This window comes from Leptinotarsa decemlineata, unplaced genomic scaffold, assembly GCF_025532065.1.
Source record: "Leptinotarsa decemlineata unplaced genomic scaffold, Ldec_3_MD MMD2_tig00078422_RagTag_RagTag, whole genome shotgun sequence".
In the NCBI taxonomy this organism is placed as follows: Eukaryota; Metazoa; Arthropoda; class Insecta; order Coleoptera; family Chrysomelidae; genus Leptinotarsa; species Leptinotarsa decemlineata.
Window position 1 is genome coordinate 2,881,464 of NW_027412747.1, and position 72,089 is coordinate 2,953,552.

General features: G+C 34.5%; 3 protein-coding genes and 1 long non-coding RNA gene across 5 annotated transcripts; 3 read left to right on the top strand and 1 right to left on the bottom strand.

Moving 5' to 3' along the window:
• Nucleotides 1-223: 223 nt before the first annotated feature.
• Nucleotides 224-1,508, top strand: mRpL11 (mitochondrial ribosomal protein L11). The gene is made up of 3 exons (XM_023169626.2): nucleotides 224-440; nucleotides 496-685; nucleotides 1,079-1,508. The coding sequence occupies exons 1-3, from the start codon at nucleotides 309-311 to the stop codon at nucleotides 1,342-1,344; spliced, it is 588 nt and encodes a 195-aa protein (XP_023025394.2). The 5' UTR covers nucleotides 224-308; the 3' UTR covers nucleotides 1,345-1,508.
• LOC141487212 (uncharacterized) lies at nucleotides 1,274-11,947 on the bottom strand. The gene is made up of 2 exons (XR_012468264.1): nucleotides 11,578-11,947; nucleotides 1,274-11,495 (listed from the first exon to the last, which is right to left on the bottom strand). It is a non-coding gene; the product is annotated as an uncharacterized lncRNA (long non-coding RNA).
• Nucleotides 11,948-13,357: 1,410 nt separating this feature from the next.
• LOC111515434 (zinc finger protein-like 1) lies at nucleotides 13,358-26,797 on the top strand. Of its 2 annotated transcripts, none has more exons than XM_074185993.1 (5): nucleotides 13,358-13,603; nucleotides 15,950-16,061; nucleotides 23,052-23,245; nucleotides 23,309-23,565; nucleotides 26,466-26,797. In XM_074185993.1, the coding sequence occupies exons 1-5, from the start codon at nucleotides 13,502-13,504 to the stop codon at nucleotides 26,671-26,673; spliced, it is 873 nt and encodes a 290-aa protein (XP_074042094.1). In that variant the 5' UTR covers nucleotides 13,358-13,501; the 3' UTR covers nucleotides 26,674-26,797. The 2 variants fall into 2 exon arrangements, with proteins under 2 accessions (XP_074042094.1, XP_074042093.1); XM_074185992.1 differs by lacking the exon at nucleotides 13,358-13,603 and adding an exon at nucleotides 14,523-14,648.
• A 16,924-nt stretch (nucleotides 26,798-43,721) lies between these two features.
• On the top strand, nucleotides 43,722-68,136 carry LOC111515680 (uncharacterized). Its single transcript, XM_074186031.1, has 4 exons — nucleotides 43,722-44,074; nucleotides 44,227-44,593; nucleotides 57,512-58,692; nucleotides 67,313-68,136. The coding sequence occupies exons 3-4, from the start codon at nucleotides 57,708-57,710 to the stop codon at nucleotides 68,044-68,046; spliced, it is 1,719 nt and encodes a 572-aa protein (XP_074042132.1). The 5' UTR covers nucleotides 43,722-44,074; nucleotides 44,227-44,593; nucleotides 57,512-57,707; the 3' UTR covers nucleotides 68,047-68,136.
• Nucleotides 68,137-72,089: the final 3,953 nt, after the last annotated feature.

Genomic DNA, 72,089 nt, shown 5'->3' on the forward strand with positions numbered 1-72,089 from the left:
AGATATACAGACGAATCAGATGTCTCAGAAGAACAATTATATACCGAGAAAGAATATGGATTACAGCATGATCATCGATCATCAACGCTGTAACACCCCCGAATTGAGCTGGCTAAATGTGCTGTACAGAAGCAAACCTAGACACAGATTACCTAGAGAGAGAGAGAGAGAGAGAGAGAGAGAGAGAGAGAGAGAGAGAGAGAGAGAGAGAGAGAGAGAGAGAGAGAGAGAGAATTAAAAAAAAATGACAGTAAGTTTTGAGGTTAGAGGATATATTTTCACTGAAGTTATAATTTTTTTAATAAATCATGTCAAAAGTAAGTGCCAGACTGAAAACAGCAAAAAAAGTAGTTGAGAAGGTACAACATGGTAAATTAAGGACAAATATTCCAGCTGGAATGGCTGCTGCGGGCCCTCCGCTGGGTCCAATGCTGGGTCAAGTATGCATCTAAGGGATTTCCTGTTTAACCCTTTAATATTGAACCGATTTTTCAGAGGGGAGTAAATATAGCAGCGTTTTGTAAAGATTTCAATGAGAGAACAAAAGACATTAAAGAAGGAATTCCCTTACCAACTAGAGTTACTGTAAATCCTGATCGGAGTTATGAGATGGTCATTCATAAGCCCCCTGTCGTTTACTTTCTAAAGCAAGCTGCAGGCATTCAACGAGCTGCTATGGAACCAGGTAAATGTTAGGATTATTTTTATTCTGTGAATCCTAGTTTATGTAAACATAAGGGAAAGAGGTCTGGTAAGCTAAGGAAGTCGAACTATTCAGATAACATACTTATGCTCTAAATAGAATGTGAAGTAAATGAACTTCCTTGAGGAAAAATTATATAAGGTATTGAGTTGACAATTTTCAACTATCTACATTGTGTTCCTACCTCTTATCAGAAATATGCTTAGTTGACTGATATATTTGACTAGTGTGAAGTTAATTCAATCAGAAATACTTTAATGACCTTTATTTTTATAGTTATCTTAAGATTTTGTTTACTTGTCATCCATATACTTATAACAAGTTGTTTTTCATTATTGGATGATTAATAATTGCATATATGAATGTTCATTCTAGGCAGAGAAATATCTGGAAAGATAACATTAAAACATGTTTACGAAATTGCCAAAATCAAGCAGGAAGACCCTACACTAGAAGTGAAAACATTGGAAGAAGTATGTAAAATGATTATTGGAGTTGCTAGATCATGTGGAATTGAAATTGTTGAAAAACAGGATCCTACAGAGTATGGAGAATTTTTGGCAGAAAGGAAAGTGGTAGAAGAAAATCAGAAAAAAGAATTGCAGGAAAAGAAGGAAGCAAAAATGTTGAGAACAGGGTAATGTTCAAGTCAGTCAATTTATTGGACTACTTTCACTTGAACTGTTTTGTTGAACTACATGATGAATCATGGATTAACCAATCAACATAATTCTGTGTATATAGTTTTTATTCTCTGTAGTGTCCATATTGGGTTCTTCAAGAATAAATAGAGAATTTTTTCTTTCATGGAGTTTGATAACCTTTTCACTTACCTAAATTTAAAAAATGACCTGTTCAGTTCTTGTGTTCTGTGCATATCAACTGGGTTGTGCTAGGAATCAAACTTTTAAAAAAAGATCTCATTATCTCTTAACTCACACAAATGGACTTGAGAGAGTTTGCCGTTCACAGGGGAATTGAAAAATTTATTCAGATTTTTTTTTGAGTAATAGCACTGATAATTTACTCTATATGTTTTGACAAAAATGAATTATATCATCAGTAATGATCTGGGAATGTTCAATCTTCATGACCTCAAGAATTATTTAATGGTCCATAAAGTTCTCACTTTAGTAAGTATTCTAGTCCAATTTTAAATATGTTGGATTTTGCATCAAGTAAATTGATAAGGGACTTTTTGCGAGCAGGCATTTCATAAGTAAAGCATATAGTATAAACCTGGCGATATTATGCTAGGCAGATTTGCTTTTATAAAATAATAATTTAGTTGCCTTTGAGTTGAGTTATGATTATGAGCAGTGTATTTTTCATTGGAGAGATTGAAAAGACTTGGCAGGTAGATTGACACATAAGTAATTCTCAATTTGTATTTGGTACACATAACATAAAACTAATAGTAATTTGTATTTCTAGAGCAGGGTTGATAACTCGATATTTTTTTTTTCATTTATACAACGAGATAAGCTCAGTACAGAACATAAATAATTACAGATTGTGACAATTAGAAGGTGATAACCAGTATAGCAAGACAGATATCTGGTTATACATTTTACAAGTGGTAAGATATGAGTAAAATAGTACGATTTGCACATTAGCAATTAGACGAATAGCATAAACATAAAATAAAATGAAGTTATATTGGTATTGCATCAGGTCCGGCACCTTTATTTGAATCAAGATGAAAGAGTTTATCATATATTTCAGATATGTTCATATGGAAATTAGTTATGTTAATGTTGTGGGCTGTTTCAATGGTGGGTGATTGGTAGGGGGCGTCAGAGTAAATTGATGCAAATTAGTCTTTGAACAAATGAGCAATATCTTGACCAGAGTGTTGCTTAAATGCATTTTGTTAGGTATAGAATGAAACTTTCTTTTTGAGTTGACATATCTGCAGGAAAAAAGGGGTTTGATTGTATGTTTGATTCGATTTCTGTTACGTATTTTTTTAGTAGAGGAGTTTGCACCGGATTCTAAATAGTTTTGTTGAGATGAATGGGCTTTAAAACGCTAATGTGCGTTCTTCTTGAATATGAGAGTCATCAATTTGGGAGAGAATCAAATGGGAAATTTTCTTGAAGAATGTTTCTTCTTAGGGATAAAGATGTCAAAAACAGAATACAGTATGTCGTAAAAGATATTCACCATCTCATTGGTGCTTTATCAAAGGTTATCCATTGCTTCAAAGCAGACTCAAATGTTACCGAAGTCAGCGTTTTTGAAGTCAGCAATGGCGGGCGATAGAGGTCTAGTGTAATTAGGTGTGAATCAGATAGTTGTAACATGAGTTTTGTAACCAATGTTCATTTGGCCTATGATTTTGGATTCCCTGTGACATAGACTAATTGATTTTGCTAAGTACATAAAACTTGTTTCAATTAAATTTCACTTCACTTTTTACTTGTTGAAATGGAAAAAAGAAGCGCTCGTTTCTGTGTTAATACTATAATTTAAAAAGAATAAGAATTCACCAATTGCTAAGAGCGGTTTGTTTAACTGCTGATAATTGATGATACCAAATGCCAATCTAGAACAAGGTTCTGTAATTGAACTGGTCAAGAATGAACAGCACCCCAAGTTCAGCCAATTAGTACATGATTTACTGGTGTCCTTGTATCTGCTCTTTGATTTGCGTCAAAATCAGCTGTCCCTTTGCGTAAAGGGATATTTCCAACAACCCCAAATTAAATAGTTTAAAATGTATAGTACAACTTCTCCACATTTTGTATTATATCAGTAATTATTGATATAATCTTCATTTCTTTTATATATAATTTTACATTATTTCTATTATAAACATGTTGCTTTGAGTGCATAAAGTGATTATTCATTCATCGCATGGTACCTCGTCAATCTTTAGCTTGCACAAGTTTTGCCTTTTGAGAGTTAACAGCTGGTTAATGAAAAACAGATTTCAACAGATATATATGTCAAACAAAAGTAAAAATCGTTTTCAATAATTAAATTCACTCAGGTATCTGAAGTAGTAAATTAGTTTGACTAATTTCTAAAAAAAATTCAAAGACACAGTCATATATAATAGAACCAATTTGGATTTGTGATCGTCACAGCATATTTAGTACTGTATAAAGTAGAATCATTCATTTATAGATGAATATACAAAAAAATTGAAAACAAAAAATCTTGTGAGAGTGTATATTCATTAAAAGTACAAGGAAAAACTGTTGTCTTATTAAAAGTTACGCCACCCTAATAATCCTACTCACACAATTTATACACTTTTGGTGGTAGTCTTAGACACTCAACTACGAAGATTTTCAGTATTCCAGAAAATATTGAAATTGTGGAAAAATATGTTCTAAGATCACCCAACATCACACCTCACCACAGACACCGTCAGCGCAAAATTCTTGAACAGATTCTCTACATTCTATATTGATCCTCTTTCTTTCTTAACTACTGCTAATGATGATTACTCTTAATAAATAGTATATAATTACAATAAGCTGAAAGATCTTGGAGCCTATTGCACCAATTCAATTTGATTCCCACATAATTTATAATTTCATAGAATGGGCTCATTTAACAAATTTTTTCAATTTCATTATTTGAAAGTTTATGTTTCAAATAGTATATCTGCAAAAAATCTGAATTTTCACTCATTATCTTCCCCCTCAAATTAATAGTTGAATGTGGTCAAGCTTGACGTTACATCAGTTGACAAGGGAGTGCTGGCGGATAAGCGAAATACGTGTGCGAAAGCCGTAGTAGAGAGCAAGTTGTGTGTTGTTTACTGCAGTGAATCTACTGCGTGAATATGTTGTTACGAAAATGTTAAGAAATCTATTTTGAGTTTTGTCCCAAACCACCCTGTATAATACTTTTTTATATTGAAAATAATATTTTTGTCAAGAGAGTTGTCAATTTTTGCCAATGTACTAACATTAATAAAAAGTAAAGAAGATTTTGCCGATAAATCGTATTGTTGTTGGAGTTTGCAGTAATTGCTGTACGAACAGTAGATACTCATTTGACAATTTCCATTGAACTGAGAGAACCGGAGTTAAACGGGTAGTTTTTTCTTCTGGACTCTACATATGTAACATGTGGTGTTTTCAAACCAGTCGGCAAATGAAACAAAATCCTACGATGGCAGCGATTCATAATCTCCAACTACAGGCCCGGTTGCCACCGCTCCAAGCTCGTTGCCTGGTGTGACGTCATGTACCGCGGGCTATCTCACATTTTCAATTGCTCTTGCTCAGTTGTTAATTGACATAAACACCGGAAAATTTTGTGGGATACTTGGGAGATGATTTACTTTTATAATATATAATTTTCAATAAAAAACTAAATTAGCCTGAATGAGCCCATTCAAAACCCATCCTTTACTTCCTCCGCAACGCAAAATGATTAGTCGCGATCCTTTGTTTGCAGGCATGTTAGGCGTACACATTCTCAAACCATAAGTCCACCCTTTCGTAACTGTGACGTGACTGTTATACCAAATTTCGTCCATATAGAAAATTTGCCGTTGTTCGTTCTTGTCTATATTTAGTTATTTGTTCTAAGTATTTGTTGCGCCATTCTACGTTTCTTCTGCTTTCCATAACTGCTTGACGTTTGTTTATTATTTTAAATCTAAATCCTAGTTTCTTTATCCAATTCTGAAGAGTTTTGTCATAGCAGCTCAAGTTATGGCCGGAAGTATTCAATTTCTCCCTTATGATTTCACTTTTGTAGGAATCTCATTGCTTTTGTAACAATCGTATATTGTTTTTTCAATGATTCTATTAAATGAACATCTAAGGGTTTTGGTAATCCCGTATCACATAGCGTCTTGCGTTCATAAGGTTTGTTTTCGACTATTTTACGTATAGTTGAGAAGGGATTTGATGTTGCTTGTAATAGTTTGTTTCCCTCGAAACCAAGCTTGAGATGTAGATATATACATTGAAACAAACTCTCTGTGTGAGTCCGGTTCTGGCAGAAATAAGTATCACTTACCTTTTACCAGCTCCGATAATTTTGGCTTTGAAGCCTTACAATTCAAGTTAATTTAAAAGTTTTTTGAGTAAAGTTAGACAAAGTAGAGTCTGCATCATTGCAGTTGCAGTAAGTAATCCAAAACGTTTACTTGTTAAAGGAACGTCCAAGTACACACACACAGACAATCAAGGTTATTCAAGTTACACCCTGCAGCGAGCATACGGCCGCTGAACTAAACAGTACAACTAAACGTTATTAACCACAACATGACATCGCACGGAGAAGGGACTTCTGACTACAGGAGTATCCCAGAAGTAACTCCACCTCTGACTATCACACAAAATCAACGAAATCCATATTCTTCATATATTCTTCAGTCGTCAACACGCCACTGTTAACATTTCCCACAAAGTACCAGGCCATCGTTTTCAATGCAGTTGATGGGATCAAACTTGAAAAATATCTGATTTCTCTCGGATCAATAATTCAACCAAAAAACATCTCATTTTCTTCAAGAATTTCGAACAATCGAATCTGTATCTATTTGTCAAGCAGAGAAATCGTGGATGAATTCATTGATACACACAATGGAATGATTAATATTGATGATTTACAAGTGAAAGCCTGGAAACTAGTCACCCCCAGTCAGAGATTACTCCTATCCAATGTATGCCCTACTATCCCTCACGATATATTGGACAAAGAACTACGAAAATATGGAATCAACCCTATGTCACCAATGTCATTCTTGAGAATAGGCTCTTCAAAACCTGAGTTCAAACACATCCTTAGCTTTCGACGTTCCTTATATATTTCCCAACCACAAAACCCCATAGCAGCCTCAATCCTCATCACCTTTGACGATAATACATATCGAATATTTCTATCGCAAAAAACACATACGTGCTTCAACTGCAGACAGTCTGGTCACATTGCAGTTAATTGTACTGTAAGCTCAGAAGTTAATCAACAGCCTGAAATAACTGAGAATACGAATCGTGTCCTAGACATAAACCAACCTGAATACGAAATCGAATCAATATCTTTACAAATCGAACCAACAAAACAAATCAGTATAAGTATACCAGACGTTGAAATAGCAACTGAACAATCTAGTACATCATCCAAACGCAACATCTCTGAAGTGATAACTTCCCCACCCCAAACAGACGACTCAAAAGAAAACTTCACCAAGCCAGACAGGATACCAAAGAAGAGTAAAACAGACTCACAAAATATCAACGAAATTCGCGAAATGATGCTTCCCACTAAAACAGAATTCGAGAAGAACTCAGCTGCTTTCACCCTCAGTTTCGAACAGGTCACCGACTTCTTTGAAAATGTATATGGCTGTGCCAATTACAAATATGCAATATATATATATTCCACCAAATAAAGATATCAGCTCTAGCGATCTTAGGAATTTTATTAATCAAATCCCAACACCCAGAATAATACTAGGGGACTTCAATGCCCATATGGCGATCTACGGGACCTAATGCTAAGGGACGAATAGTAGAGAGTATCATAACAGAACTAAACCTGAATATTCTTAACGATGGAAATGACACAAGGTTCGACTCACATACAGGAAATTCCTCAGCTATCGATCTATCTCTGTGTGACCCATCTGTATCGGTGGAATTTTCCTGGGAGGTGTTACCTTTCTTATATGGAATCGACCATTACCCCATTAAAATAAACATTGAGGACAATAACGAAATATATGAGAGTACACCATTCCAGAAATGGAACCTGAAGCACGCAAATTGGCAAACATACTCCGATACAATACAGAAAAATATAAATGAACTGCAAACATTTCACAACAATGCAAGCATAGATAAGACTGTTGAGAACTTCTCAAAAATGATCATCGAGGTAGCAGAAACATGCATAGGTAAATCAAAACTGTTAAAAAATCACAAACCCTTACCATGGTGGAACAAGGAGTGCGAAGAGGCAATGACATCATCTAAAAAGGCATTTAACAAGGTAAAAAGGCAAAAAACAACAGAAAATCTTCTAGACTTCAGACAAAAACGGGCCAGAATGCGATACGTAACAAAACATAGCAGAAAGGAAGCATGAAAAAAATTCACTTCAGATATCAATAGCTCAACACCTATGAGCACTATGTGGAAAAAGGTACAACAAATGTCTGTAATTAAACCACAAAAAATATACATACTCTTGTACATGATAATAAAACCTTCTCGTCGAATGAAGATATAGAAGAAATATTAGCGGAGAACTATGAACTGCGCTCAAGTGATCTAAACTATACAGATACCTTTAGATCTCTGAAAATCGTCGAAGAAAAAATCCCGATTGACCGTGGAGAAAATAAGGAATCCCCTCTGAACCTTCCCTTAACTATGGATGAACTCAATGATTCTCTGAACTGCCCTAAAAACACAAGTCCAGGCCCAGACAATATACTTTTGATTTTCATACGTAATCTACCAGAAAATGAAAAACTTTATTTACTAGAGATTTACAACTTCATATGGACTACAAACACGTTCCCACGCAATTGGTCTGAAGCAATCATCATTCCCATTTTTAAATCTCAGAAAGCAAAAACTGATTCAGAATCTTATCGACCAATTTCTCTCACGTGTGTTATGTGCAAAATCCTCGAAAAAATAATTAATAATAGACTTATGTGGTATCTAGAAATGAATAATTTACTCATACCTGAACAGAGTGGATTTCGCAAAAACAGATCCACACTTGACAACCTAGTGGATGTAGAATCCTACATCCATGAAGATTTTGCAAACGGGCAAGCTGTCTTCTTCGATATATCAAAAGCATATGACACAGCCTGGCGCTATGACATTATCAGAACTCTACGTACATGGAATATTAAAGGAAACATGTTAATATTCATTGAAAATTTCCTCAAAAATCGATATTTCCGAGTACGCGTTAACGGTATCAATTCATCTATGAAAACCCAGCCGAACGGATTACCACAAGGATCTGTTCTCAGCGTAACACTTTTTTTTGTAGCGATCAACCAAATACTGAACAACTGCAATTAACCAGTCAAAGCAAGACTCTACGCAGACGACCTTGTTATGTTTATGAAAGGTAAGAACATCCACTCGATGCAATACAACCTACAGAGAGCGCTAAACTCCATTAAAAATTGATCTGACTCAGTGGGACTACAATTTTCTCCACAAAAAACCAAATGTATGTTTTTTTCCAAAAGGAAAACTAAGCATGAGCCAGAACTGAAACTATATGCAAGCTCGCTGGAATATGTTGACAATTTAAAATTCTTAGGTATGACTTTTGACCGCAAATTAAATTGGAAAACGCATATCAGAAATATGAAATCATCCTGCCAAACGGGCTCAACCTCATGAAAACGCTGGCAAACAAAAGTTGGGGAGCAGAATACATATGCCTGATGTGAATATATAAAGCATTGATACGATCCAAAATTGACTACGGGTGTATAGTTTATAACTCCGCTAAAAAGTCAGTTTTGAGAGAACTTGATGTCATTCATAACAGCAATCAGAATCGCCACTGGAGCATTCTGCTCCAGTCCCGTAACCAGCCTGCATTGCGAGACCGGTGAACCCTCATTATATTACAGAAGGCAATATCTTAGTCTCAGTTATGCATCCATGATATCTACTAATGAAAATAACCCTGTTTATCAAAATGTATTTTCTGGCCGATTCAAAATGGTGTATAACCAGAAGAAAAATGCAGATCTTCCATTCTATGAAAGACTGAGTAGATACCTTCATACACTTCAATTCCAATTTCCAGACACCTACCCAAGTGAAACTATTACACCTCCACCTTGGACAATAAAGCTACCAGAATTTAACAAATCATTAATTCGTTTCAATAAAACCGAAACAAACCAAACAGTCATCAAGAAAAACTTCCATCAAATAATGAGTCACTTCCAAGAATATAATCACATATACACGCGTCCGGATATAACTCATGCCACAAGCTCTCTAAGGCCTCCTCTCCCATGATAATGGAAAAACAGTTATCATTACAGATTCCCTCAGCGCAATGACCGTAATATCTCAACTCTATCCCTCACATCCGATCCTCGTCCTTATTAAAAAAGAACTCCATCATCTTCAACAACAGAATAAAACGACTCACTTCGTATGGGTACCATCACATATGGGTATAAAAGGAAACGAAATAGACGATCGATTAGCTAGAGATGCAACGGATATTGACAGACTTCACACAATAACCAGAACTGTCAAATCTGACCTCAAACAAATATTCAAAGAGATGATTATCAATGCATGGCAAGCTGAATGGAACCTCTCCAAATCGAAATTGGCTGAAGTGAAAAAGACCGTACTCCCTCGAAAAATATATTTCCGGGAAAGGAAACAACAAACCATAGTCACTTGACTACGCCTTGGACACACCCGCATCACACACTCCCACCTGATCGATAAAACCCAAGAACCAACCTGCGAAATATGCCACTGCCCCCTAACAGTGAAACATATTTTAACCGACTGCGAAGCTTACAATCGACATCGAAAACTACATGGATTTCCTTCAACTCTCGACGAACTTTTGAAGGAAGGTTGCAATCCCTCCCAGCTTATAGGTTACCTAACTGATATTGGTTTAGTCAATGAAATTTAGATTATATTAGATCAACTGTATCTATTTATTCACATTTTTATATTTACTATGACATGTAATATGCCGTCTCTAATAATCTGAATGGTTGAAGGGACAATAAACAATTTAAATAAAAAAAACTCTGTGTTTCAATAATCAAATGCATCCGAATCTTATTTACTCTTTTTCGCCTTATTCACCATCGCTATTGGAATCACTACACTGGAAAAAGTCTGCGTTGTTATCACACTCGTTATTACTCTTAGTACTTGTCCAAGGACGCCACATTTTGAACAGATAACAAAAATTTTAAGTATAACTGCACCAATATCGAATTAAAACACTCAAATCGCGATCAGTTCCTGAATTAAACACGACGACGATAACCTTTCCCGATTTCTATTCGTCATCGTAACATGACTTCAAATTTAATTTTATGACTCTTCAACCAATCATAAAACTTGGTTAGTAAAAATTATCCAATACGAACCGCCAAATCTACAGTCCACGTTTATTACCTCCACAAATGCCCTACCAGTTTTTCAACAGTGGAGACGGGAGTGGGTATAAAGAAAGAAGAAAGGGGTAAATTAATTTGCGAATCTTTTATTGATGAAAGTTATGGGAAAGAGAGCGTCGGTCAAATATAAAGAAAGACTAGAAGGTAAAGAAAAATTGTAACGAAGATTGTCAGTTCTAAATTCCGTGACCAATTTATAAAATTTGATTTATTCACAAGGAAAAATAAATGATATTAAAATGAAGGATTTTGTCACAATGCTTTCTTCGTTGTCTAATTCAACTGATAAATTATGTACCCTCTAGTATGCATACCATCGGTTTACAGTTGCTCATAGGTAGCAAAGGTTTTCAAATTACAACACAATACACTAAACTAATGTAATCGAAACTAAATAAAAGTAGGTACTTTTCAGCTAGATGAAGTGGTAGTGTTACGCCTGTGATGCCAATGCGTTCCGTTCAGGCCCAAATCAATGATAAAAAGGAACAATATTACCTTCTTTGGGACATGAAGCTTACGATTATCCACTTTTATGTCGCTACCAACAGTGGTGAGTCATCTAGGTGTCCAAGAATTGGGGATTCGCCAACCGCTATTCTCAAAGTTGGGGAGATTTTATGGGCGTTATCAGTTAGCAACGAACAGGCAAATGGAAAATGAGGCCTAAAAATTCATACATGTCTGAACATAATTTCTTGCAAGCAAGAAGGTCGTATCAATAAAAAAACAAAATGTTTGTTCGTACCTGAGATGTAGTGTGGCCTTTGAGATGTCCGAGTTTTTCGACAAGGTAAACTTCAATTTGAAAGTTTCGAGTAATTCCTACATAAATCCTAGGACAGTAGATAATTGATTATCTCCCTTGAGATAAATCAATTGTCGATTCAGGAGTACTTTGAAACCTTCTTTTAAATCCGCAAAATTGCGATGTTCTTCCCGTGTCTGGTCCAAAACCAAGAAAAGAAGGAAGAGACGTTTTCTTTCTGAAGTTTCTAAATGTCGAAATGACATGAACTGTCATAAAAGACAGATGAATTATTTAGAAAAAAAATGATATCTTGTAAATAAACTTTGTTAATCTGCCGATTCCAGCAAAGATACGAAGACTCGTTTCATATTCCTGGCATATACATATAAATCGTAATACGAAATGAATTATATTTGTTAAATTTTAAGTAAACTATGAACTATGTGGAATTTTATAGACTTTCCCTTTCTCCAATATAAAATCTACTGGGGGTTTACTGAAAATTGAGGTAGTGATTTTGAAACCGTAACACGTTTGATGCCGGTTCATTTCTATGTATTGGTTTTTTCTTGGCCTTTGAGAGTGCCGTTTACTTCGACTATAATTAACTAGTGACGGCGCTAGAATTTATCATGGAATGACTGCTAAAAAAAGTGGGAACTGATATTTTTGTAGTGGAATTATTGGAATTTTGAGTGAATGAAAACTGTTAAACGCGATAGTAACATTTAATGAACATGATAAATATGAATCAATCAATTCTTTATTTACTTAATTATTAGAATGATTTTAGTTCTGTAATTAGATTTGAATTCATGTTAGGTTTTATTATACCTTTTTTGAAAAATATTCTGTTGTAATCTTTGATTTCTCTACTCATTCTGTCAGAAATATAAAATGAAGAAAATGCTGGCTTTCAGATATTTTGAGGAAATGGTGCCGCTTGCTCATTCAAGTCGGAACCCCAAATGACCTCATTGTGCAAGCGACCCCAACACTGGTTCGTTTTAATATTGGCTGTATGCAGGGTTGTTCCCCGGAAAGAATTTTTGTTAGTTGAATACTTACGAAAAAATACAAGTTTTCCAGGAAAATAGAATGTCAAAAGGAATTACCAGATGTCTACAGAAAGCTTCGGATTTCATTTAAGTTAATTCATAGGAATATTTATCAATAATAAATTGACATTTGATAATCATATCAACAATATGAACAGAAAACTTGCCTCTGGATTATTTTCAGTAAAAATGTTGAAGCATAAACTTGGTGTATCAGCAGCAATATCAGTCAACTACTCTTTGAAGGAATTCCAATTGAGATATGGTGATGCTTGATCCCCTTGTTGGAGAGATTAAATCATTTGGTGGGCTCATCGGTAAATTTAGGGAGTCGTCTATATTATAAAACCTGGTTAGTTGAATGAATGAAAAGGTAATAGATTTTTCGCTCTGCGTAATAGCTATCTATATTATAATTCCAAAATAGTAGCCAGTAAATTCTAGAAATGACTTGACGAGTTTGACTTAATCTGTCTCTCACATAGGCGTGCGGAAATTATACTAAACAGATGAGAAAAAATAATGATGGAATATATAGAATCACAACCTTGACACTATGTTTTCGTTTCAATGCAATAATATTTCTGAGGATTCAGTACCTACTTTTATAGATTGTATCAAATAGTTTTAGAATTATTACAAAGCTAACAACTCGAAAAATACTGGCTATATACCACATGATAGATATTTGAAGTTGAAGTATAAAAAAGAAGTAGAAATTATGACGTGTATGATGTGTCCATTAGAGTTGTCAAAATAAATAACTTTAGAACATTTTAAAGCCTTTTACTTTTCCTTTGAATGTGATGAAATTCACATTGGGGTAAGAGTATTAGGGCTTTCAATTTAACACAAAATCTACGATGGGTTTGTGCAAGTGCCCCAAACGACGTGTAACGAACCAATTTTGTTTTGAACATAGAGTTTGTGTTTGCGAAAACTGTATGGTAACGAACCACCCCATTGTAAGTAACTCATCATATTATACTACATATCCAAAATACATCCTAATTTTGGAAATAGCCAGTATAGTTTGGAATAACGAGTAAATTGAACCTAACCAAAACTATTTATTCCAACTCCTTACAAAGCATCTAACACCTAGATTCTAACAAAAATTGTGTGTAAAACCAGCTGGTAAAGCGTATAAATTCAACACTCCCACTCTTTGATAACTGTTTTATACGATAAAAAAGCCTTCTCGGTTCTTCACAAACCTCTCTTGGAAGGAACTGTCTAAGAATATCAGCTAGCTGACCTTGTGAAGGAACAGGGCAGACAGTTGAAAACCATTTCAAGCACATTCACCTACATAGTGACACCTTACATTGATATGCTTAGTTCATCATATTCAGCCTTTCAGCTACTCTACAAAAAGTTTCAAAGATACTTCACTTGAAATGCCAAGTTCGTGTAAAAATAAATTGATGGATAGCTGTTACTATGTGATAGGAGATCATGAAAAATGATTAAAAAAACTTTCTGTTTTTTTAACACTTGTATTTGTAACTAATGTTACTGCATTTTGAAACGAATACAATAAACAATTTTTTTTTCAAGTGAAAACACAAGCACTATAGGAAAATCCTTAAGGCGCTCTAACAACAGTGCCTGTGCGAAAGTAGCATTTACATTTCCATTCGGAAAAACGTTCTCAGGAAGTTTATTACACGTAAACACAGTTCTCAAAATAAAAGAGTTCTTGAACAGTGAAGTTCAAGGTGTACTGAGCTGAACCTCAAAACTATGAGCAGCCAGAGTCTGTTGCGTATTTCTGATATGTACTGCTCTTGATGGAATCAAATGTGCCAAGTCACTTAACACTTTCCGTGAAAGTATCTATAGAAGAGAGACAAACCTCCAATATTTCTTCAATGTTTCAGACTATCAAGGTTGCAAATGATGTTCTGTCTCCAATCAGGCGGATGGATCTGTTCTGGATGGTATCCAGCAGCTTCAGAGTATGCTTTGGGGCGGAGCTCCATAAGTGGGAACAATACTCCAAAGAAGGTCAGATTTGAGCTTTATAAAGCATCAAAAGTTGCTGATGTGTATACAGTTTTCTAGTTCGAACCATTGTTCAAAGCTTTTGACAAGCAGCTTTTGCCATTTTAGTGACATGATTGTGACATATTGGTGTCCATTTCAACCCGCAATCAACATCAAAGCAGAAAGCGGAATTGACTGTCCAAACATTTTTCAGGAAGTTGGAGAGCCATACACAGAAATGATCTGATGAGTCATAACATCAAAGTTTGGCTAGCAAACCCTTATGCCACACACGGTTAAAGATCTTATAAATATCAAGCACAACTTTTGATTTTCCAATGTTCCTCAATTGCGTTATTGCAAATATGGGTGACATACGTTATAAGGTCGCCTGTTGATCTTTGTTTCCCAAAGCCATATTGATGATCGCACAAGATGTTAAAGCGTTCCAAATATTTAAGGATATGGAGGTTTACGGCTTTCTCCATGATTCTTTATATCACTGATAGCATAGCAACTGGTATATAGTTATTTTTATGATTTTTCTTGTCCTTTTTGGGAATAGGCTGAACGCTGAACGTTTGAAAATTGGAAATATCCTTATAGGACAAAACTGCAGTAACGTTAGTTACAAATATGAGTGATTAAAAAAAACATTGAAAGTTTTATTTCTCATTTTTCGTCTTGTATAAATATTTAAAGCCACATCACTTCTTGTGTTGCCTCTGAAGCTGTAATGTATTCGGATTCTGTAGTTGATCGTGAACTAAGTTTTTGAAGATGAAAGATTCATGTCACGGAAGCTCCAGCTATATATGTTAAGTACCCGATTATTGACTTTCTGAAATCTAAATTATCTGCAAAGTTAGCATTTGAGTAACCAATCAAGGTTAAAAACTTATACAGGCGAAATCGTACAGCCATTTTCAACCAGTTCACAGAAAAAAGTTGAAAAGGAGATTGATCATTTAGAAGAAATCAGTATTATATCAAAGATGAATTTACATTTTCTTCAGAAAGTAAAACCAGTGTGACAATGACAACTAGAAGAGTCTCAATTTTCTCCAAATTTATTAGCTTTCCCAGTACATTTTTTTTATAATGCTGAACTCAGTTACACAGTTACTCATTTGTGGTCTGGGATATAACATTTTAGAAATACCTAGTAAAATGAGAAAGAAGGATTAAAATTAATTAGTCCAAAATTGTTTATTTATTATTTCAACTCTTTACAAAACATATATCACCTAGATACTAAACATTTGTATAATACCACTTGGTACAGTTCATAAATGTAATGTACTCAAATTGTCCAATTCCAGTGTGTTGTCCAGTCCTACTTGCAGTGGTTACAAGACAGTGATTATAACTCTATATGCGAACTGTGCAGCAAAGATTTGAATATTGAAGACAGCATTCGATTAACATGTTACCGTAAGTATTCAATCCTCCTCATACATAGTAGGAGTTTTCCAAAGATTGAAATTGGGACCTACATATTTATATATGTATTATGTTAGAAACGTGTTAGGCATCACACGTTAAAACTTCTGAGTGTTGTCGTTCGTACGGGTGCGACAGCTGGTTAACGAAAAAAAAACAGATTTTGAACAGATTTTTTTTTATTCAATAATATCTAAAAATGACAAAGAAACTTTTTGCTTTATTTCATGTGCTTTATAATCTGGGTAAACTCATTTTTCAATGCAACGTTTCGTGCATTGAATTCCATCATCAATATATTTTTTTTTAAATACGGACCTGTATATTTTTTTATACATTTTCGTAGTCATAATTACAAATTCGTTGACATATCACAACATATGTATTTCTCGACGTTTTTTCCCGAAACCACATCATCAATATTCTATCATTTAACTTTTTTTATTCAATGAGAAATCAAATATCAAAGTATTGTTGTAATACATAGTTAACAGTATCGTCAATACATCACATTGAAAAAAAGACAGTTGCGAAAGAAAATGTAACGAAATAATAAATGATAGAAAATGAACACCATAACGGAATGTCTCACGTTACATTTTTTAAGTTACCGTTTCACGTGATATCGCATCAAATGTTCAAATTGTCTTCCATCATTTCTTAAACAAATACTTGCTCTAGAAATAGTGTGCTTGTAGCAGTTCTCTTACATCTGTGGAGTGATAGTGATGCAGGCACTCCTTATTGAATCTTTCATTTCTTCAATATTTTCAAAATTTGTTTTGAATACTTGATCTTTTATGAAGCCCCACAACGAAAAATCTAGAAGAGAAAGGTCCGGTGAACGTGGTGGCCATTCTATAGGACCATTATTTCCTATCCACCTTCCTGGCATAGTTGTATTGAGGAAATCTCTGTAGATTCTCCTGCACTGTGGTGGAGCTCCGTCGTGTTGAAAATACTCAAATTTTCTTATGAGGCTAAGTGGCAAATCTTCTAATAACTCAATTAGAGTCCCTGATAAGAAATCCAAATATAATTCTCCGGTCAGAGATGTTTCAAAAAAGTGGGGGCCAATAATTTTATTATCAAGAACACCAAGCCATATGTTAACACCATATCTCTCTTGAAAATTGGTAACTCTATGTAAATATTCATTTTCTTGTCGCCAATGATAATGTATATTCCTGTTGAACCATCCGTTATTGGTAAATGTACTTTCATCACACCACAATTTTTTTTTACAAATTTCATTGTCTTGGCGAAATTTTTTAATGAGCTATCTACAAAAAAAATGTCCTGTTGAAGTCAGTTAAACGCAAATGATGAACTTTCCTGACTTGATAAGGCCTGAATTTATTTTTCTTCAAAATTTTCCGTACAGACGTAGTGGATGTGGCCGAATTATGAGCAATCTCCCTCAGGGATACTTTCTTGTTCTCAATTTTTTTTAATTAATGTCATTTTATTATTATTGTGAATCTTCTTAGAACTCACCTAAAACGCCGAATTCATAATCACCACCACATTCAGTAACCTTTCAGAGGGTTTTTCAAAAGATCCATAATTCCGTAAAGTACTTTCGATTCTTTGAAAATATCTATGATTAGGTTGTCGTCGTTCAGGATACAATTACTGATACATTGCCAGAGATATGGTAGCATTCCTCAAATATCTCGAATATACAAAAAGCATATCCACTTTTTTGTCATTGGAAAAATTCATGTTTCTCCCTTAAAATCGCTCAACGACTTGAATAACTTTTATTTTGTGTGTGACACTAACATTCATTCTGAGACACTAACATTCATGTATTTCATGGTTTACAAAAAAAGAAATTATCGCTCATCATGTTTCTCGTGAAAATCGTCTATGAATTTTTTAATACAGTATTTTTATTAGTTAATTCTTGTTGATATCCTCATTTTCTGAACAGAAATTTTTGGGTAGCTACAAATTTTCAAAAGACATTTGGAAATTATGAATGGCTTGGTATTGATACAAAGATTATTGGTCTTTCTTTTTCAAGACGACCCTGACAGAAATTTAGTTGGATTTCAGTGAATACAAATATTTATAATCTCAATGAACGACATTATCGACAGGAGAACTCTGGATTTCAGAAACATTCGGAAATTCGAGCTCTTAATAAAAAATGATAGTGATGATGTGGTTTGGGGAAGAAACGTCGGGAAATATAGATGTGATATATCGACGAATTTGTAATTATAATGACTACGAAAATGCATCATATATTGATGATGGAATTCAATGAACGAAATGTTGCATTGAAAAATGAGTCCACCCAGATTATAAAGCACATAAAATAAAGCAAATAGTTCCTTTGTCATTTTTTGATATTATTGAAAATGGAGGCGGTAGAGCAAAAAAATAAAATCTGTCATTTTTTGCAAATATCTCACAAACCATTGAAAATACCACTGTGTTGCATCCCTAAAAAGGTAACTTTTGTTCCATTTAACCGTCCTTGTACGACCTACCGTTTCCGAGATAGCAATAGTGGTACCTATCAGCTAAAAAAACGTCCTGTAAATAATTTTCATTTTTTTTTTCTTCAATATTTTTTTGTTTCATATCTGCAATGATATTTAGTAATATTCGTTTCTATTGCATTCACAATTTATGCGGGTAAATAATTTAAATTGGTTTTGTTCATTTGAAGCTATTTGATGAACTCCTTCAAATCTCCTTGTGACAATAATGTCCTTCTTTTTGAATAAATTGTTCTGACACCCATGCATGGTGAGGTAAAGATGAGAGAACGTATTTCATCGTTACCAAGTGTGAAACTGCGATATAATCCTGTCGGCGAACCAGACAAATTACATGTTACATTTTATTAGCTGATCCTAATTTCAATGAAAAATCTGACAAAGATTTATTATTAGGTTATGACATTTTTCCTTACACTTTGAAAGATGGAAAAGTTTTATTGGGTGAAAATAGACCGGTTTATATAAATACAGTCTTTGGATGGATTGTCATGGGTAAATTGCCTCAAACATCTGCTAAACTTGATACCATAAAAGTTAATTAATTTTTTACTGAAGTGTCAAATCCAATATTAGATAATATATTACAAAAATTTTGGACTCTGGATGAGGTTCCCCATATTAAGGCTGTTTCTTCTGAAGATACAATAATGATAATAATTATAATTTATTGAACAAAATTACAATTTTGTTTAACTGGCTATCGACCGAAGTCCTTCCGCCTGTGTAACAAAATTGCTTTGAAATAACATAGCTTATTTTACAATATAAAAAAATATTATATGGATATAAAAATGAACAAACAAAACAATTTCATTGATGAAGTTGTGTTAATTTTTCTAACAGTGTTTCTGTTGGGGGTGGATGTCGTACTCTTGCATGGGGGCTTCTTGTCACAGCATACTTTCTAATGATTTCTACATTGTTGTCTTTTCTAGCATACTTCTGAGTAACTGACGGTAGTTTTTCCTCAATAGGAATAATATCAGTGAGTTGGTACAGCAGAGGGTTTGGAGGGTTGTGTTTGGGGTTATTTGGATGTCATAATCTTGTTATTTTCCTTATAGCCTTTGTTTCAGATACTTCAATTGTTTTCAAGGCCCTTTGTTTGATATTAAGAAACAGTGGGTGTGAGTATTCAATAAGTGGATGACAGATTAGTTTATATATTCAGCTTGCTGTTGATATGTTTGCACTCTTCCGGGTTTGTCAAACTTGTGAAATGTGCGGCTCTTGCTATCACTTTCTTTTTTATGTTATTGACGTGGCTGTTGAAATTTAGTCTGGAATCAAGCGTAACACCTAGGTAGTTAACTGTCAATTTTGCAATTAAGATATGTTGGAAAACGTTGATTGTTGGAGAAGTTGCGGAATTCTGATAATTAAATATGATGAACCGAGACTTAGATGGGTTTGGCTGGAGCCTCCATTTATTGAAGCAGTTATTTGTTATTGTTGCAAGATATTCCAAATTGTTAATAACTTTGTCAAGCGTTTGATTGTGTGCAATTAGGGCGGTGTCATCTGCATACTGGAGAATATATGCTTCATGCCTGAAGTGGTTGATATGTCATTGTTGGTGACGATAAATATCAGAGCTGTATAAGTTATATAACAATGGTGAGAGCGGTGAACCCTGTGGTGACCTCTGGGATAAATGCGTCTGAAAAACTACTGAGTATTTTATCTTTCAGTTTCCTGTCAATTAGCAAATTCTTAATTGTATGTAATAGATAGTTAGGACAACCCAGTTGATGCAGTTTGAATAAAAGACCCTTGTGCCAGATGCTATCGAATGCTTTCTTCATATCCAGAAAGACCGCTGCCGTTTTGTTGTTCAGCTTGTTTCAATGTTGTTCGTGAGAATCGTGAAAGAATGTATATTAGATCTTACTTGTCTAAATCCAAACTGGTAGCTTGGAATTTTATCATTAAACAGTTGGAGTAAACGGTTTCGTAAAAGTTTTTCAAAGTTTTCACCAATTACAGGCAGGAGAGTAATCGGACGATAACTGTCTGTAAGAGAGTGATCCTTGTTTGGTTTGAGAATTGTAATTATTGTCAGGTATATAATTGTCAGGTATATAATGCGTTTAAGGCAAAATTCATAGCTTTTTATCATATACTTGTGAATCTCATAATCCAGCTTTCTCAACATGTTTCTTGTGATATAGTCATGCCCTGGAGCTGAGTTTTTTTCCTGATATAAGATTTCAAAATAGTCTTCTTCGTCTACATTGAATGTATTATTTTCTTGTACGGGTATCTGCGAAAAGAAGTTTTCGTACCATTTGCTCACATTTTCATAACGATTGCGGTCAAAGTTCAAGTTGACGCTTTCTTTGTAGCTTTTTTTGAAGTTTTTAGCAAATATGTAAGCTTTTTCGGAAGGTAACTCATATTCAATATTGTTATCTATAATATTTTTAGTATGTACTCCATCCATTTTGTATTTGGATAATTTCCGTATTTCATTCCAATAGGATTTGCTCCTCTTTTCATGAATAGCCTCACATATTTGAATCCATTTTTGTGTTCTGTATTCTTGAATCAAATTTTGAATGTTCTTGTTAAACTCATTAATTGAAGCTTTAGACGTTGGATCTCTGTTTGCTGTATATTCACAATACATATTCCTTTTTTTCTTCATTAAACTCACAATAAATGGGGGAAGTTTATGTGTACAGAAATTATATTTAGTTTTTGGTGTATATTCTATAACTGTTTCAGACAATTCATTACAAAAGTCTTTTATTTGTTGATGGTTGATTTCATCTTTCAAAGTATCTATGTACCGCATCATGTAGTCATTCACTTTCTCCATATCAGTTTTTTGGAAGTTGTAACGTATGATTTCTTCTGCTTCTGTCATTTTCTCCACGTCGAAAGATATTTTGAGAGCTAAATGATTAAATGATCAGATCCTAGTTCGGGTGTTACCTCTACTTCTATAATATTTGATATAATGTTATTTAAATATTATTGGAGTTTTTTCCCCACACCACATCGTTTGGTGGGTGTCTTGTTGATATTGAAATCTTTGATGATGATAGCATATTTATAGAGACATGCTTTTGTAAAAATGGCCTCTTCAATACGAGCTGATGGATGTATGTACACTAAAAAAATGTGCAGTTTGTCATCTAGGAAGGGGATTGTGAAGTGTATGCATTCATTTAAATGATTGTTTATGGCTGGAGAATTTGCTCGTCTGGCTTTTAGTGGGGAGTGTGTTTGGACAACTGTAGGCCTATTTCAGATTTCCGAATTGCCATCCATATATAAATAAATTTCGAAATTATAATCTCTCCCAACTACTTACACAGTAGGGTGTGGTAAACGTCTGTCGAAAAACAACTACTTCCCCGGCTTCAGGATCACTTTATATCAAATCCAATGGATAATCTATGCCAGAATTAGAAAAAATGAAATTTTCAGGAATTTCACTGAACAATACTGTAAGTTGGGAAACACATATTCAGGAATTAAATTTTAAATTAGACTTTATCTGTGGATTATCCAATGGATAATCTATGCCAGAATTAGAAAAAATGAAATTTTCAGGAATTTCACTGAACAATACTGTAAGTTGGGAAACACATATTCAGGAATTAAATTTTAAATTAGATTTTATCTGTGGCTTTATAAGATATCTCTGAGATTTAAACTGAAAGTGGAATGTTTTTAAAAGATATTTATTTGTGGGAAAGAAAGGTTTTGGCTTTCTGTTTCTCCATCTTTATCCAAAAAATGTGGGAGACTTCCAAAGAAATTAATAAAGTAGTTAATTTCTAAATGAAATATTTGTTCTGTTTTAAGACTCACTGTCACCTAACAGCATAAAAGTAATTTTTCAAAACCGGCTTATTCAGCTGAAATGGGATGCATATGTAAAAAGTTTGTCTTCAAAGCTAGCAAAAATGAGTTATGCACTTTACATATCCTCTCAGCATGCCGCAGATACATGATTAAAAGTTGATATTTTGCCTGTATTGGAGAAACTCTAAATAAGCTTATGGAGTGTTTTATTCACAGAAAAGACATATCCTGATTTCATTTGGAATTGAATCCTTAAAATATTTCAGAGATGACTTCAAAAATAATCAGTTTTGACCATAATTTCAGTCTATAGAAATATATATGTAGTTGGATGTTTTGTTTTCAAAAATGAACATTTTTTTAAAACAAATGATTCACCATTTTTATAGAATGCCAATGAAAAGTTGATTGCTGCCATCTGAACACTACTTTCCCTTGTATCAATGATTATATCGAAAATATTTTACTGCAAAATATTACACATTTGGAGAATTCTCAACTGTCACTATTTTTTGCTTGTTTTGTGAATGTCTGCCTGATACTTTTATGTTTTGACATTGTTATTTCAATTTATTTCATAGTGTCTCTGCTGTTATGTATTCTTTTGAAACAAATAAATGATTTGATTTAAACCCTAGTTTTTTTTCAGATGTTTTTCACTGGTCCTGCCTAGACCACTTCTCAAGACAGCTGCCGCCTACAACAGCTCCTAGGGGATATACTTGTCCTTCTTGTAAGAGTCCTTTCTTTCCTGCTCCCAATTTGATTAGTCCGGTTGCAGATGTCCTCAAAGAGAAGCTTGCTGGAGTGAACTGGGCTAGAGCAGGACTTGGTTTACCACTTGTAAGTAAATATAATTCATTTGGGAATTGAGACATGTTTTCTCATTGAATAACAATTATTTAGCTCTCTGAGGAAAGGGAGGTTAAAACTCAGGTGAATAATAACATCCCACACCCTCCTAGAGTTATGCCCAGTCCTTCACATTCCGTAGTCAACGTTACTGAAGATCATGGCGCATTTAACAGGACTGACAGCTATCAAAACTCTTCGAATCGAAGGATTTTCCAAGACATTCGAGATGTCAAAGGGGTGATATTTGATCATGATGAAGATAAATACAAGAGAAAGTCTGTTTTCGAACTCATAGGCAATTGGTGGAGGTAAGTTCAACAAAATTGTCAAACTTATGTGTCGCTTATACTTTGTACAGTACTTTTTTCCAACTTATCTGTCTGTTCATTCTTTGTTTTCTTATTATTTAAACTTTTCACTAATATAAATTCTCCTTGTTTATTTCATATAATTTGAACTTTATGCTACTTGTTTTTTCCTTTGAAATATTGAGATATTTTGACTCTAAATCAAGTAAAGTTTCTAGATACAGACTTACGCAAAAAGAAAATTGTCAGCTATATAATTTTGTCTGCTGAAATCGAAATTGTCACAAGCATTAAGGTGGAATTAAATTATAATATCAAGTCATGGGAGGGGTGGTAAGGGCTTTGCTTACTTTTGCTGACAAGGGAGATGGGGATAAATTATTGTAAATAATATGCTTACGTAATAATTGAACAGCCCCATGTAGATTTTTTGAAATGGTCTGTAGTTTTGGAGTGCTCTTACGCTATTTTTCTGGCAAAACAAGTAGGATTCTAATATGTCACATTTTCCTTGATGGGAAAACGGCATTTCTAAAAATATTCGAACAGTAGTTGACAGTTACAATAATTTATGACATTGTCATGATATACTTGAGAATATTTGACAAATAGTATATCAACAAAGTTTCAAGGTAACTTGATTACTCATAATAATTCTGTTTCATCAAATCACACATTTTTTTCCAACCGCATTAATATGACGCCCCAATATTTTCTCTTCTGTACAAAAACAGCTTCAATATTATCATTATAGCAGACATATATTGGTTCACAAAATAAATACGGCTAGGGAAATGGCTTCAAGATGGAAATTATCGTTTCGTAAATTAATACTAAATAGCTCAGTGGTGTCAAGTGAGTGGTACGACATGATGATGGGTTTTACGAATTCAAATCCCAGCGGATTTTTTTCTTTTTGCTCTTAGTAACAAAATATTGTCATTCGTATAAGTATCAAAATTGAGTGTTTGGACAATCATGTGATTTTATTTGTCAAAACAAAGACATTTTTTCTACTAGTGGAATAAATTAATATTTCCACGTAAGTCACTCATTTTCAACTTTAGGAAGATAGGTGATATGAGTTTCGTTGTTGAGAATGTTTTTACGAATCGAAATGCATGATAAAATATAGGATGTTCTATTAAAAAAAAATATTTTATGAAATATTTTGAAAACGCGACTGTCATTATTTTTTGTTTTCGTTGTCGAGAAGGCCATTGAAAATGCTACTAGTTTGCTCATTTAATAGAATTCGTAGCATCAGAATTCGTAGCGTGATAATAAACTTTATCGAAATATTGGAATAACATGTGTTATAAGAGTACACTGCCGTTCTGCTGATCATTCAAAGATAGTTCCTAAGTTTTGTCAAGACGGAGAATAAACTAAATATACATACAATTTTGTCCTTATTTATACTATAGAAACACATGTCGAGGTATTAAAAATAAAGGTTTGGTGTTTGATAAAACTCCAGTAATATTTATTACTACACCAAAGGTTCCAAAAATCACAAGTGTGTAAAGTTTCTCATATACATAAATTTTCTCTACTTAGCTTTCTTTAGTAGTCGACGTTTCGGAAAACATTCTTTTTCCGTTTTCAAAACCAAGAATTCGCTTGAAAACCTTCGCCTCACTTCAATTGTGAATAGCCGTATTTCTTTTGACATACCTCAAAAGAATTAGATATCCACATGTCATATGCGTTTTCAATCTCTCGTCTGAGCAATGGCAACCAGGTACGATCCAGTTCCACAGAGCTATTTGAAATACATTTGTTAGTTGCTAAAAAAAATATATGCTGATTCTTCTACTTTTATAATTATTTCATGTATTTTTGGTGATAATTTTTGTTTCACTCCATTATATAGCATGATCACCCGATTCTATTATCTGTCTTCTTCTTATATATACAACATATAGGATTGGGGATTGCGGAGCATATTCTAAAATCCTCTGGTGATCACGCTATAAAATGAAGTGAAACAAAAATTATCACCAAAGAAACTCATGAAAAAATTAGAACACTCAAGAATCCACATATATTCTTCTAGCAGGAAACACGTGTATTTCAAATAGCACCCTGGAAATGAATCTACCTGGTTGTCATTGCTAAAACGATAGGTTTAAAACGGAAATATAAACCGCAACTGAATTTTCAAAAAACCTCCAGTATATGTATTTTGACACAAGTCAATACATAAAAAACATATGTGATATAGCTTTTGATAATTGTGGCGAAAACAGTTATTCACAATTGAGGCGAAAATGTTCAAGTTAATTTTAGGTTTTGAAAACGGAAAAAGATGGTTTTCTGAAACGTTGTCCAATAAAGAAAGTATGGATATTTTATTTTTTTCTAAATTGATTTTTCGAATTTTATGCAAAAGTTAGGAATAAGAACAGGTTAGTGACTGATTGAAATCTCAGTGGTTTATATTACGCAGTAACTTTTCAGGGGCTGAACTTTTCAGTTTGCCATTCATTACACTTCAACAGTTTCTCGATTTATTTAGTTTGTTTCTTTTTCAGATTGTGGAAGGTTACATACCCACAAAAAAAACAAAGATTGAGTCCTTCATGAAAAAATGTCTTTCGATGAATATGATACATTGAATTATTCAGAAATCACAAAAACAGATATCGTACATAGGAACGCTACACAACATAGCACATGAAAGAGTATTGATATATAGTTCATCTTACAAGGAAAACTTCAAATCACAACATCTTTGTAAAGATATTTTATGGATATATTTCACGTTTTTTTCTCTTTAATTTACGAAAACCTATTTAGCCTACAAATGTATTCCATTTTCAATGAATAATTCGGTATATTGCCATAATTGTAAGACTTCTACTCCAACTAGTTTCAAAAATTTTTAAACATTTCAGGATATCATCTGGGGCCTCTTCCCGATTCAGAGCTGGTAGATCAACTTGCAGAAGATACTGTATTTTAGGAATCTTTGTAATTGTTGGAGTAATACTGTTTATTCTGCTTATATCCAAGCTCGGAAAATATTCCATAGACAGCGATCCAAGCTTGGATATTGGAAACAACCAATTCGTGAATGTGCGTGATAGTGATAGTGTGATGTAGCAGAAAAATTGGAAATAGTGGATATTATAGAATTAAGTGCAATAATTAATATCTTTTTTTAAATTAACTTGTATGTACATATATTCTATTATAAAATGATTATGATATAAGTACATTTGCCTTATCTATGCCTTTTATTTCATTTCAAACATGGTTGGTTTGGATTGTCTAGGATTTTTTTTTGATGGGTGATCAGTTCATTTTAGCAAACATAACTTTGATACTGACTCATTCAATTTCTGTTCAATTTCCGTCGAAACAAAAAATAAATAAGAGTAAATTTCGATATCAGGAGAATACATGTAGGTATGTAATTCTCTCAACTTCTTTTACAGAAGCTACCTTCATGCTACCAATCATTCATATGGATCTCGAAAAAAAAGTACACCAGCATCTATAACTATTATGCATAAAACACCTCGATAAGTCGATTCTTCCATTAGTTTTCGACAAACATTTTCAATTTTTTGCTGGAGAAGTATAAAAATTGTGCAAACCAGATTAACTCGCTGAGTATATTTGAAAAATCTCTTAGATTACAAATTGATTGATGTAGCCGTAACTAAGTGGTGGGAGATCATAATGAAAAATGAAAAACAAAACTTTCTCTGATGAGTTTCACTAGTTCGGACTTCCATTGTCTATTATATAAAATGATTTGAAATCCCTGAAACAAGTAAAAAAGAATGATTAAAAAAGAATAGTTGAAAATAACAATTATATTAAGCAACAATAAACCTGAAATGAAATGATAGTAAAATAACCTACAAGTAAAAATATAATAATTGAATAAATAAAAATTAAAGGAATGCAAAAAAGAAAATAATAAAAATAAAAAAGTGTAGAGATTCCAAGTCACGTTAGTTCACGACGTTTCGATTGTTGGTATCTACAATCGTCTTCGGGTGATGACTGGACTGATTCCTCCGAGAGATGACTATTTTATAGGTCGTTGAAATACTTTCACTTTCCATTTTCCGCTTCACTGATTCCGTGAGAGATGACCGATTTGGCGGGAGTTGGTCATTTCTCGTTTGATGATGGGTTTCCATATGTTTCGTATATCTACGCTGGCCTGGCTGAATACGTTGTTGGACAACATGTATGCGGCTTCCTTAAATTTTCTCCTGAACCAATGTTCCTCTCTGTGCAAGATCTCAGCTTGGGACCACTCGATGTTGTGTTGATGGGTCCAAACATGGTCTGCTATTCCTGATTTGCTGGTTTCTCCTCGCTGTGTGTGCTTCTTGTGCTCGGCAATGCGAATATTCAATGGCCTCTTAGTTTCACCAATATAGGATTTTCCGCACTCACAGGGTATCCGGTAAATGCAATTCTTGGAATCGCAGTCCGCGTTTGGGGGCCTGGTTTTCGTGAGGCTGCTACGGATAGTGTTACCGGATCTGAAACAGGTTCTAATGTTGTACTTGGAACTAATTCTTCTTATCCTCTCCGATAATCCTCTGATGTAGGGAAGTGCAAGCACTGGTTGTGACGGCTTCTCTTCCTTGCGAGGCTCCTGCTGTCTTTTGGCCAAAGTCTTTTCTACCATCGCTTTGGAGTATCCATTCCACTGAAGATCATTTTTGATGATGTCTAGATCCTTCTCGAGACCTTCCTTTGTATTACAAAGCCCAAAAGCACGGTCTAATAGAGTCTTGATAATTCCTCTTTTTGTCGATTGATGGTGGTTGGATTCGTGGTTCAGATACTGTCCCGTATGAGTGGGTTTTCGGTATACAGATGTTTCCCACTTAGTGTCGGTCCTCTTCACCAAAACGTCTAAGAATGGCAATTCATTGTGGATTTCCTTCTCCATTGTGAAAGTGATGGAAGGTCTCACGCTGTTGATGTGTTTCAGAAAGGCGTCTAGTTCAGTATTCCCATGGTTCCATATTATGAAGGTGTCGTCAACATATCTCAACCAGACTCGAGGTTTCTTGTGGGCTTCTTCAATGGCCAGAGTTTCAAACCACTCCATATATATGTTGGCTATGACTGGTGAAAGTGGCGATCCCATTGGCAGTCCCTCATCTTGTGTAAAGAATTCGTCCTTCAGTTGGAAATAACAGTTTCGCACACAGCATCCTAGTAATTCCATAATTACTTCTATAGGTAGATTCGTTCTCTCTTTCAGGTTCCCGTCTTCGGATAGCTTTCTCTGTATGATTTGGAGTGCTTCTTCGACCGGAACGTTGGTGTAAAGGCTTTCCACGTCGAAACTAATTAGTTGATCTTCCTGTGTGACTTCAATTGACCCTAGTAGTTCGACAAAATGTCTTGAATTCTTCACAAAAGACGATGTTTTCCCTTGTAATGGTTGTATCAAGGGAAGTAAAAATCTAGACAAGTTTTGAGTAGCCGAATCTCTGGAGCTGATGATCGGTCTAAGCGGAACGTCCTTCTTGTGGATTTTGGGTAGACCATACAAGTGAGGGGGCTTACTGTGGTGCGGTGTTAGGCATGATCTTTCCGTGTCCGAAAAATAGACTTGGTGTTTTTTCAAAATCTGGTACAACTTCCTTTCGATTGATGCAGTTGGGTCCCGTACGATCTTTGTGTATCGTCCCTTCTGCAGAACCTCTTCGATCTTCTGTTCGTAGAGAACGGTATCCATTACCACAGTAGCGTTTCCTTTATCTGCAGGTAGGATCTTAATGGTGTTGTCTCTACGTAGGCCGTTCAGAGCTCTACGTTCTTCCTTGCTGATGTTAGATGTTGGAACTGGTTCTCGATCCAACTGTTCTCTAATTTTCCATCTGAACTCTTCTGCCTCGGTCTGGTCAATGAGGGAACTGGTGGATTCCACTGCAGTAATTATCTCCAAAGTGGGCACAGATGTTGGCGTAATGGCAAAATTCAGGCCTTTCCTCAACAAGGATTCCTCTATTCCTGTGAGCGGGCGGGAACTCATGTTGATGACGTTGGTGGCTTCATAGTTGTCCTGTTTTCGGTCTGTATTTGGGCATTGTTTCCTCACTAACTTCCCCCACTTTCTGTTGTGGGTATTCTCCATGTCTTGGCGGATCTTCAAGCACGTCCTTTCAATCTTGGCAAAGATTGGTCCATGATCATCTTCCAATGTCTCTCTTCTTATTTCTTCGAATCTTTCTGTGGCATCCTGCAGCAAAGTTGACCTCTTCCAACGGTGATAATTGATTTGAGACCTTATCAGTGCTCGGCTGGCGCGTTCCAATATGCGTTTAGCTCTCTCTCCTGGGATTGGCGATTTCAGTAGAAAACCTTTGGGGATGATGTTATTGTCTCTGGCTCTGCACAGAAAACTGAGGTGAGTTTCTTCCTTTGTAAGCTTGACCATAGTCTTCTCATATCCTCGGAATAAGTCGCTGGTTCCGGGTCCGTACCGGGTATTCAACGTTTGTTTGAAGGTGATTGACATTGCATTCCTTTAATTTTTATTTATTCAATTATTATATTTTTACTTGTAGGTTATTTTACTATCATTTCATTTCAGGTTTATTGTTGCTTAATATAATTGTTATTTTCAACTATTCTTTTTTAATCATTCTTTTTTACTTGTTTCAGGGATTTCAAATCATTTTATATAATAGACAATGGAAGTCCGAACTAGCGAAATTCATCACGAAACATTGTCAATCACCTTCAAACAAAAACTTTCTCTGTTTTTTTTTCCACTTTCATTCGTATCTATTGTTGTCACTGCAGTTTCATAAGAATATTTTTAATCTCAACTTATAGCTTGGAGTGAGCCATGAGTTGAAATCGTCTATTAAAGGTTCTATAAAAACAATTAAATCAGTACATTTTGCACCCGTTATTGGCTATCGTTATCATATGGTAACGCTTATCCAAAATAGAAAATAATAAAAAACGCAATATTTACTGGAAAATAATATAAAAACATGCTGCAAAAACCTTTTGGTGCTATAAAGACATACAAACAATGTCATTTATTTGAAAAACCATCTACGTTTTTACCGAACATCCATTTTGAAACTTTTCATTCAAAATAATATTGAAAAAATATAGTATTTTGAAAGACGATCTATTCAAAAATTTTACCTTTCAGCCAGAAGATTGAGAACGTATTGAAAGCTGTATTTTGAAAATAAACAATGAATGTGATTTATCCAACTTGTTTTTTAAAATGGAACTCTATACATTTTCACTTGCTAGGTTTCGTTTAAAAAAAATTATTTGCTTTCATTACCTAGTGGTTAGGAAGTTATGATATGATTTATGTCACAAAATGGTTCATAATTTTACCGAATAGTGGTTTTCCATATAATGATGATAATCAAATTTGGGATCACTGGAACACACTGTAAACATTGCCATACCATGATAGTCCATACTTTGAGCTTACAGAAAATGTATGGTGACTACTTAATTTCTATCGTAAAACCCCTTTGTATTAAAAGTGTAGTGTATCTTTTGGCAATTTCCACTGTTTCAAAATGTTTCCAAAAATATGTTTTCAAAATTGACTCGCGAATTCAATGGAGATAATATCATCTTACAATAAGCAATAAAAAAAACTTCTGAAACAAGCATCTGAAGCTTTACCTAATTGCTTACGTGACTATTACATTACTCTTTTGTAATGTTTTTATTCACAATGCCAAGTGTTCATATTTTCTGTATATTATAATACAAATTGTTTTCCTTTCTGAAATTAGAATTAAGATCAGTTTCCTCTCAGAAACGTGTTGTTTTCAGTCTTTGCATTATCTTCTGATACAATGCATATTTTTTTGTAATTAATATTGGAATTTCAAATAAACATAATTATTCAATTGAAATATCATACCTATTTCAGGAGCTTCCATAAATATATGAAATTTCACATATTTTTGTTTTTATTATCAACCAATAAATTAAATTGTGTGCGCCACCGTCGCGTCGGTGGAGTGGACGTCACAGTCTATCGCAGGTCTCATCTTTCCACGTAACCCGCGCGTCCTTGAATCTGGTTATTTCAACACAATCTTTGTCGTAGATATTGGTTTGCTGCGCTCTCACGAGCGCAGAAGTTTGTTGGCACAAGCTGAAGGCAAGTGCCGCAAATCAAGCGTGTGAGAAATATATTATTTTCTCACGCATTGTACACTGTACTTTTTCTACGGTTGCGTTGTTTTCAAGTATTGAAAATTAAAATACATATATAATAATACTTGTATGTCATTAACATTGGTAGTTGTAGTACTAATTAGTACTATGTTGCTGTATCGCTGCTGTTCCAATGTTTTGACAGAATCAGAATCAACGAACTTAGGCGTGCGCAGCGTTATAGAACATTGCTTTAAAAAATTGTTCTACAGCACCATCTAGTGGCGAGTTGAGCGATATAGAAGTTTATCACTTACCAACCAACCAACAAACATCCATTTTTATATATTAGATTTAAAATAGTAATTAACAGTTATATTCGAACAATTTAGTAAAGTAATTCTTGGTAGGTCGTTTTGTTTCAACATGTTTTCGGTAATTGAAATATTAGCTGCGATCGAAGTTGAAGTTGATGGGGAAACGTACTGAGCTATCACAGCCGAATTAAAATTTCCATGTCATCAATTTTTAATTTTCGAAGTTCATCACAACGGCATGCCCCTGTAAGGCCAATAGCTAAAGCAGCCTGAAATCAAAACCAAACATTAATTTTTCGATAACAATTTAAAAATTTTCAATTCATACCTTTATCAGTAAATACTTTTCATCAGGTGCATCTTTTAAGAATTGTTGAACTTCTTCAGAAGTAAATGTTTTTGACTGTTTTGGTGCCTATTTATCAGATTTGCGTTTTAAAAATGCACGTAGTTGTACGTATTTTGATATATCAACACAATTTTTAACAATTAAGGTACTCCTCAGCATCGACAACTGAGACCATAATGATTTCAATCTTCTTGACAACTCTTCGAAATAAACTAACAAGGTATTTTCGGAACAAGAATTTACCTTGGCTTTCATTTTCCAGTCCATAAAGTTTCTGTAAGCGATTTCATATTTTTCTCTTGATGTGCTTGGTAGCAAATTATTGCAAAAAAAAATCGAGAGCTAAAATCTAATATTTTTCCCGTGTATAATACACAATTTCTTTCTGTGGCGAGAAAAACGACGGTTCAATATTGAAAAATCAAATTTTTTCCTGTACTATATATGTATATATATATATATATATTTATATATATATATATATATATATATATATATATATATATATATATATATATATATATATATATATATATATATATATATATATATATATATATATATATATTTTTTTTTTTGAATGATGCAACTAATTTTCCTTTATTTTCAGTATTTCAATGTTACATTTTACAAAAAGGATTTGAAGCTTTATATCTTCTATTGATTCGAGCGCTTTCGACAGTTGGTAGTACTGTCATCTTCTAGGCACTCCTCAAACTGAACTTGTTATCCTGTCATCTGCCTCTTTATACGGTCAGAGCGTCTCAACACAGGTATTTCGGGTACTTTAGGTGAATTTGCCTGTATTTGTACTGCATCAGGTACTCTTCTTTGTGTTAGATCTTGTCTAGGAATGTGTATGGTTTTGTTTTATATATTGAATGTGAGGTCTTGTTGTGTTTTGATTTGTACTTGTTCCTCGATAAGTGATTTATGACTGTTAAATTTATGGATGTTCAAGTTTTCCCAAATGTCCATGCGGTTTCCCTTGTTCACTTGTTTTATGAGTTTTATGTTCTCTGATGGGGGGAAATTATGTTTGTTTTGTATGGCGTGTGTTGCGAGGTTTGATTTATATACTGTTGGATTTATGAGGATACACTACAAAAACACACTTTTGTCTATTTTCCACTATATTTCTTTATTGTTGACCGGTTTCGGCTATTATACCATTTTCAAAACTAAATAATAGCCGAAACCAGTCAACAATAAAGAAATATAGTGGAAAATAGACAAAAGTGTGTTTTTGTAGTGTATCCTCAGTGAACATGAATTTCCACAAAATAAACAAGTCGTCAATCGAAGAAGTGTTGTATTTATGTATGCCTTTTTGTGCTCATTCGCAGCTAATTTTTCAATTACTGAAAACATGTCGTTGTGATGAAAACATGCCGTTGTGATGAACATTGAAAATTAAAAATTGATGACATGGAAGATCTTAATTCGGCTGTGGTAGCTCTGTACGTTTCCCCATCAACTTCAACTTCGATCGCAGGTAATATTTCAATTACCGAAAACATGTTGAAACAAAACGACCTACCAAGAACTACTTTACTATATTGTTCGAATATAACTGTTAATTACTATTTTAAATCTAATATATAAAAATGGATGTTTGTTGATTGGTTGGTTGGTTAGTGATAAACTTCTATATCGCTCAACTCGCCACTAGATGGTGCTGTAGAACAATTTTTTAAAGCAATGTTCTATAACGCTGCGCACGCCTAAGTTCGTTGATTCTGATTCTGTCAAAACATTGGAACAGCAGCGATACAGCAACATAGTACTAATTAGTACTACAACTACCAAATTTTACGTCCGCGAGTCCGCGGGCAACAACTAGTAAAATATAAACATGAGTTAATGACATACAAGTATTATTATATATGTATTTTAATTTTCAATACTTGAAAACAACACAACCGTAGAAAAAGTACAGTGTAGAATGCGTGAGAAAATAATATATTTCTCACACGCTTGATTTGCGGCACTTGCCTTCAGCTTGTGCCAACAAACTTCTGCGCTCGTGAGAAATATGTCGTTTTTCTCACTTGTTATATAATATACTATTTTAAAAGGTTTTCGGCTTCTGGAAAACATAAGTCACAGGAACAAAAGGTATATTGTAAATAAGATCTTTCGTTTTATCAACAGTATTTTCGGTTCATATACCCAAAAAACAAGAAGTATTAAGTCTTCCACAAAATAATGTCTTCCAAAGAATTATTTCATATTTGTAATAAATGATACAAACCAATTTTGTAATGCGACGTTTCGTTCATAAGAGTTCATCTTTATTTTTTTTTAAACAAAAATTCTAGTTTTGGCGAATACTTCAAGAACAACCACGAATATTCTCAATCTGAAAAAAAGATCATTATAATTTCCCAAAATAGAAAAGTTTTGTCCAATTTAACCAACCTTGCAGATCTCACCGTTTCCGAAATAGCAATAGTGGGATCGGCTGAAAAACGATTTATTCAAAATTTGATAGATTTATTCGCTTCGCTCGCGTTGAATTTGGTTTGTCACATTAAGTTTCGTGACAGACTATTTTCAACAAATAGAAGATTTTTTTATTAACCCAAAACTTCAGGTATCCAACTTCAATACTGACGAAATTCTATGCAATCTTTGAACCCCTATTTCCCCCTTGGGGGTGGAAATTCCTAATTCCCTTTCTTGATGCTTATTTACGCTATACAAAGAACCTACTTGCATATCCCAAGATATTGAGTTCAGTAACTTCGGCTGTACGTTAATATATAAGAACGGGCAACAGCTAGTAATTTATATTTTCACTTTAAAAATACAGTAACTGAAAAAATATGACAACTGCATTAAGTAATGAATGGCTTCGAGAATCGAATTATGTTACCTATAAAGAAATTCGCAAAACTAACACAACCGTCAACTCGTCTGCCCTCACGTGTCTGCCGCGTTCTTGGCGATGGCGCTTCATTACTTACACTGCCCCTTTACTCTCTCGCATCGTCCCCCATCGTCTTACAGTAGACGCGACGCGTACTGGCTTACTGCGTTAATCTTATCGTTATAACTTTTAAACAATTCGTCCAAATTACTTAGTGTAAAAGACAAAGTTAATTTATATTTAATACTTGAACCGACAATTGTATAAATTTTTATAAGAGTTTAACAGATATTCTACAAAATTGGTTGTATTATCGCATTGAAGATGCGGAATATATCTTCACCAAGCGATCAAGCGTTGTGAAGCTGCCAAAAACGTTTTACTGGGCAGATCACCATCCAATTCCAGGTGGATTGATTTAGTATTGAAACGAACAAACATATCAACGGTTCCTACGAAGACTGTATTATCTCAATTTTTAAGGAACTGAGAAAAACGAACTTGTATTTTGTTATTCCTAACGAAAGTGACATAAATTCAACTATGTTTTCTAATTTTCTGGAGATGAGGTGCATTTTAGTGCTACATTTTAAGTACTCAATTGTACTTTGTATACTCAGTACGTTATTTTTTAGACGAGTTACTATGATTTTCGTGGGAAATAATTATGGAAAAATAACTTACTACACTGCTTCAAAATCTTATTTGCAACGAAATATTTTTTCACAACTCAAAATTGTTCATTAAAAGTAGGTATTCAATTACTTTTCAATCTTCGCTTTCAGTCGGGCCTTCATTATTATTAACCATATCTTTTGAATTTGATGGTACTGATAAACTCAGAAGAGTTGTGATAAGTAGTTGGAATGAATCCCTCTTTACGAAACTTTAACGAACCTAGATGCTAGTTTCTTAGCATCAGTAGGCAGTAAAGCGGTGTACAGTTTAAAAGATTTGTTTTGGGTATTACTTGAATTAATTCCTCTTTGCTTCTTAATAGTTATATGGCTCTCATTGCCTTCATAATTATACTTGAATGAGACTTAATTTCGACTGTAGTTAATACCATTTTGCTTATTTTACTAGTTTTGAATGACTGCTTATTATCATCAATCTTCCAGTTTTGCTTTTTAGCCGTGCTCTAGAACAGTGCTTCTCAACGTGAGTCACACGCCCCACAGGGGTGCAATTTGATAGTTAAGGGGGTCAATTTAAAAATGGACCCGACACGATTTTAACCTTCTCGCTTGGGGTTATTTAAATGCAATACTAGATATTGGTGACAAATTTACCAAAAAAGGCAAATTCTTAAAAAAATGCTGTGAATGATTATTAGGTATGATTTCGTTTGACGGTACCAAACTGGGTAATTAGAGTCGTCAAGTAAACTTCGTCGAGGATTCGCCGCGGAGAGTGCCGCCTGTCGCGGGGAACCCCGGACTTTTTGAAACTCAGTTGGTGTTAATTTGAAATAAGCGTTCGTCAATTAATCTTTGATTTAACAAACAAATATATCCATATATATATATATATATATATATATATATATATATATATATATATATATATTATTTAATAATAATATTATCATTATGAGCGGGGATGGCTATTAACACCCTTGGCCTTTAGTGAGTTGCGCCACCACTTACCCAAGCAACTGGTGCAAAACCGGACCAGTAGCCCAGGCCCACCCGGGAAGGAGAACACTATTCTCCCTTCGCTGCCGGCCGTGGGTCCACAGGGCTAACCACCCGGTGGACCCAACACTGGTTCCTAGTAATCGAGGAAGGGGCCTCCACAATCGACCCGCTCGGAGGGGTCAGAGGCAAGGTGGCGGGGCCCATAACGATGATTTGCATCTCTATAGGAGTTTACACCTCAAATCGTCCGTTCCACGATTGTACTTTCCCCGACAATAGAGACGCCGTGGACTTTTGCGTTTGGAGTGTGTACATGACAGAATGGTATTGGATATAGCCAGTAAAGTCGTCAGGAGTTCGGATCCCCTTCTCTGCATGGTCCGTGACCATGAGAGAGCAGGAATTGGAGCATTTCTCTTTAGGGCAGCTGCCCGAGCAGCTAATGAACTCGGTTTAGTCACTGAATGAGGTGACCACAACTCTGTCATCGAGTTGAAACCCGTTCAGCAAAAAGCGCATATAAAAGCCGCAGAGATCACATCACATTTGCGGAAACACAAGGAGAAGCTAATGCATGGGGTCTTCTTCAATAACATTGGAGACCTTGGCTTATCAAAGCTCCTGACTTTTGCTTTCCTCAGGTCGAGTGGGCTGAAGTCGGAAACTGAGGGGTCCATCATGGCTTGCCAGTCTACCGCAGTCGCGTGATGGGTATAGAGGTTCCTGACACAAGGTGCAGGGCCTGCCGCGAGGTGCCCGAGACCCTAATGCACTTGCTATTAGCATGTCCAGCATATGCGGTCTCGGCCTATATCCATCGACATAAGGCGGTCTCGGCCTATATCCATCGGCATAAGGCGGCCCAAAGAGTTAGTTCTATATTACCATCTACGACACTCTTACGGTATTGACGAGATTCCGGTGTTGCGCTACGCTCCAGGTGATATTGAATCCGTTGTGGGGAACGAGAAGTGCCGAAATTATTGGAACAATTTTCAGAATTGTGGATTATGACATTATTAGGCTTACAAGACTGTGTCTGATGACGGCGAAAGTCATCTCCCCGAGTAAAACTTCTATCACACCCAGTACATGATAATTCTGCCTATAGATTGAACATTCGAAACTGAATTTCTAACTGGTGATTTCCCTCTTATATGAGGTGAGTATGGTGAGGAAACAGACAGATGCGATAACACTTGAGGGTAATAGTAAAGCTTTAGGTTGAGTCAGGGATTTGACCCTGAATGCCCTTGATGATAATCGAAGTTGAATGAACAGTATGACCTTGAATGGCCTTCAACATGGATTATGTAGGTCATATGACGCAGTTCAAGATCAAAGTTCTAACTATCTGAAATTTGTATAGTCAAGGTCATGCGACGTGCTCCAAGGTCGTTTCAAGGTCAAGTGATGGGAATCGGTATGAATCAATCACTTATAACATCCAGTGAATTACAGGCAAGAGATTCAGTCAAATGGTTTGCAATCACATTCAAAAACCTCAATGAATGATAAACGGAGATTGCTGTAGTTGAATTGAAATTGTTTAGAAAGTGTTGAAACGCGTTTGTTCATACATCGGAGGTGGATGCCGTTTTGATGTCGCCATCAAATGATATCCTCGTAGGGCTGTTCTACTATCTTATTATTTTTATACTATGGTATTGTGGAGTAAATGGTCGTTTTTTTTTGCTGATAGAGTCTAATTCTGATTTCATATGATTCGTTATGGCTCCTCGCAAAAAAAAATATTTATGTCATAATAATTTGTTTTGTTCACATAATCCATTTCACAGATTCGTATCGTGCTTATTGAAAGTAAAACTTTGTAATCATCTTCAGTTTGAATTCGATCTTCTGTTCCATAAAACCTCCGATGTATGAACAAACGTATGAACAATTCAACTACAGCAATCTCCGTTTATCATTCATTGAGGTTTTTGAATGTGATTGCAAACCATTTGATTGAATCTCTTGCCTGTAATTCACTGGATGTTATAAGTAATTGATTCATACCGATTCCCTCGGTATCACTTGACCTTGAAACGACCTTGGAGCACTTCGCATGACCTTGACTATGCAACTTTAAGATTATTTTAGCTTTGATCTTGAACTGCGTCATATGACCTAAATTGTCCATGTTGAAGGTCATTCAAGGTATTCATACTGTTCATTCAACTTCGATTATCATCAAGGGCATTCAAGGTCAAATCCCTGACTCAATCTAAACCTTGACTATCACCCTCAAATGTTTGTCGGATCTGTTTCCTCGCCATACTCGCCTTATATAAGAGAGAAATCACCAGTTAGAAATTCAGTTCATAATGTTCAATTTATAGGCAGAATTATCATCTACTGGGTGTGATAGAAGTTTTACTCGAGAAGATGACTTTCGCCGTCATCAGACACAGTCTTGTAGACAGAGTCTTGCCGGGTTTCCAGCTGAAAAGCCCAAGTTGGATTTTGTTTGAATTGTGAGTGAATGAATTTCGACACTGCATGACATGTTTCGTATCGATCCTATATTATTCAATATACTCGTATAGTCTACAATTCTGAAAATTGAATAATAAATAAGAAACTAGCGTAACACTAAATGTAATTGACCATAACAACACTTCCAAAATACAAATCATAAAATTATAAAACAACAACAATAATTAATTGGCGCTCCGGGGTGACTTCATTGATTCCAGTGGCGCATTTTCCTTTTCAGCTACAGGAAAACCCGAAAAAACCTGCAGAACCACATAATCTGAAGATCTTGATCTTCATATCCCTGCCAACTGTCTTATCGGATGCGAGAAATATTTTACTCTCATAAGTTTCTAGAATGTTAACACCTATATCTTTATCATTTTTTTTTCTACTTTTCGTCTTTTGGTTAACGTGACTTTACACTGTTTAATTTGAAACTTTGCTGCAATTGAGAATAAATCTATTTTTACAATGATTATTGATGATGTTGAATATTGAGATTAAAATTATATGTAGCTGTTATTTTCCACTCATATTGTTCATTTGTAATTGAAATTTATTTTAGTTTCATTTTAAGTAGTTAGGAATTCGTCATTACTTTATTTCATAAAACATTATGTTAACAGTATCACTTAGATATTAAATTATTGTATTTTTATTGAGTTTGAGCCCGGGAAGTTCCATATGAACATGTCTAGTAATTTCAGTGTATACTACCAAAACTGCAGAGGTTTAAATAGTAAATGTACTGAGTTTTACAGAAATTTCTTAGTTTGTGCTTATGATGTTATAGCTATATCTGAAACATGGTTACGAGAGGGAGTTGAAGACGGTGAAATCGTAGATACAGATATGTTTTACCTGGTTCGAGCAGACAGAGATCTCGAATATACAAACAAGTCTACGGGAGGAGGTGTTTTACTGGCTATCAGAAAAAAGTACAAAATTTTGCAAGTAGTTAGGAAATCGACACTTTTTGAGGCACTGGTTGTGCGGGTGAAAGTTAATAGTTGTAAGTACACATTTTGTGAGTTATATATTCCTTCAAATAGTTACATTAATGGTTATGAATCGGCCATGGACTTTCTTCAATGATGTTGAAAAAACATATATTTTTGGAGATTTCAATATACCGGAAATAACTGGTAATATATTAAACTATCCAACTGCCAGTGAAAAACTTGTAATTTTAACTGATTTCATGGATTTCAATACTTTTCAGTTATATAATGACATTCCCAAGTTGCAGGGAAAAACACTGGACTTGGTAATCACTTCTGAAGGTAATATTAATAATTGTACTGTGCAAAGGGACTCTTTATCATTTATCAATGAAGATATTTATCATCCTACCTTAGAAATCACTATAAAAATTCAACGTGTAAAAGAACGTGTGAACGAACTATTAGAACCAAGATTTATATACAAAAAAGCTAATTTTCTTATGCTAAGTGAACGAGTTAGAGATACTGATTGGGATAGTGTGTTATATGAAAATATTGTGGATGAGGCTGTAGATAAATTTTATATTATATGGAACACAATTATTGATGAATGCGTGCCCAAATGTAACAATATTCGAAAAGGAAAAAAATTTCCCATTTGGTTTGATAAAGAGGTCAAAGAATTATGGAAAGAAAAAAATATATTTAGAAAGTTACGACTAGTTTCGGACTATTATGGAGAAAGGTATAAAGAATTGAGAAAAAAACTTAAGAACTTGATTAGATTGAAATCTAAAGAATACGTTTCAAAAGTAGAAGATGAATTAAAAACCGATGTGAATCAATTTTGGAATTATGTTAATAATAGTAAAAAATCGTCGACTTAAGGAAACTTTTGTTACAAAAATATTCAAATAGATGACAATGATACAGCTGAGATATTTGCAAATTTCTTTTCATCTGTTTATGAGACAAGTAAATCCGGATATAATCTCAATTTCATAAATGATGCTGATATAGTTAACAATTTTTGCGACATTAGGGAAATAGGAGAGTCAGATTTTGAAAATGCAATAAAGAAATTGAAACCAAAGAAAGCGGCTGGTGTTGATGGAATTCCCCCATACATTCTGAAAGCAAGTGGCGATTGGGTAAAAATACCACTTCTGCATATATTCAACCTTATCATCAAGTCAAATGTTTTTCCAGATTTGTGGAAAACTGCTATAACAACACCTATTTATAAGAGTGGTAAAAAATGTGACATTGAAAATTATCGGCCAATCTCTATAGTGTGTGCTCCAGCCAAGTTATTCGAGCAAATTATTTATACACGAATATTCAACTACGCAAACTATTCATTTTTACTAATTATGCATATAATACACTAGAATTAAAGAGTCAACTCGATACTGTATTCACGGATTTCAGAAAAGCGTTTGATAAAGTTGACCACGATGTTTTGTTATATAAACTAAATAAAATTGGATTTTCTGAGAATTTATTGAAATTATTAAAAAGTTATTTACAAAATAGATACTTCTGTGTTAAACACAACGGTAACACATCAGGTAAATTTCATGCTAGCTCTGGTGTTCCTCAAGGATCTAACCTTGGACCACTATTATTTGTTCTATTCATAAATGATCTCCCTTCCATTTTGAAATTTTCTGAATGTTTGCTTTTTGCCGATGATCTGAAAATATATAAACAGGTTCAAACAGTTAGGGATTGTGTTAATCTGCAAAGGGACATCGACAGTATTTATGAGTGGAGCATCGCAAATAAATTGAAATTTAATATTAACAAATGTAGCATCATCACAATAACTCGTTTGAAGGATCCTGTTAATTTTGATTATATGATGGATGAGGAAGTCCTCCACAGATGTTCTGAGGTTAGAGATCTTGGGGTAACTTACAACAGTACTTTATCGTTTGCCAAACATATTCAAAATATTGTTAAATCGTCAAATCGAATGTTGGGATTCATTATTAGACAAACTCGGGACGTTACGAATAACAATACTATAAAATTATTATACTACTCACTTGTAAGACCTAAATTGGAATTTGCAAGTATAATATGGTCAGGTGAATATCGGTTCACAATCAATGCAGTGGAGAAAATACAAAATAAATTGCTCAGGTATCTATATTATAAACAGTACCGTATTAGAGCTGACTATGAAATTATCAGATCCAATCAACTTAGACATGACTTCAAAGTTCTCTCTTTAGAAACTAGGAGATCCCTCACCATGATGTATTTTTTGTATAATGTGATAAACAACAGGATAAATGCACCAGGAATCCTATCATTACTGAGATTCAATGTCCCTTCCCGTAGAACTCGGAGAACTTATCCATTCAATATTCCGTTGGTAGTTACAACGTACAGATCCCCTCTCGTGACCATGCTACGACTGGCCAATACATGTAGTGTGCTAGTAGATTTAGATTGGAGTCTACCTCAGGGAGTATTTCGTAGAGCAATATTAGATTTTTTCTTGACAACATCTGTTTGATACGCATACAAATTTATTATATTTAGTATTTTCATCTGTGCACGAATATGATTTTCTATTGATAAGGTAATTTACATATATTACCATTATCGATTTTATTGCACAACTATATTCAATAACAGAGTATATATAGTTCATTGCTATTCAACCTCAAAGTTTTTGTGTAGGTACACAACTGACTCTCATGATTTATAATTATTGAAATGTGAAGATTATTTTATATTAATTATCCATGTAATTAGACCTTTGGTCTGTTTGGATACAAATAAATGAATAAATAAATAAATAACATTCACAACTATTTCTGTCTGTCTGTTAAAATAAGTTTTTCCGTTAACCAGCTGTCGCTCCTCTACGAACTCTCAAAAGTCGAAACTTGTGTGATCTAAGGCTAACGAGGTCTTATCTTTTAACGTGTGATTTCTTACACGGGTTGGACGATAGGAAGTGAAAAACGATCGTCCGGCGATCGTGCGGTTCGAACCACAGCGGTTCGCACAGTGGCCGATTGAATGAGTAAAGCACACCACCAACGTCAACCCACCAGGCTACCGTCCAAATCATATTCGAGAAACATTTCATTGTGAGATTTTCACTGAACAATTTTACAAAAACGCAACACGTGTTTAATATAATTATAATGTGTTCTCGATTAGAGTTTGATATCATCACTAGTTGACGTAAAGTTGACAGCAACTTTTGAAGTGATTGTATTTCTGATATAATTAGTGATATTTGATAATACGTTTCTCATAATAGTTATCATTTATCATCATTAAACCTGCAAATGTACCCAGAAATACAGCTACTTTACAAATTGCTGTCAGTTTTACAGTCAACCGCTGATCATATCAAACACCAACCGAGAGCGCTACTGGTTCAATTCCTAATTAATTTGACATATGTCTTTCAAACTCACACCCCAGACCAAAAATTGCTCTTGTCATTGACATTCCCATCGTCGTTATTTCCTTTGAAATTGGTCTCGAAATTTTCAGTTTTCATCCCTAACATAAAGTAGGAGATACCCAAATGATGATCTGATATATTTAGATATGGATGCATCTTGGCGAGACAGTCCGCAGAAGCTGAATGAATATCAGACAGACCAAAACTTTTTTCGAAGATGTAAGCCACCGCCACCGCCAGGAAATGAAGACGAATGGGAACTCCAATTTTGCAGATGGTGGGGATGGAATTGGGTGAAGAAAAGCGAAAGCAAAATAAATGATCGAATAAGGTATGTTAATTCATTACTATAAATTATCTGAGAACACAACGTTTCATGTTGTAAGCAATTTTTCTCTTTGTTTGTTCACGATTATTCGAAAGAATCATTCATCAAGGGTGACAGTTGATTTGCCAATGTTGAACAAAGGGTTTGTATTTCAGAACTTCAATGGAGAAAAAATTAGAGAAAGAAGAGAAAGTGGAGAAAAAACCGTTCAAAAACTTGTGCAACTGTCTCTGCTTCAAAAAAACGACCCAAAAAGGTAACTCCAAGTCTGCAAAATCTCTATTCCACCCCCTCGAACACCGTTATTCTACGAGAGACTTACACCTGCGGAGTATTGGAGAAAAGCGGAGATTCCATTTCTTGCTTAGAAGTGCAAAGGAATTTTTCCAGAAAAGGCAAAAAGAGATTTCATAAAAGTGATGCGATTCAGACTAGGCGGAAATTGGAAGATAGCTCGACTTGCAGCTGCCAAGAATGCCAAGATGAGAGAAAAACTCCTACTGAATCTTCTGAGTCTTCCAGGTAATATGATCTTAACATATAGTATTATAGTGTTGCAGTATAGCAGTCATTGGGTATAGAAAAGAAAACAATTATCATGAATTCACACTAATAAAATGATAAATACTTATATAAAATGAATAAAAACACTTTCGTCTAAATACCACTGGAAAATTTTATTTTACGACCGGTTTCGGGTTTGATCCCATTATCAAGTATAAAAATGGGATCAAACCCGAAACCAGGTCGTAAAATAAAATTTTCCAGTGGTATTTAGACAAAAGTGTTTTTATTCATTTCATTTAAGTGATCATGAATTACCATAAAGTAAACAAGTCATCAATCACACATATTAAACAATAAATAAAAAAACCTGGAACATTTAACTGTCCCAATGTTTCTACGAAACAAGATTATGCAAATACCTGGCAAAAAGACGCTACTTTCTTTGGTAATACCACGATGGGTATTGAATTACATCCAACAAAACTTCGTCAAGGTTTCCTCACTGAGGAAATTTTTGTCCATAGCAAGATCTCCTGAAATCAGTCAAGTGATCACCTACAGACTGAGTTGGAAAATTTCGGCGGATCCGACTATCTAGGAACGTTGGATGAGGTGCATATTTCGAATACCTATGAAAAACGAGAGAAGTTTTGGCTTCATTGTATAAGTAGAAGTAGAAAACCAAAATCTTTCTTTAACAAAAAAACCAACTTTTCCTAAAAATATACTCATTTCAATTTATAAGAAATATTTCTTCACTTAGTGCATTTATCTCTTTCCGATAGTGTTGCCGCCGAGACAAGAGATTCTCGACTCTTGTCTCGTCTTGTCTTGTCTAATCATGTCTCGATCGAGACAAGAGAAGATTTTCCTTTCGAAAAATTTTGTCTCGTCAAGACAAGACATAAGGTCCTCTTGGACAAGACAAGACAAGACAAGAGAGGCTTCTCTCGACAAGAGAAGTCAAGAGAGGTCGAGAGAAAAATAGTATTATAGAAATCCAATTATAATATTCTTTTGATGCAAAAATTTATGGTTCATTACAATTTTTGTATTTGATAATTTCGAATCCTGACAATTGGAGTGAATGAAGGTAATAATTTGCAAATTAAGTTTTAATTGATGCTTATTTGTTTATTGATACCACCAAAATACATTTATAATGTATTATATATTTTTTGGTTAATTATACCAGCTCAATTTCAGAAGTAGTCAACTGGTAGTAGAGCTGATGTAACATTTCTACATTTTCTAATAGGAAAAACTATAGATTTTCTTTAGCTCAAATGGAAATATACCAGATGCACATGGTGCATTTCATAATTTACATAAAATTTAAGATTTGTTAAATTTGTATAAAATATTCTTCAGAACACAGAAGGATTTAAATAAATAGTTGTAGGGTATTCTATTGAAAATTCAGATTTGGGATTGAGGTTATAATGGGTAATTGTTTCAGTAATAAAGTCTTCTATGGTAACAAACCAGTGGTTCATTTCTTTTGCAGATTTTATCTATAAACACATTTCTATTTATTTTGATTTCTTTAATTATTGTATTGTCAAATCTAGTAGCTTTGTTACGTAAGCAATAACTGATATACTGATAATATATTATTCCATATTTGTTTTAGAATCACTAGCACCACGAGTGTATTGATCTTCTATAAATTTTTCTCTTGCAAGTTTTTTTTAATTATTGACCTGATTCTTTGTTGATTTATAATTTTGCAGAGCATTTTCAACATCAATATGATGTTTTCAGAACAGAAGATATGGTTGTGCATTCCACAATAATTTCAAGATTACTGAAATTTTTGCAATATTAGGATTTTGTTGTTGAAACTATCTTTTCCAGAAAAACTTTTTTCAGATTGAAACAACGATAATGAAACTGAAATATATATTTTAAACTTGAAAATAAATTATTAAAATTCTATAAAACACTCTGATTTAAGATAACACAAGAAAATAAAACACTATAAAATAAAATATCTAAATGGAATTACTTCAGTTTATGGGCCATCGAACAGGTGAACCAGGAGTTCAGACAGAGAAGACTTCTAGCTGATTCAGCATTCAGTCTGTTTCTATGTTTCCTTATAGTAAGGCCAGCTTTCGAGAAAAGTCTCTCTGCAGGCACACTTGTTGCTGGAATTGCCAGTAAGTCTCTAGCCATTTTTGCCAGTCGTGGATATTCAATCTCATGTTCTTTCCACCAGTGCAAAAGATTGGTTTTTTGTGGTGATCGTGACAAATCTAAATATCTATCAATTTCCGTTCTCTCTCCCTCTCTTTGAGACTGTTCTTTGTCAATGGAGCCATAAAATCAGTTCAGATCCTGAAAGTCTCTCTCTCTTCTCTCTTCTAAATTTTCCTCAGAAACGACTATTTCGGTGGCTGAGCATTTTTATGCGCAAGATAGTTGCCTTTGAAAATTCTTTCAAAATTCTCAACAGAACTTTCTTTCATTTCTCTCCCCCAGCTTGTTCTAGAAAATGTAGCTACTTTGTGGTGGGGATCCAAGATTAACGCAGCACAATAAATCCAGTTAGTCTTTTTGTAATGTTTGAGCATCTTATCCCTACCTGATTTGAATGCAGAAATAATTAATTCATCTGATTCTGTTCTATTTTGTTTCGAATCGAGTTCAAACATAAGTTTTTCTATATTATCTATCAGAATATTGAAGCCAACAATTACCGATGATAGAGTTGGATAATGATCTCCACATAAGATGGTTGAAAGATCCTTGAAATATCTCAGAAAACTATTTACTAAGGTAAGAGTGTTCCATTCGTCATCTCGAATTTTGAAATTTTTCAAACATTCATTGTGGTCGAATAAAGGGTTGATGGCATTTTTCATCTTGAGAGCAAGTGAAATCATGTTAGAGGTTGAATTCCAGCTGGTAGCCACATCAATAGACACAGCTGAATATTTCACGTTGAAAACTTCGCATAAATGTCTTAGATTATTAGAAAGCTGTTCAGATATTTTTATTTTTTTCATTAGTATCCTCAAACGTAATACTGGCGAACTTGCATTATCAATAAATTCAGGATCTTCATCGGATATCTCTTCGTAGTCCCCCTTATCCTCTTCGAAAGGCACTTTCATTGATTGGAGAATATCTTGTTTTGTCAGAAAGTTTTCGATTGAATAATGCCTGATATACTTATACCACAATAATTCGAAGTTATTCACAATTAGTATACAACTGACATCACTGTTAAACGGACGAATTCAGTGCAGCGTTCAAGTACCCAAATAACCACTAAGTTTCCGTTTACTGCACATTCTGAATACCAAGGACGTTCTCTCGCCAAGAGAAGTCGAGACAAGACAAGACAAGACAAGAGAGTGCCAGAAAAACAGGTCTCTTGTCAAGACGAGAGACCATTTTCTCTCGACTTAGTCAAGACAAGACGAGAGAAATCATTTTCTTGTCTTGTCTCGACAAGAGGCATCACTACTTTCCGATACAGTCATTAGACTGATTCGATTGCTAATTTAGTTTTGAGACAGTCAAGTTACGAACTGTAATGTCGACAATGTCGTCTTGGTTAGATCTGAGAAGAGTGATACCTACTCCAGAGTAATTTTATGAAATTATGGTTATCACCCGTTAATTATCGAAGTGTGGTGAAATAGTTTATTTTCATTATCTCATTTTGAATTATTTTTTATCTTTCTATGTTCATTGTTTGTATATCATTAACATTTCACTTATTTTTCAACTAATTCATCATACTAATCTTTCATTTTATTCAACCATTTTTCTCTTTATGTTTTCATTTGCGATATTATTTCGTTTTCAACTGAGTCATTCAAATATTTCCATCCTGTTATTTTTATTACTTTTAATAATCTTAAAGCTTCATTGATTTTTAATTTTTTTACCCTAATTTAAAATTTATTAGGCAATGGAAGTCCGAATCTAAAACAGTCACCAAAATCATGTCCAGTCGCATTTAACGAAGGCATTTGCAGTGTAGATACAGTCAACAGATTGATTTAATTTCCATTCTCATAAATGTAATACCAGTCAATGTCTCTATATAAGGAGACGTTATCTTGCCAATCTGTGTTACACATATTTATATGATTTAATACATATAATAAGCATACATATAAAATGAATATGAATAAAAGTTGGGTATGAAAAAAAAATTATGAGAATGATATTGAGAATAGTTCAACTGAAATATTCGGAAATCAGAAACACTTCTTTTTATATAGGAAGCAGAATCAAATTCACCAAGATATTGATAATGACATAATCCAAGGTCCTTGTTCAAGTGCAATTTTTCTTTGCAATTTTTCTTTCTTTGTGATGAGAATGTTCAAACATTTGGATAATCATGGCGTGTCAGATTTCATGGCCGGTGTCTAACAATATGTGCGATGTTTCCGTGTTTATTATCCGTGGTCTGTAGGCTGACGTTTTGTCAGCTACTGCGGCAGACATTATCGAAGGCGATGCGGCAACGGTCGAAGTGATCTACGTTGCTACGATGCGCAAACTGAAAATGGTTCTGGTGCGTTTGTATTCGTAATGTAACTAGGTGTCGGATGGCTCACTGCTCTCGTACCTGATTGATCCGACTCTTCTCCAATCATGGGGAGAATTTTTGTGTTATAAAATACCGACATCCATGTCTTGTTGATGTTCAAGCTCCTTTCTTCGCGGTTAAAAGTATTCTCATGTTAATGTATTTTTATGGCCTGAAGTATCTGAATAGTCTCTGAATATCATCCTCCGGTTTTATCAAGAACTTGCCTGCGTTCGAAGGCACTGCCTTGGCTGCTTTCTGAGAGAATATGTTTTACAACTACCGATTTAGCTGTTGCCGCTATGGTATTATACGAGTTCAAAGGCCTTGGAGCGCCCGTACACGAGCCACATTTTGCGGTCGGATCGACCACACAGTTGCAGTCACGTTCCAGCGAACTCAAGCCGCCTATAAGAAATACTGTACTACACGTACACGGGCGTTTAGCACAAAAGTCAAAACGAAGTCTGCAGTCAACTTGCTGATGATCTCCTCCGAGATGTCATCGCGGCATCCGCCTTACACTAACCACAAACTTGTACACACCGTCGTGTACTTTTTCTCATATTGGTCTTACATCATTCAATTTTTGATGTCAGTTGCCTCAGCTGCAAGTGCGGTTTATATGACCGCAAGTCGACCACAAAAATGTGGTTGGGTCAACCGCGAAGTGCAGTCAACGTGGCCACAATGTTGTGGTTGCCTCAACTGCAAATATGTGGTCCGTGTACGGCCGGACTTAGAAATACATATAAACAAAAAAGTAATTTCAACCGTAAGAGAGCTTGAACATCAACAAGACATGGATGTTATATCTTGTTTTTCACAATTCACTTTTTAAAAATTGGTTTACTTCTTTATGAACACTTTATAAAAATATTTGAGTATGATGTGAAAAACTTGGAACATTAACTGAGTGAGTAATTGATATGAACTATACTTGAGAATGAATAAATCGTTAATGAACATCTTTCTGACCTCGCAGGGTCTATTTATATGTTTGGTATGAAAAACAATATTTGAACAGTGTCAGCAATTGCTTTGTCTGGAACACAAGTGTTCATCTTGCTGATACTGCACAATTAGCACTTTTAGCAGGAAGCTGTTATCGCTTGTAATTTAATACGTGTGAGACGCTAATTCGCATATAACAACTCCACTTTTATACAAAAAGTTGTTGCTTTTTGCTGCAACTTTTCACAAAACATTTTCCTTGTGGAAACTGGTGTTGAGTTGGATTTCCTCTTCTATAGGTTCCTGGAGGTTGATACTTGGTCTTCTCCTGGGGATGAATCTCGATAAGATACGGGATGGTTGTCTGTCTGATCTTGGATGATCCGGGGGTGGTTGATTCGAAGTGGATATTATACCGATTCGTATAGGTCCTTTTCATCTACATTTGCAAAAGATATAAAGTATGATTAATACAATGATCAATGTTATAGTGCCGGTTGGTAGCCAAGCGGTTTGGCGTGGGTGCTTTGTTCCCTCACTCGAATTGATTGCCGTGTTGATCGTTGGTTCAAGCCCTAGTCTGAACGATCGATCTTCACTTGCTATCGTCCAACCCGTGTTAGGAATCACACGTTAAAAGGTAAGACCTCGTTAATCCTTAGCTCACACAAGTTTAGAATTCTTAGGGTTGTTGTTCTTAGGGGTGCGACGGCTGGTTTACGAAAAAACAGATTTAACAGATTTTACACAGAATATGTGAACCATAATATATGTGCTTGTTCACAAACGGCTCATTGGTAAGTTTATCCAATTCTTCGGAATATTGGTTTAATTTATGTTGAGCGATGTTCAACTCGTCAACGTTGATTTTGTTGAGTTCAGCGGTTTCAGTTCTGGTAGATGTCGTTTTTCAGGAAGATGATCGCAACAGCTGTATGGTATTCGAACGGCATGGTTTTTATATGTGACGTTCTTATATCTATCGACGAAGTATTTGGAGTGAATTCTAGTGCTTCCAACGAATGAGCTGCATCCGGGTTGGAGATTTAGCAGGGAATTGGTTTTGATCACTCGTGTAACTGGTTCCATATTTTCGCAGTTAATGGTGATTGGTAGGACTTCAGATATTGTTATGAGCCACAAATTTAGACTCAGTTCCTGGACGTTGTATTCCGTAGCGTAGATCAGTGAAGACTGGCAAGTTTTCGGGAGAAAGGTCAATCTTCTCAATAGTTGCGCTTCGCATATAGCTTCGCTATCAATCGGGTAGGGTAGTGGATCGGAACAGATTCTTACGCCATGATTCAGAGTTTTACAGTTTTCTAAATTTTGAAGTGAAATGTACAACAAGGATTCGTCATCTCTCGCAATATATTCTTGAACATTTAATAATATGTGATGAAGTCCCGTTCGGTTATCTGGAATTGGTATTGGTAAAAGTCGATACAGAGTGTATATTTCTGGTTCGACCAGTGGAATTTTTAATATGAAAATAATTCTTTTGTCCACTTGATATGCTTCAAGTTCGATGATTTCGATATATTGAGCAACATGTGAGAGCATTGTGGGTAAAGGTAGATTGTTTTTATGGAGTGATTGAGAAATTTCCTGAAGTGAGTTCATTAGGTCATTAGGAGTGATAATTGAACTGTGAAATATTTTCAATCTAGCGAATGTTTTTGAATTCAATATGTCATCAAGAGTTGATTTTAAGAAAAGATAGCTTTCCATTAATGTTTCACATATTTCCAATGTTTTCAATTGTGCTTCGTATATCATATCGGATCCATTATGCTTGTTTTTGCAACATAGAGTTTCAACTTTTTCTCAGCTGACAGCTCACGTAGGAACAATTCTTTTTTTCATCGAGTTAAGTTTGTGTGTGTTTTAAAAGTGTTTTAGAGATATATTTGAACATTAATATGGCGCATTCTTGTGCTGATTTTGATTGTGCGGAAAGGCACAAGAAAACAGAAAGCGCATTGGTTTACAGGTGAGTAATTTCATATAATGATAATATGGAACCTTGGAAATGCAGAAATAGACAGCTTCCTGAATCACATCAACAACGTAAGTCCTTCCATCACTTTCACATTGGAGAAGAAAGTCCACAACGAATTGTCATTCTTAGACGTGTTGGTGAAGAGAACCGATACTAAATGGGAAACATCTGTATACCATAAACCCACTCACACGATACAGTATCTGATCCAGGAATCCAACCACCATCAATCGACTAAGAGAGGAAACATCAAGACTCTAGTAGACCATACTTTTGGGCTCTGTATTACAAAGAAAGGTCTCGAAAAGGAACTAGGCATCATCAAAAATGACCTTCATTGGAATGGTTACTCCAAAGTGATGGTGGAATATACAGATCTGGGAACACTATCTGTAGCAGCCTCACGAAAACCAGGCCACCAAAAGCAGACTGCGATTCCAAGAATTGCGGAGAATCATACATCGGTGAAACTAAAAGGCCATTGAAAGTTCTCATTGCCGAGCACAAGGAACACTCAGTGAGGAGAAATCAGGAATAGCAGAGCATGTTTGGACTCATCAACAAAATTTCATGTAGTCTCAAGCTGAAATCATCCACAAAGAGAAACAGTAAAGTAACTTGGTTTGGAATATTTTAATATTTTATTTTTATTTCTTGTTAATAATTTTTTAACGTTCATTTCGTGTTAATAGTTCAATTTTTAAATTATTGCTTATATTTTATTTCATTGTAATTTCAGTTTTATTGCATGATTTAATTGTTATTTTTCAGCTAATATTTTAAATTTTCTAAAGAAAATTTCAGGGATTCCAATTCAATTTATATCATACTAGTACTATGTTGCAGTATCGCTGCTGTTCCAATATTTTGACAGAATCAGAATCAACGAACTTGGGAAAAATTGTTCTACACCGCCATCTAGTGGCGAGTTACAGAAAAATTGATAGCCTAAAAATCTTCTCTATGAAAAATTAATTATACATGTCAAGTTTCATCACGATCGGTTGAGCGATGTAGAAGTTTATCACTTACCAACCAACCAACCAACCAACCAACCAACAAACATCAATTTTCATATATTAGATTATACAATGGAAGTTCGAACTAATGAAATGTTTGAGCATTGTCTCGATGCTGTGACCGATATTGGCCACTCGCGGTTCGTTGTAAGTTCTGGAGTTCACCTCTTCTCGTAGAAGTTTTCCATTCAATTGTTGTAACGTCTCCAGACGTTCTCTTTGTGAATTTAGACGGTCCAGTAATCTATGCTGTGTCGTTCACATTGGCAAAATTTCCAATTTCATTTTACTCATATTCGGCGTATTTAATTTCCTAAATCGCTTCAATACAGAATAACTAAAACGCGGTATTTTATCGCGATTTGAGGACATTCTTGTCCTTTGTGGAATTTCATTTTCTCTATCTACTTGTCGCCCAGAAGAGCCAATAATGCACTCACAGTTGTACATTTTTGTATAATCTAGGAGTTGCGCTCGCGGTTGTTTGTCCCTAGTGTAACTCTGGAATTGAAAACGTTTCCCTACAATAACTCTGACGAGGTAATAGTCAGAGGACAGGAATTACGGAATTCAATTTTTTAAGTTCATCCTTGGATCGCGAAACTGATTTCCTAACCAAGACCTACATGGTGAACTGAGTTTAAACAAAGGATCACGGAACCTAACTGTTGAACTACACCCTAGGATGAGGGCCGCTCGCAGGATAGATAGAAGGATTCGTTACACTGTCGAAGGTCACTACTAATGATGGATTCACCCGCTCGGAATATAAGGCTACTCTCAGACCTCTGCTGTGTTGGCACCGTTAGGTCTAAGCACAGAAGTCAACAAGCTTGAGCAACTTTAGTGGGAACCCACTCTTCTTTTGCAGGGTTTGGTGAATTGCTTTCCTATGGTGAAGCGGCAAAAGGAATCTGTAACGCTGAAAATGAACTAAAATGCAAAAATATTACTGCGACCGAACGTTACGACGTCCCTGGTATACTGAAAATGAAATTCACCAGGTAGCCTGAAATGAAGTGCCGGGCAGCAAAAAGCGTCAGGTTAATGGCATCAATAATCTGAAAATAAAATCCTTGTGGCAATCCGGTCCAACTGTAAACGCGAAAAAATTACGATCTAACCTCAAACTGCGTTCTACTCCCGGTTTGTCACGTCACTCGAATTCGCTTTCGACCCACCTTCTCGATACAACATTCCTTGGTGTCCTACTCCTAACGAAAACAGTCCCTCATTACAAATCTTCTACCCGCAGAGCATGATATCCAGGTATCCTATAACAAATCATACGTTACAATACACTAGTAGAAATAACCTCAATTAGTTCTTTGAAAGAACTAAAACTCAGCCGAAGACGTTGTATTCCTTTGAAATAATCAGTTTGAAGTTGAACCGCGTCTGTAGTTACTAGTCTCGTTACTAGCTCTATGTTTCCTGTGTTCCACTCTAAGTTCGCACTGGTCACTCTGTTGTTCGGGGCCCATATTTACATTATTATAGCAGACCCTATTCGCATATTTCTCGCAATTCGCGGAAAATTTTCAAGTTTTCGACGATTTTTCTTCGGTTTTATCTAACAGTCCACGCTCTGAGAAGAAAAGTCTCATGTCGAAAGGCGATTATCTCAAGTGTTCTAGGTGAAAAATGCATTTGAAAGTGTAATGTTTTCGGAATATTTTTATCCTTAAGACTGCAATGAAATCTGAATCACGAACGCTAGAAACGTCATCGAGGTGTCAAACGAAAGCTGCTGAAAAAATATATCGAATCTTTTTAGAGGAAAACTCGAAAAACTTGAGTTGTTTGTTAAGCCAGGCTCTAGAATATCCAGAAGTTCTGAAAATTTGCCTGGAGTCATTTGAAAATACTGGAAAATTTCTTCTCGTTTTCTTTCAGATCGTTGAAAAGGTGATGAAACGCTCCCAGATTTGTCCTCTTTTGATTAATGGGATGGACCCACAACATTTTTTTATGTGACTATTTTCTTCTACATTCAATAATGCCGCCACCATAATGACGACTTCTTCGTCAGAACTGCTAGTGATAGATATGTTTCTGTCACAGCTCGATGTCAAGTGAAATTCACTTGAAATCGAACAAACAGCGCCTTCAGTATGCTGGTTGTAGCTGGACAAGAGGGTGATGCTACTACCCGTCGCCATGAGACGACGGACAGCGCCGTGCTGTGCTGCGTCGGACAAGTGAGCGACAAGCTTTATAAACCCGGAAACTTCGGACCATTTGAATGATTTTGAAACATATTGACTTCATTTCATGAACATAAGTAAATAATTCAAATTACGAATGAACAAACATACATTGACATTTAACAACAGTAAATAGACATAATTGCAGAATATGTTTTTTCTTTCTTAATACGGTTATTTCATTGATTGTATTTTGTTTCTTTTCAGGTTCATTACATATTTGAATAGAAACGTTAATCCAATATATAGGGGACGTAAAAGTCTCCTATGCATCCCCCACTTTTGAATGTATTGGCTCTATCTTTACTGATAATTTCTATAAGCCATCGAATATGTAGATTGTTTAACAATTGACGTTCTAGTTGTTTTATTTCACTTGGTTTTCAGCAGCGGAAAAAGCATAGTGTTTTTTGTCATAAACTTTGTGCTTGATGATCAAGTATTTTTCACTCAAAAACTTAATGAGCATCACTATATAGTATGAAACAAGTGAAAAGAGTGATTCAAGAGGAAGGTTTATATGTATATAACACGCATTATATAGTCGAGAAATAATGATAATTTTAGAGGTTTCTAATGTGATGTCGTAAATAAAAAGATTTTTCTGCGCTTACATTGCAAACGCTAGCTGCAAATCAACAAATGTACTACAGTACTGTACACCTCAAAAATGTCTACAAAAAAGTCCGCGATGGTATATGTCTATCTCTCAAGGATTACCCACAATAATTATTTTTCGTCGTTTACTTTTTTACGAAGCGATTTTAAGCAATACAGCATTAATCCTCATCCAATTGAGTACCTTAAATTCATTGTACATTAAATGTAGATCAATATAGCCTTTCACAGAATATGCATATGATTTGAAAGAATATTTTTGAAGATATCACAGATTAAAAAGGTAGGGATATAGTGGTTGCGGCGATATCGGCTGGTGGTCCTGCGGCGCCTGCCTATAAATAGCGCGACGAAGGGCCCGCTTTGCGATCGCACGCGTTTGTATGTATATTTAGTATCAGCATTGCCCCCGTACGGAGCCTGGGTGATTCGCTAGTATGATGATGAAAATTACCTCAAAATATCTTGTATATTTGTATAAACCTTCATTTTGGTGTTCTCGAAGTGTTCTTAAAAGTCTATTGAAATCTCGTTTTTTCGCCGGAAGTTATTTCAGGTCAAATATCAAAAAAATCAGTTTTTCGTGTTATCTCGGTTGCTAATGTTTATGCCAGTGATGCTAATATTTATTACAAAAATTGTTAGATTGTATCCGACAGGTGTCAGTGCAGAATTTGTCACAAAATACATTTCTGCATATGCTGCTGGCGATATAACTGTCGAAAAAACGATTTCCAATTATTGGAACATACTTGTAGACCGGTTTCGGGCTATTTGGCCACTCGTCAGTGCGTGGTAGTATCCATCATCAACATGAAGTCGATGATTTCTTTTACATCAGAGGATTGTCGGAAAGAATAAGAAGAATTGGATCCGAGTACAACATCAGAACCTGCTTCAGATCTGTTAACATCCGTTGCAGCCTCACGAAAACCAGATCACCAAACGCGGATCTCGATTCCAAGAATTGCATTTACTGGATACCCTATGAGTGTTGAAAATCCTTGAAACTGAGAGCCACTGAAAGTCCGTATTGCCGAGCACAAGAAACATCCACAGCGAAGAGAAACCAGCAGATCTGGAATAGCAGAACATGTTTGGACTCATCAAGATAACATCAAATGGTCTCAAGCTGAAATGATCCACAATTTTTTGCTTCATTTTCATCTCATTGTATTTTCATTTCAGTGTTTCCATATAATAATTGTTATTTTCAGCTATTCATTTTAATTTTCAATTTTATTTATTTTTTCGGGGGTTTCAAATCATTATATATCATATTAGACAATAGAAGTTTGAATTAATGAAATCCACCATTGCCAGCCACCTTTAAATGAGGAAAATGTCTGAATGGTGTGGGTTCTCCGCCCTCTATCTCAAAAACGGTCTGGCGTATGAAAACAAAATTTGTTGGAAATTTTATGCTCTGCAAGAAATTTTATAAGGTTTTTAAGACAACCTCATTCCGTAGTTGATTTTTTTTGCTTACATGACGGGACTAATTAGTTTGTTGACTGGGTTATAAATAGTATTCATCTGATGATTTATTATTTCAAATCAATTAATGTTTTCTTTCAGACAATCAAATTGTTCGAATTGCTGCCCAATCTGCCCAGATGAAAACAAAAAATATAATTGTAGCGATAATCTCATCCCTCCTATACACTTCCGGGACTTCCAGTTCGAAAAACCTCTTTGGGAGGGGAACGACAAACCATTTCCGAAAAAAATAGATGCTCAGCTGCAAACTTCCGAAAAAGACGTCGAAAATGACATGTCGCAAACTTACAGAACATTTTCTTGTAACGCAGAAGCTAGAACGCGAAAAAAAAAACATTACCACCTTTACTGTTGCCACCATTGCTGCTGCTGTTGTTGCTCCAGCAGCAGCAACAAAGAGATCGCCCAAACGATAAAGCAGAAGGAAAACGTTATCGATGAGGTATACCCAGACGTATCGGAAAAATTGGCTGATTCTACAAAAAAGATTTTGCCATGTAACGACTGTGTCGATAGAAAGCTTCCCTCAATGACTAAAAAAATCCCAAAAGAATCGCGCGAGGTTGAAAATACGTGGCTTTTGAACAACAGTAACAATTATCTAAAAGATCTCAAGCCCTGGAATAGATTTTTGAGTGGAGACAAGGCCATTTCAAAGCTTGGGTTTCCTTCGAAGTACCCTTGGATCCAAAACACCAAATCCAATATTCTCGACAAATATTATACCAAACACCTAAAGGAAGACTTTTTAAGTCCTGTGTCAGGAAAAACATTCGATTTGCGACCTTCTCGGATTGATAGTTTTGATAGAATCACCACATCTTCTCTACCAGATCCGATTGAAGTCGAGGATGACATTAAATATATAAATCATCTAGAGGAACGGGTCAAGGTTGATCTGGAATCACGTATTATGCTAGACGCCGTTTGCGACGCTATTTTGAATGATAAAAGAGTACGGGAAGAACCCAGTTTATTGGTAGATGATTTTGATTACACGGATGAACACGAAAAGACAGCCTACTTGCCTGAATGTTCATTTCTTCCAAGGAGAGATGACATTTTATTCGGAGCGCGTGTAGGAGTTGGAAAGGAATTTACTGAGCATTCAGTAGAAGGGGTTGGCGTTAAAAATAATTTGGGTCATTCTCAGAATATGCATCAGATGCCTGAACACGTCATTTTGAAAGAAATCAGAGATTTATTGAAGAAACTTTATGCGAGCAAAGATGTGGCCAGTTGCGAAAGAGAAAGGAAAGGTAGGTTTATGAATTACTTCTAGAGTGATTGTTATTCAGTAAAACATGATTATGAATTATAATCAATCAATCATTTTTTGTTGGTTAAAGTAAACATGGCTCTTATAGAAATCGAAATTTTGAACGAATGACCATGAAAGTAACATCCTGCAATGAAAGTCAAGTTTAACTTCATCATACTTATAACCACTGATTGTTTGTTAATATTTTTCTCTTGAAGATATCCCATTGTAGGGGGTGTTAAAAAAGCTCCAACTCACTCCAACGCTTTCAAATAGAGTAATGAAATTTCGTAGTTCACTTCTACTTCCAAGTATCATTTTCAGAGACCACCCAGCTTGAGATTCATCAGGAAAAATGAGAGCTTATCTGAGTGGTCCGCCTTCTTCAAAATTAGATTTTCTAAATTAGAGAGACTGTATTGATAATACTTTTTACATCTAGTGCCTCTGGAAGGGTCATTATACCCGTTATATACTTAAGAACTTTTCGGAGTCTCGTTTGTCAAGTTTTATTCACGATTTGAGTCTTCTGTCGATTTCGTCATGAGATATACTCCCCCTTTTTCAGTCAGCGATATCCCCAAGGGCAGACAAGTTCAAAAACTGCATCCATTACCAGTCAAGTATATCTAACGAGATATATGACAGATTGAAACAACATTATATGATATAGGAACATAAATACAACACGTTTGAGCTCTGGTATCATCTAGTTTTCTCAAATACTGTTTCAAACCACAGCAAAATTTCAAATCGTTTTTTTGATCACTGAACTAACTGCATATTGTGCATCTGAAGCAACCCAAAATCCTAGATGTGGCGACAATGCTGTTCTTTGGGGAAGTTGAAAGGGAACCTCAAGAAAGCCGGTCACAATATTATTGTGTAAATGGTTACAAGTTTTGTGTATGTGGACACAAGCACTCCAATGAAATCCTTAAGACTCTGTGTGAAAATGGGGATTCATATTAGTTTTGAATCACTGCAGACTACACGCTTGCTCTTCAAAGAAAGTAAATTCGTTTTAGTTAAACCCCTGAAACGATGTGTGAGTAGTCTGCCGTTTATATTTGACATAACCTCATTTCGAAGATATGTCAAATATGTCAGCTGAACTTCTGAAACCAAAATATTTCAAAATACCTAACAAAATTTCATGGTTAATTGTATCGAACGCTTCTGAATAGTCTAAGAGAACTGAGATCGTCGATTTATATGAATATATAGCTTTATTTATATCAATAAGTATTTCCAGTAACTCTGTGGCACAGTTATACCCACTTCTGAAACCTGATTGTTTGACTGGTAATATATAATACAGTGCATTCTATTTGAAACGAGCCACCCTGAATAATTTTTGGATTCAATGATTTGTAGGAAAAATAAAAAAAACACGTCAACCATAGTATACAAGGGAACACATTTTGACATATTCACATTTGATGTTACTTCCCCTATCGCACCCCCAGAGCATGTCACAATTGTTTTAAATGGATCACCTTATATTGTTTCACATTATTAGATGCTCCATGATGGGTAGATTTCAACAAAGTATAAAACATATGGTCTGAAACTTATGGTTCGGGAGCTTCAAATTATTTGAGTTGAAAACGAGCCACCCTGATTAACTTTTGGAATGATTTTCACCTCAACAATAGTTTACAGGGTGACATATTTTTATATATTCACATTTGATCCAACATGTTGGATCAATTGTTTTGCATTATCAGATGTTCCATGATGAACAGATTTCTACAAAGTAGAATATGTTATGGCCTGAAGCTCATAGTTTGTAAGGTAAAAATTATTTGAGTTGAAAACGAGCTACCCTGAATGAATTTCTGTATTAAATATTGTACCAAATGAGAAAGAAGAAGCAGAAAAGTCGGAGATAGAGAAAGAGTGCAATTAAATACAGACAAACTAATGATTTCTATTTGTTCCTCGATAAGTGATTTATGACTGTTAAATTTATGGATGTTCAAGTTTTCCCTAATGTCCATGCGGTTTCCCTTGTTGACTTGTTTTATGAGTTTTATGTTCTCTGGTGGGGGGAAATTATGTTTGTTTATGTTTATATATATATATATATATATATATATATATATATATATATATATATATATATATATATATATATATATATATATATATATATATATATATATATATTAATAAGTTTATTGCCCATCAAAATAACAAGATACAAGAGGGAAAAAAATAAAAACACTTTTTATTTGATTCCAAATGGCTTTTGGTTCAGATCGCGAATTTGCATTCGCATCTGCTCTTCCACCAATGCCGAAAATGTATAAAAATAAATAAATGAGGGCTCGAAGAGAAGAAAAGAAGAAAGAAAAAAAAAGAAAAGAGAAGGTAATATAAAAATAGATATATGACCTGCGGACCTAGTTATTCTGAATGCTGAACAGATGCTGTTTAAACCTACTTTTGAAAACAGTTTCTGACATGTTAAAACAATTGTTTTCCCATTTATGGAGATAATTTATTGTGAAGGAGATATTATAGGAAAAAGATCGTTTGAATATTTCCTTTTTATGTACAGGAATATTTAGCACTGTCTTCTTACGCAAATTCAGGTTATGGATATCTGTTCTATAAGACAAATGTTCATAAAAGTAGGGAGGATTCCTATATTTGAATATTTTGAAGAATATGCATGTTGCATGAAATCGTCTACGATTAAACATATCCAATCACTTCAAATCTGCTAATTTGTGTGAAATTCTGGACCTTTTTCTGATACCAAATATTAACCTGATACAAGAGTTTTGAACTTTTTGTATGCGACACCTGTCGTTCTTGTCTAAGCATGAATGATAAACAGCGTCACAGTGGTTGACATGAGATGAAACTAGTCACTAGTCACATATCATTTTCTCGACATCTACATCCAAATATTGTCTATGGGCGGATATATGAGTTTCAATGATGAATAAGCAATTTTAAGTTTGTAGGTTATATGTTCATGAAATCTTAGTTTATACTCCTCCTCCTGTTTTAACTTCTCTCCAAGTAGAAGAAATATCATGAATCTGTACTTTTTGTAATCTATCATCTAGATAAGATAATATCAACATCACTGAACCCAAAAAAGTATAATATATCACAAAGTATTTTATGATTGATGGTGTCAAATGCTTTTGAATAATCTAATCGGTGGCTTCATTTTTATCTATAGCTTTAATTATGTCATCTATGATCTCTAATAATGCTGTTACACAACTGTTACCTTTCTTAAAACCTGACTTCAATTTCAAGTTTCTTGGTGCTTTTTTAAAGTTTATCCAAACATATTGAAATTGTTCTGAATTCGTATAAATTTCTTGAGGTTCATTGGCGGTAGATTCGGATACATTTCATTGAACTTTCTACATGTTCTGGTGATAATTTTGTCACACTGTCCAAAAATAATAAACAAATTCATAAGAACTTCGATTGAATAGTTTTGTTCCATCGTTTTGAAGGTATTTGCAACTTCTGAAGTGACGAAAATGTCGATATTATTAGGAGAATGTCACAACGCTACTGTCAAATAATAATCATTGCCTGCTTACCAAATACCGAATGGAAATACCATTCTGAAGGGACATTTTCACAATTGACTAGTTAGGTATAGGTATGATAGCATAGAAAGAAAGCAAATTTTAGCAGCTTTCCGAATTTTCAATAATATACAGGGTGTCCTATTTAAAATAATCAAATTTCAGCAACTTTTTCAAACAAACGAAAAAACTGTATTTTTTTACCACCCTGTATTGAAGTAACGGAGATTAGGCTGACGTGTGGGAAGTGTCCCAGTATCACCTAACTCCAAACCAAATTTCGATATCATAGTACTTCTTAACTAAAAGATATCGGCATTTTTAGAAGTCATGATTTTCGAAGAAAAAAATGAAATTGATTTTTATTTCGAAAACGGTAACAGATAGGTATAGGGAAATATCAAGAAAAGTTGTCGGGCAATTGTTGGAGATTCCAAAAATAATATTATATACAGAGTGTTCCATTTGAAAAATCAAAGTTGCTACTGCTTTCTAATAGAAGCGGTAACACCGCATTGTCGAAAATATTTTAGTTGGCTAGAGAATGCCCGAATATGCCCTCCATTGAATTTTCAAAGTGATCCGTTGTCTGGTTCACCAGAAACGTCTAATGTGCCATCCACCGTGAATCAGCCTGTATAGCAAAATGGATTAACGGGGTCTCTCAGTTAAAAAATCAAAAATCAAATCTCTGTTCTACTTAGCCAAGCTTTCGCTTCTCATGGGAAGCTTCTTCAGGGCCTATCATTTATTGAGTTGTTGGTTTTTTTGCCATCGACATTACAATTCATACTTACAGTAAACAATAAAAACAATAAATTGAACATATAAACTGACGGAGAAGGTTGAACATGTATAATATTACTTTGGGTTTGACAAATGTCATACCTTCACATAAATGTAATTTTTCAATGGGTATGATGATTTCATAATCTTTGATTTTGAGAAAGACTAATTGATTGATACAATTTTCATTATTATCATGTTTTTGATGTAGTTCCAGTAAGTTACTGTATATATTGCTGAGATTATCAACGTCAGTTTTCTTATTCATACAAACAGAAGACTTATTCATTTCAACCATTTCAAGAAAAAGGCGTTTAGAAATATTTTTTTCTGTATGTAAAACTTTGATATTAGAGTAATTTGGTGTATGTCCTGTTTCTATAGAATGTTGTGCTGATGCACATGATTTTTTATTAAGCTTTACATCACTTTTATGTGAAGTTATTCTATCATTAAGATATTCCAGATGTTGTTCCAATATAATCCAAGTTACAGTTGTTACAAGGAATGTTATAAATCACATTTGACTTTATAGTGGTATCCGTTTTATCTTTCAATTTAGTATTCGAATCCTTTTAGTTATAATCTTTTTTTGGCATATTTTGATATTTTGTTCATTATGAAATAGTTTTATGATATTTGAAGATACATTTCCAAGGTTAAGTATAGATTTATAAGAAAAATTGATAGGTGAACTATCATTACATACATTTCTGTTGATTGACTGAAATAGCTGCGTAAACGCAAGTGAAACATAAGTGGAACCACCTATTGGTGTGACACCCAAGTCAACTTGCCAAGTTTTTATGTCAGTGTTGGTGGTATGACCAATCAACCGGGAACTGCGGTAGCAGAAATTTGATTGATTTGATCAAGTACTTTTCTGGTTTTTCACATTTTGTCTTCAATCGAGGACCGCCTGCCCGGTACTGACGATGCCCAATAGGCTGAAACAGCTGTATACCGGTGGCTCTTAAATTGAAATCAATATGGGAATGATCAAAAAGTACTTATCTATTTATCTTTTGATTTTCATGGAATTATTTTCCAGCAACTTGACTGCATTAACCTTTGTCGATTTCATATCATTTCTAGAAACAAATGGATTCGTTTACCGATGGCATTTCAGGTTAGCTTCCCAAATTTCTGCTACCGCAGTTGCCGGTTGATTGGTCAAACCACCAACACTGACAGTAAAAATGAATAAATTTTTACTAACAAAAAATATAAATCTGAATACATCCTGTAATAGTAACACAGTATAAATCCCCATAATGAACGATAATAAAAATTTGAAAAAGTATTTCACATTATTCAATGTCAAAAAGTTGTCATTTTGATGTTGAAGACTTCTTTCAAAATTGAAATTTTCAAATTGAATATTCTCAAATAGCACAGGTATTCTGTTTTATCCGTTATTATGTTTTATATATATATATATATTTATCATGTCCTTTTTATATTACAGCCCTCGATAAAGCTAATAAACATTAGCGAAAGCTCGGGCAGCTAAAAAGAGTAAATATTTATTCTAATCAGACCGAATCCCCGAAAAACTACTATTCTATACATACATACGGTCGTTACACTATCAATTATATATATATATATATATATATATATATATATATATATATACAAATAAAAAAATCTAAAAAAATATTGGCTCACTCCGGCAATACTTAAATCTATAAATGAGAAACAAAAACTATATCAGAGGTCATTAAAAAAACCAAATAACAATGAACTGGAAGAAACATGAACATCATACAGAAATACGCTCAAAAAATCATCAAGGTGGCCAAAAAACTGTCTATTCTAAACAGATACAAACAACTAAAAATAATTTTGAACCTATTTGACAGTTCATTAAGAATGTGTGTGTGGATGAACAAAAAAAAGTGATTGACAAAACCAAATTGGATGATGAGTCTATCATCACAGAAAAAATTGAGATTGCCGATAATTTCAATAAGGATTATAATAGCGAATTGGGAAAAAAATGGCTAACTGAAAACCTGATTTACAAAGTTATAGAATCAAGTATCAATTTCGAACACACAATATTTTTCCCACAAGCGAACTGGAGGTCATGAAAGTAATAAAAAAATCAAAACCAAAAAAGTCACCGGGGTATGATAACATCGGATCGGAAACTGCAAAAGGAGTAGCCAATGACATATGTTCTACACTAACATTTTCATGTAAAAGATGTTTCGACTCTGGGTGCTTTCCAAAGGTTTTGAAATATGGAATAATAAACCTCTAAGTATATAAAAATGGGAAGAAATTAAAAATATGTAATCACAGACCAATTTATTACTTTCAAATATTTCGAAGATTTTGGAGAGATTTTCGAAATATAAACTGAATAATTTTTTTTCAAGAAATTCAATACATTGTCAGAGTATCAATATGGCTTTAGAGAAGGCAGGTCAACCAAAGATGCCATTTACAAACTAATTTCAATGATTTATACTACTTCAGATGGAAAAATACCGATACTTGGTATATTTATAGACATTTCAAGAGCTTTTGACACCGTATGTCACAAAAATCTATTGAGAAAACTGAACAATTATGGAATTCAAGGAAAGACATACAATCTTTTGTCCAGTTATTTTTTAGAGCGCGAACAGAGTGCGGAAATTGATGGCGTACTGGGTATGCCTAAAACTGTGACTTATGGTGTTCTTCCAGGTACTGTACTGGGTCCACTTCTCTTCACTATCTACATGAATAGTTTGTTTTCCCTAAATACCTCTGGGCAAACTATCAATTTCACCGATGATGATGATGTCATTTTATATTCTTCAATTTGACAAAACATGAAACAAACAGTTGAAGATGATTTTCCTAAAATTTCAGAATAGTTTTTTGATGTTGTTAAAAAATGAATCATGAAAATAATATTTGGCAAGACACGTAATTATTGTAGCGATCTCTTAAATAAAGAAGTCCAAATCATGGATATCAGACAACTATTCTGTATGAAAATATCATTATTCATTAAGAATAGAAAAAATATATTACAAGTTCAAGAACATGTTCCCAATACGCAAAAAAAATTGCAATATTTTCATCCCGATTTGAGAAAAAGATAGGACAGCGAAATGCACCTGGCACCTAGAATATATGAGTACGTACCTCTTGAGACTCAGAGTATTGGAAAATATACAAAGTACATTTTTTTAACTGACTGGATTATCGAAATGGAACGTGATATGTCAAGCAAAATTATAAACTCCAAATGAATATTGAAAAAAAAATTAAAAGAAGAGACCAATCTGTTTTTTGGGAAAGAAAGTTTTTGGCTTTCTACTACTCCATCTGATACAAAAAAAATGGATGAGAGAATCTTCCAAAGAAAGGAAGGATTAATCAATTTGAAAATAAGTAACTCTATACATGGATGTGTAGATCATGCAAAGAAGTAACTTTCAGACACAAACTGAAAGAAAGTCCTCCTGAAACAGCTACTTTCATATAAACATTGAATTACACGAAAGAAAAAATTCTTTCGAAACAAATACTTCTATATTTATAGGAGTGATTAATTTTTTGGGAAAGAAAGTTTTTGGCTTTCTACTACTCCATCTGATACATCTTATTCCTCCACGAATGTTCGATATACAAACTGAATAGAGAAAAGTATCGTCTGTATAATTCAGTGTTCATATAGAAGTATTTGTTTCGAAAGAATTTTTTCTTTCGTGTAATTCAATGTTTATATGAAAGTAGCTGTTTCAGGAGGACTTTCTTTCAGTTTGTGTCTGAAAGTTACTTCTTTGCATGATCTACACATCCATGTATAGAGTTACTTATTTTCAAATTGATTAATCCTTCCTTTCTTTGGAAGATTCTCTCATCCATTTTTTTTTGTATCAGATGGAGTAGTAGAAAGCCAAAAACTTTCTTTCCCAAAAAATTAATCACTCCTATAAATATAACCCTTTCAAATCAGACCAATCTGCCTCTTTATTATGTCATTTTACCGAATTGTGAAATTTACCCTACATTGAAAAACCTTAATATGTCCTTACTTGGATATGTCACTATATCATATCACGTACAAGCAGTCTGAACTCCTTTTGTAATTTCTCTGTTTATTTGTTCTTTTGTATGTGTTATATTGTTTGTAATATTCATTCATTTATACAAATAATCATTATGCCAATGAAGTCTAACCTAACTGAGCATTTTCTATGCACAATTAGGTACTCAAAATATGCCTATACATTTGTTAATATCATCCATTTTCCCAAGGTTTGAAGAAATATTCGAAATGCGACAAAGCAGAAAGCAGTTGCATTGGACCCCAAGATGTAATGAAAGTTTCGAACAAACGCACATTATCGCCAACTCCCTCCGAACCCATGAAGAAATTGAAAAAAGTCAACGGAAGAACTAGCAGCGGGGAAAGCGTTACAAAAAACGTCGATAACCTCTTCGAGAAAATCGACGAAATTGCTTCCAAGGGACTGATGAACGTCGAAAGAATACAGCGTGTGATCACCGGTTCGAACAACAAGGAACAGGGCGGTATCGAGCATCGAATTGATGCCGAGGCCGGAATCGAAGAAAGCGTCCAAGAGAGCTTCATTGATAGCTTGGATACCAGTGAAATATTCCACAAAATCGATGAGATCATCATGCGAAGCAAACACAACAGCGATGATATTCAAAACGTGCTAAAAACAATTCCCAAGAAGATCGAAGCAAGTCAAGATTATGTGAACTCCGCTCAAGTTAGAATTACTAAATTTACAGAAGAAGAAAAACGCGAAGAAGACGCATCTTTTCAACTGCCTATCATCTCCGGAAACGCGGGCGAAATTTGTATCGAAAGGGAATCGGTTGTAGCGGAAACTTCGAAAAAGAAAGACGACCTGAAGGAGAAAGTTGCGGCAACGAAAAAGAAACGAAAGAACGACAAGAAGTCTCTGATACCAGTGAAACAGACAGAAGCAACTAAAAAAAAGTTATTGATGACCAAATAAAATACCTAGAGAATCGTGACAAGGTTTTTAAATTCATTATTATGAAATCCACTTCCATATGGATAGTGATTTAGTAACACGTTTTGTTTACGAATCGTCTTATTTTGTACTCGTACATGTATTGCATATTGTAATTGAAGAAAAAATTATCCGTGAACCAAACGTGCTGTTTCAAGTTGTAGAAAGAGAATATTAAAAATATCAGAAACTATTTCAACTTGAACAATTACATATGCAAGTTCCAATATCATTGTCGACTCTGCAGGCTTCTCGCGAAAGACCCAAGAGTCGGAATTGTTAACTGTTCTGAAAACCAGTCTTCAAAGTGATAAGTTGCTATTATCTTTTTTTTCGTGGTCGATGGTGGTCTTTTGCTTCACCTTCACTGTGTCACCCGGCCTTATGGTAAAATATCTGAGAATTATTTCAATCTTATTGCCATTGTATTTTACAGTGGTTATATTTGATGAAAACAGTAATGAACAATTTGGTGTCAAGTCTCAAGAAAGTTACCGAATACAACAAAAAATGTTGCTGCAGATGTACATTTTGATGAAAATAATTGTTACAATAAAACAAACGGAATTTTCATCAAATATTTGTAAGAATTTAAGAATTAAGTTGTTGGCATCGACATCGATTCATTGGTTTTATGGATTGGTCTCACACCTACAGATGACAACATTCGCTTTTATTAACTAGCCAGTTCGAAATAATCGAATGAAAAATTATACTCCAATCCTGAAAATGGAAGTTTCAATTATTTTATATTATATGCTCACGCATTCGTAGGTTGTCACACAACTAGTGCCATATTAGGGTAAGGTGAAAAAAATTTCAATATTTTAGAATAAAATGAACAAGCACGAACATTATCAGAAGTTTTTAATAATCCCAGTGGTCATGAAGAAGATTAACAAACTTAATTTATATTTCATTTATATGAACATCTCGATGAAAAAACAAGTGAAGGACTACGTTATGAACTTTTTTCCTCTACCTACGCAAACTAAGATTGAAATTCGACTGGCAAGTTCATCTCCTACATCTTCAGCACTGTTTCAACATTATTATTGCATTCAAAAATGAAGTGGAAATAACCTTCAGCCTGAGTAGTGGGGATGGAAACGACTTGATATGTTGATAATTCCAATCATCCAAATTCAAAGATTTGTTGAAACAGGCAAAATATTATTATTTCTTTATTCAAACCTTGAATTTTAATTGAAACTATATTTTCGGATGTTCTGAGTTGTATTGGAAAACAGCTTTGTTCACTCTGTGTATTATTTCAGTTTTTTTTTTTGACTCATTGAAATATGTCTTATGTTTTCATAGAAACGATAAGTTATTAATTAAAAAATATATAAATGAAAAACGAGAAGTTTGAGAAGTTGTTTCAACTGATTTTTCAATTGCAACACTTGTATATTTCTGCTAAATCCAAAAGGTTATGGGCCCAGTACACGTAACTGAAAAATCCTGTAAATAAGTTTTGCACAAGTTTATTTTGCGGAAAAGTGTCACTGTCACAATGAGGTTCGATCAATTACAGTGATGAGTTGACATGAACAAAGGTCGTCAGTTGAAAAGGTGATGCTGAAGCAGAAGTATATCAACTATAGAATGTCCGAAATTGTTAGTATTGCTCAGCACATTAGCAAAATCGAATCAATGGCACAAGCTCTTGCTGACGTAGGTGAACAGATTTCCGATATCGACAACATAGCTAAAGTTTTGGGAAGTCTTCCTGCCAAATATGGATCCTTCATCACAGCGTGGGATTCCTATGATGAAACCAAACAAACGTTCAATAACCTGACGGTCGTTTGCTGAAGGAAGAAATGAGTCTATCCCAAAATGATGAAGCCGCAATAGCATTTGTAGCAGCAAAACCAAATTCGCATAATTCAGATAGATACGACTCCTCTAGTAGCCATGCTAATCGTTCGAATCTTCAGCAAAAGAAGAATGTTGAATGTTTTGTTTGCCACAAGAAAGGTCACTATAAGTTCGAGTGCAGGTACAGGTCGGCTAACAGAAACAAAGATAACCGACAACCGAAAAATCATCAGTGGAAATTCAAACGAAATTCAAACATCAAGCCTTGAGTGCCGAAGGCAAAGCAAGATAACTCAGATAACGCAGAGGAAGAAGTATTTTATTCCATAACCAAAGGCATTGAAGAAGTTCATCAGTCGAGTAATGGTAAAACTAGTCCGGTCATGATTAAACTTTCAGTTGCAGGCAAAATTATTGAATTTGAATTAGATACAGGTTCTGATAGTTCTATTGTTTCTATGGAACTGTTCAAAGTTTTTTCCTACAGTTGAATTAGTTAAAGACAATGTGAATCTTAAAACATTATTTGGTCAAGTGAATGATTTGGTTTTCAAAGCTACCGTTGATGTCAAATGTATGAAAAATGGGTGCAGTAAGAGTCTAGAATTGAAAGTGATTGATTTTGAGTCTGGTGTTTCGTTGTTAGGAAGATCATGGTTGAATGTTCTGATGCCTAACTGGCGAGAAAAGTTTGAATGTTATGATACAATGATGGTAAATAATAATGTTTGTAGCAATGAAGTGGAAGATTTTATAAAGGTATTGAAGAATGAGTATGAGAATGTGTTCAATCAAAATGAATGTATAAAAGGTTTCATAGCGCCAAAATTCTGTAAACCATACAGAATACCGTATGCCCTGAAAGATAGAGTACGAGGGGAAATTGAAAATTTAGTCAAAGAAGGAATTTTACAACCAGTTGAAATGTCTGAATGGGCCAGTCCGATAGAGGTGGTTCCTAAACCTAATGGCAAAATCAGGATTTGTGGAGATTTCAAATCTACCATCAATCCAGTCATCGAAAACCAGTATTATCCTTTACCCACAGCTGAGGAAATATTTGCTTCATTGTCTGGGGGAAAATTGTTCTCAGTTGTGTATTTGAAAAATGCATATTTCCAAATTGAGGTTAGCGATGAAAGCAAAAGGTTGTTAACGATAAATACTCCTTGTGGTTTATTCTCATATACACGACTTGCATTTGGTGTTAAATCTGCACCGCATATATTTCAATCGGTATTAGAACAAATTCTGAAGAGTATATCTGGGGTGTATTGTTATTTAGATGATTGTCTTATAACCGTAGAAAATCATCAGGAAATGGAGAATAGACTAAAACTTGTGTTCGATAGGTTCAAAAAATATAATGTTCGTATCAATTTAGATAAAAGTAATTTCTTTCTGAAAAAGGTTACATTTTCAGGTCACATGATTTCAGAAAAGGGAATTGAACCTTCTGATCAAAAAATTAAAGCTATTTTGGAAGCTCCTAAACCAGAAAATGTTCAACAGTTACAATCATATTTAGGGTTGTTGCATTATTATTCAAATTTTATACCAAAGTTATCAGAGAAATTATTACCTCTTTATAAACTACTGCAGAAAGGCGTTTCATGGTATTGGAATCGGGAAACTAATACATGTTTCGAGACCAGTAAAAAATTCTTATTGGGCTCGAACATTTTAATGGCTTTCAATCCTATATATCCAATTACATTGACTTGTGATGCGTCCCCATATGGAATAGGCTCTATATTAGCTCATGTACTACCTGATGGGAGTGAAAGACCAGTAATGTATGTTTCTGCTACACTTTCGTCGGCAGAGAAAAATTATAGTCAGTTAGAAAAAGAAGCACTTAGTATAATCCATGGTGTAAAAAAGTTACATAATTATTTATATGGCAGAAAATTCACATTAATCAATGATCATAAACCTTTACAGTATTTACTCTCACCTTTCAAACCATTACCCCCTTTGGCTGCTGCCAGAGTACAACGCTGGGCAGTTATACTTTCGGGGTATGATTATGAAATCAAACATAAAGAAGGTAAAAAATTGCCGCATGTAGATGCACTTTCTAGGCTCCCACTCAAATCTGAGAGTAGTGGAGAGACTATAAAATATTTTTCAATAGTATAAGAGTTGCCAATATCATTCAGAGATATTGCTAAAGAAACTCTGAAAGACAATACACTCAG

Bases quoted from the DNA above. Each gene is read 5' to 3' on its own strand.
- LOC111515680 (XM_074186031.1), top strand. From the start codon at position 57,708: ATGTCGCAAACTTACAGAACATTTTCTTGTAACGCAGAAGCTAGAACG. The intron at 58,693-67,312 runs GTAGGTTTATGA...CATTTTCCCAAG, and splicing joins TTGCGAAAGAGAAAGGAAAG to GTTTGAAGAAATATTCGAAA.
- LOC111515434 (XM_074185992.1), top strand. From the start codon at position 14,538: ATGATGTTCTGTCTCCAATCAGGCGGATGGATCTGTTCTGGATGGTAT. The intron at 16,062-23,051 runs GTAAGTATTCAA...GTTTTTTTTCAG, and splicing joins CATTCGATTAACATGTTACC to ATGTTTTTCACTGGTCCTGC. The intron at 23,246-23,308 runs GTAAGTAAATAT...ACAATTATTTAG, and splicing joins CAGGACTTGGTTTACCACTT to CTCTCTGAGGAAAGGGAGGT.
- mRpL11 (XM_023169626.2), top strand. From the start codon at position 309: ATGTCAAAAGTAAGTGCCAGACTGAAAACAGCAAAAAAAGTAGTTGAG. The intron at 441-495 runs GTATGCATCTAA...CCGATTTTTCAG, and splicing joins TGGGTCCAATGCTGGGTCAA to AGGGGAGTAAATATAGCAGC. The intron at 686-1,078 runs GTAAATGTTAGG...TGTTCATTCTAG, and splicing joins ACGAGCTGCTATGGAACCAG to GCAGAGAAATATCTGGAAAG.